Source organism: Hibiscus syriacus, unplaced genomic scaffold (assembly GCF_006381635.1).
Source record: "Hibiscus syriacus cultivar Baekdansim isolate YM2019G1 unplaced genomic scaffold, ASM638163v2 tig00110819_pilon, whole genome shotgun sequence".
Lineage (NCBI taxonomy): Eukaryota > Viridiplantae > Streptophyta > Magnoliopsida > Malvales > Malvaceae > Hibiscus > Hibiscus syriacus.
The window spans coordinates 2,004,471-2,060,849 of record NW_024062875.1 but is presented as its reverse complement, the minus strand read 5'-3'; the positions used below and the strand labels follow the sequence as shown (position 1 = coordinate 2,060,849).

The following is a 56,379-nucleotide window of genomic DNA, read 5'->3' as shown; positions in this document are numbered from 1 at the left end:
ATATTATCTAAATATTTAAACACATGAGAAAATTAATATCTAATTAATGTTGAATTTATATTATCAAATCTAACATTAATTAAATATTAATTTCTTAAAATGTTTAAATGTAACATTTAAATATGTATTCATTGAGTGATTAAAGATAAAATATATACATATACATTATCAAATGCCACTATCACTATATTTGTATTAATACATATTTCTTATACGTGTCGTGGGTGTTCTTCTTTGGATAAAATTTGTTTAATTTGTATTTTATCTCATTCAATAACGTGTCCTGTCATATGTGTTTTTAAGAATACGTAACTGACGTAGTGTGCATTCGCCTATGATATTGAAAGTGTTATTTCGATAATTTTTAGAGGGTGATATTAAAACCCCTGACATTGTATTTGACATATTTTTATTTGAACAATAAGGTGATAGTATGTATCATTATCTTATCATAAAATGTTAGTTTATTTAAAAAATGATACATGTTATTATTAATATAGAAATAAAATTACATGAAAAGTTTATAATTAAAAAAAATATCATATTAATATTACTATTATCTTAAAAAATAAAGAAAACAAAAGCATAACATCAATGATATGTATTCATTGAGTGATTAAAGATAAAATATGTACATATACATTATCAAATGCCACTATCACTATATTTGTATTAATACATATTTCTTATACGTGTCGTGGGTGTTCTTCTTTGGATAAAATTTGTTTAATTTGTATTTTATCTCATTCAATAACGTGTCCTGTCATATGTGTTTTTAAGAATACGTAACTGACGTGGTGTGCATTCGCCTATGATATTGAAAGTGTTATTTCGATAATTTTTAGAGGGTGATATTAAAACCCCTGACATTGTATTTGACATATTTTTATTTGAACAATAAGGTGATAGTATGTATCATTATCTTATCATAAAATGTTAGTTTATTTAAAAAATGATACATGTTATTATTAATATAGAAATAAAATTACATGAAAAGTTTATAATTAAAAAAAATATCATATTAATATTACTATTATCTTAAAAAATAAAGAAAACAAAAGCATAACATCAATGATGATTTTATCAAATTGCATCTTGAATATTAAATGGTGATTTCATTTAAAAAATCAATAATCAAATTAGAAAATTGATAATGATTTGGTGAGTACTATAATAGTTTTTCCTTTTTTATATATTATTTTCATATATTAAATGAATATATGGTTATGTATAATCAATTTACTAGATCATTTCAGTTCAGAATTGTTTATTGAAAAACGGTTACGAGATGAACTCTCTCTGGGCGCACGTTAGCTGGACTAATGAGACCTCAGGACTGGTTCTTCGTTGCTGATTTCTCTTCTTTCGGTGATTCTAGTGCTGTGCGGGGGGTTCTGGTGGCGTTGGTGTATCTAATGGCGTCGAACTTGGATTGGAGGAAGTTATTTGGGGGAATTGAAGAGCAAACCCTGGATTTCTTTTCGCCTGAGAAATTGGAGGGGACCTTCACCGTTAAACCTCCAGTTGCTGTGTTTGACGAGGGAATTGTTGAATGGGGCCACTCGATTGTGGGGTAATTCATAGGAGCTGCTCCGAATTTTGGCTCCATGGAAAGGGTTGTTGAGATCTTGTGGGGGAAAAACTCGACTGTGAAGGTTAGTTTAGGTAGCTCGAATCTCTATATCTTTTCTTTTTCTAACAAAGACAAGAGAGATTGGATCCTTGAAAATGGGTCATGGCATGTGTAAAACAAGCCGCTCATCCTAAGAAAGTGGTATCCTAATTTACAGAGGCTTGATTTTGACCTTAAGAGCATACCAATCTGGATCCAATTATATAATGTGCCCCTAGAGCTTTATACTAGATTGGGTCTCAGCTACATCGCGAGTGTTGTAGGGCATCCATTATACATGGATTCCATCACAGCATCTAAAGAGAGGCTTGAGTATGCTAAGGTTTGTGTTGAAATTGGGGTTGGTGTTGTGATACCTGAGACAGTTCAGGTTATATTGAGTAATGGATATGTTATGAGAATTAGGGTTCATGTACCTTGGCAACCTAAGTTATGCTCGCATTGCAATACTTTGGTCATCAGTCCAATGTCTGTGCAGAGGCATCAATTAATAACAAAGAAATTCAAGTATGGAGGAAGAAGCCTAATCTTTCTTAGATTAATGTTAAGGAAAAAGCAGTCTCTGTCAGTTCTTTTCCTTGTCCTATGGGCTCCAATTCTGATGCTAGTTTTGATTCCTCAAGAGCTAATGTCCTAAAGGGTGGCGTTGCTGTAGAGTTGACTGTGGAGGCCCTTCAAGAGAGTAATATTGCTACTCCCTTGACTGGTGTTAATCAGGAGTTGGTAAAGGTTGATGGAGTGGTCAAATTGACTGCTATTAGAGACATGGAAGAGCAAATGGTTGGGGAGGTTGTACTAGTGGTTAATATCATGATTCTCATGGTGGTAATATTCCTGTGACTGTTGTTCTGGATCAAGTTATTCTGAATGCTACTGATAGAGCAACTGACCTGTTGGGAGAGAATAAGGAAATATCTAGAGGAGGTCATGTTGATCCTCATATTGGTGGTGATTTCCCTTCTTTACAGGAATCCATTTTACAGAAGAAGAAAGTCAGAGGGATGAAAAATGAGAATGTGGGTTCTTCTAGTAAATTGGATTCATTGGCAGGTGGTGGAGGCTGTGACACTAGGAAGCCTCGGGCAGCTGCTATGGGTGTTTCAGTGTTGCTTAATGAGATCAAGTCTAAGAAAAAAGATATGGTTGAGAATACCAAAGGTAATGTGATAGGTGTTGGTAATGGTGATCCCCTCATTCCTGCTTAGATGATCATCTGTTTTTGGAATGTGAGAGGAATGAAAAATGTGCCCAAGCAAGGTAAGATTCTTAAAAGACTGGAGAACTTAGGGGTGGATATTGTGTGTTTCATGGAGACTAGAGTTAGGAGTAGTAATGTTTTCCAAGGCGGCTGAAGCTTTTACTAATGAGTGGAACTTTGAGCCAAACTATCAGTTTATTGAAGGGGGCAGACTCTGGATTTTGTGGAATAAGAGGTTGTTTTTCTCTGTGATTGGTGGATGTGATCAAGCCCTATCAATTAAGGGTGATATCTCTGGCCATAGTATTGTTATTACTGCAGTCTATGGAAGTAATTACAATCAGTCCATAAGGGGTCTTTGAGATCATTTAAGGAATCTGGAAAGTTAGATTGGTCATTGTTCATGGGTGTTGGGTGGTGACTTCAATATTATAGCTAATGCCCAATAAAGCTCAGACTATGCTTTAATGGGTTCACACTTTTAAGCTGATATGGAAGAATTCAAAGACTGCTTAGAGGACTTGGAGGTGCAGGATCACCCTTTTGTTGGGCCTCTCTTTACCTGGTCTAACAAGCAGGATGAATCCTATCTAGCCAGAAAGTTGGATAGGATTCTCATTAATTCCCAGTGGCTTCTGGATTTTCCAGATTTCTATATTGAGTTCAAGGCCCCTGGAGCTTCAGACCACTGCCTTGGGTTAATCTGGACTCAAAATGAGGCACAAGTCCACATGCCAAAACCTTTTAAATTTTTCAACTGCTGGACTGCAAATGATAATTTCTTAAATATTGTCAGGGAGTCTTGGCTTGTCCACAGTGATGGCAATGCAATACAGATCCTATTTAACAAAATGAAAAGGCTGAAGCCAGTTTTGAAGAAGTTAAATATGAACCTTTTTTTCTGATATTTCTGCCTGGTAGCTGCTAAGAGGGTTGAATTGGAGTCTATTCAACTCTCAATTCTTTCTGGTACTCATTAATTTAGGGTGGGAAATGAGAAGAAGATCCATGCTGACCTTGTGGATCTTGAAGTAGCTAAACTTGAGTTCTATAGGCAGAGAGCAAAGATCCATTGGCTACAAGAGGGCGATTTGAGTACAAAATTTTTTCATCAAATGGTTGAATCCCAAAAAAATATAACACATTCAGGATTATTAAGAGTGAAAATGGGGAATGTTTTGAAACTTTTGATGGCATGACTAATGAATTGGTGGTTTTCTACAGCAAATTAATTGGTGATGCTGATCCTATGGTCCAATAGTGCCCTCCTGAGTGCTTAAAGGAACTCCTGAGCTATGCTCTGCCTGCTGGTGCTGAGAGGGTTCTGGAGGGAGAGGTTTCTGATAATGAAGTTAAGGAGACCTTAGACAAGGTAAAGATAAGAGCCCAGGACCTGATGGGTTCACCTCCTAGTTTTTCAAGGTGGTTTGGGGGATTGTTCACTAAGACTTCCTTAATGCTATGAGGTATTTCTTCCAGACCTTTTTACCTTTTGCCAGCCTTTAATGCCACTACAATAGTTCTAGTGCCAAAATCCTTGAATGCTTATATGGCTAAAGAATCCATGCCTATTTCTTGTTGTTATGTGGTGTATAAAACTATTACTAGGATTTTGGTTACTAGACTAGCTCAATTTTTCCCTGAAATGATTTTTGCCAGCCAGTCTATTTTTGTTAAAGGTAGAAGCATCATTAGGGATGGCAACTCAACCCGAATCCGACGGGTTCCGACCCGACCCGACCCGATCGGGTCGGATTTTTTTTTTAAAATTTCGGGTTCGGGTCGGGTCGGGTCGGGTTTTTTTTAAATGTACTGTTCGGGTCGGGTCGGGTCAGGTTTAGGGTGAAAAAAATCCGACCCGACCCGACCCGAAAAATATATATAATTTTATCCTATATATTTAGGGATAATTACAATAATGTCCCTCCATATATAATTTTTTTCAATTAAGTCACTGTTTTCATTGAATAAATTTTTTTTTATTATTATATCGGGTCGGGTCGGGTCGGGTTTCTAAGTCATATATTCGGGTCGGGTCGGGTCGGGTGAAACCTTAATTTCGTCGGGTCGGGTCGGGTCACAGGTGAAAACCCCTTTCTTCTCGGGTCAGGTCGGGTGGCCCAAAAACCCGACCCGACCCGACCCATTGCCATCCCTAAGCATCATTGATAATACACTCTTAGCCCAGGAGATTGTTAAGAGCTATTCTAGGAGAAATCTCTCTCCTATATGTGCTATAAAAATTGATTTGCATAAAGCATTTGATTCAATTAGCTAGAATTTTTTGTTGAATGTTCTTAGAGCTATGGGGGCTTCCTGCTAGATTCTGTGGGTGGATTGAGACTTGTGTGACCACTCCTAGATACTCAATTATTTTGAATGGCAGTCTAGTGGGGTATTTTTAGAGGTGCTATGGGTGTTAGGCAAGGGGACCCACTGTCCCCTTACCTATTTGTAATTATTATGAATGTTCTCTCTAGATTGCTTGATGTTGCTGCTAGGAATGGAATTTTCAGATTCCATCCAAGATGTAAGAGGATCTCCCTTACACACCTATATTTTGTTGATGATTTACAAATGTTATGTCATGTTCTATGGATTCAGTATTAGGAGTGACTAGTATTTTAGAAAAGTTCTATCATCTACTGGGCTCAAGTTAAATGCCTTGAAAACTGAGCTTTATGTCTGTGGGATGAATGGAGGTGAATTAGAGCAGATTCAAATAGCTATAGGGTTTAGAATTGGTCAACTTTCTATCAGATATTTGGGTGTTCCTTTGGGGACTCGAAGGCTCTCAAGGAAGGATTGTACTGCTCTGCTGGAGAGAATTAAGGACAAATTGAGGCAGTGGTCAAGCAAGAAACTGAGTTTTGGGGGGAGATTACAACTTATAAAAGCAGTATTATTCAGTATCTTTAATTACTGGAGTAGGCAACTTGTTTTGCCTAAGGATGTGATTCAAGATATATAGTGATTGTGCATGAGATATTTTTGGAAGGGTAATGATTCCCTGCTCGTGGTGCAAGGGTTAGTTGGAACCAGATATGCTCCATTAAATCTGAAGGAGGCTTGGGGCTAAAGAGTTTGATTGAGTGGAATAAAACCTGTTGTTTTATGCTTGTTGGAAATATCTTGGCTGGTGAGGGTTCCCTTTGGGTTGCCTGGATAAAGGCGTATTGCTTTAAGCTTGATGATTATTGGAATGTTGTTAATAAACCTCACTTTAGCTGGATACTCAAAAAGTTGATCAAATTGCGTGAGGAAGCCAGAGGTTTATTTACTGCTTCAGGTAGTTGGTCACAAGTCAAAGGGGGCTGGATCTAGAATAGCATTCGGGACAGGAAAAGCAAAGTAGCTTGGCATAGAGTCATTTGGTTTCCTGCTCACATCCCTAAGTTTTCACTGATCACGTGGATGGTCATCCTTGATAAATTACCTACCAGGGAGAGACTTTGTAGGTTTACTATGTTGACTGATGCAAGTTGTGGTCTATGTGGTACTAACCTGTAATCAAGGAATTATATGTTCATAGACTGTTCTTTCTCGTGGGAGGTTTGGAATGCTATACTGCAACTATGTGGGTTGCAAATGCAGTGGCTAAGCTGGGATCATTTACTCTGCTGGCTGGTCGGAAATCTGAAGGGTAAATCCTTGCTGGTACACATACTTAAACTTGCATGGTCTGGTTTTGTATACTTTATTTGGGAGGAACGTAATCACATATGTTTTAGAGGTGTGATGCGTTCGATAGATACTATTGTAAATACCGTTAAAGAGACTGTTAGAATCAAGTTGTATAGACATTATATGAATAGGCTAGATAGCGTAAATAGACATTTGTGCATTGACTGGGGCCTATTCTAGTTGTTCTTTTGTACATTGTAGTAGCTTGTTGCTTTCATCGGATGAAATACAAATTTGATTATCCAAAAAAATCAATTTACTAAATGGCTAAAATTATATATATATATATTAGCAAGTAGTAGGATTTTTTTTCTCAATTTGTAAATTTTCGTTGTGCATCAATTCAGAAAACGAGTCCCTACAATTAAAATAAGCTATTTTATACGAAACATATCGTTAAATAAAATAAGAGAGAAGAAATTTCGCTCTTTGTTTTTATTTAGTATATAATTGGCCGTTTTGTTTATTTTTCTAAGGTGGAGTTGGTATCATTAGATATGCTATACTAATTACTATTTTCATATATAATATATATTGACGCAATATAAAATTTAGGAGTTTATACATTATTTTTAAAATAATTAGTCGGCTATAATTGAGTTATTAAAATTAATGGCAAGAAAATGGAAGATTTTTGCGAAAAATACATTATTCTTAATTTAAAAGATAATACATTATTTTTTAGAAGTTTATACATTTTTTATTGTTTGATCTTTGTTTTCATATATATTTTTTCTCAGAGTTGGATTTGACATCTTCACAATTGATTAAGATGATGCTTATTTGTTTAACATGTTGATATTCCATGCTTTGAACCATCATATTGAATTTGGGTATGCGATTTGCATTCGTCGATAGTTTTCTCAAGTCGCTTGATTCTGATTAACGGTTTGTCGGTGATCTTTTAGTAGACTGATCCTCTTTTATGGTTCATTTACTGATGCGATTATATTTGTTCATATCTATCTTTTGTTCGATCTTATTGGTTAAATTTTTTAATATTTTTCTTATATGCTCATTGTGTAATCTTAAATGTCTAGCTCCGTGTGTTAATAGTTATATGAAAATGTACTAATCATGTGTTTAGTTTACAGTTATAATTATAAACTTCAATTATAATTTTGGATATTCCTTTTTTTTAATAAAAACTAGTTGCTTATAAAAAAATAAAGTCTAACTTAAATTTATTTAATGCTACTTATATTAATTATTTTTTTTAAAATATTTAGCAATTATATACACATTTCTTTTTATATATATATATATATATATATATTACTAAAATTTCAAATTTACTTAATTTAATATTTTTAATGTTTACATAATTTATATCATAGTACAATATATTTCATTTATATGAAATATTTTTAGTTTATGTCCTTTGGTATATAGACACGTGTAAGAAAATACTTGGCACGTGAAAACTAAAAAAATCTTTTATATTCCGTATGACGAGACAAAATTAAATGGTTTTTAGGTACACAATATAATTGAACGACAGAGACCAACACCTCCGCAACAAAGTTGGATGGAGACTAAGTGATTAGCCCATTATATAAATATATGTATATTTAAAAACTAATTATATTATAATTATATATATAAATTTTACAAAGCCATTAATTAATTTAAATAATTGAAATTATTAATTATTCTGATTAAAATGTTGATAGAAATTTCTTAAAAATCATTTCAATGCACCGCACTAACATAATTTATTCATTTAGATTGATAAATGATATTAAGCAACCCTTAATAATATTTCACTTTATTTAAGAAAATAGATTTTTCAGTTTATTACAATAAATATATTTATAAATGAATTTATTAAGTGGTCTCAACGGTTAAAGGAAATATTATATTTTTAGAAGTACTGGATTCACGTAATTGTGCTTGTAAGTGTATGTGCACGTTGTTAATACTTAAAATAATTTTAAATAGGTATAATAATCTTAAACTATTTAAAGAAAATCTTTATGGATACGTTAATAGAATTTGTTTTAATAAAAGAATAAATTGATAGTGTAAAAAGACATATTGTATTGTTAATTGATTAAATAAATGAAACAACGTGAGACCTTGATCTCCCACTTCCATAATAATCAAGAATTCAAAGCCATAATCATTTCAGTACTTGAAAGTGGAGTCTAAATTGCTAAGCCACCATCTCCTTAATTTAATTCCTGGACCCACCCCACCTCATTTTATTTGTTTTAAAACTTTATTTAAACGTCAATCTTGCTTAAACAAATTAAAGTAAGAATATTTTTTCAACCCTACTTCTTTTAATCAATATTTAAATATTAAATTATTCAAAACTTTGAGTAGTTGACATCTTAAGCCTTTTCTCAAAGATAAATGTCATAATGGAAAAAAAATCTTCAAGGTTGATATTTTTTCATTTGTTTTTATTTTTTATAATTATTATTCTAAAATTTCACTTTTTAGATAAGTATTTTTTAGATGATCATCTCAATTCAACTCACTATCAACATTTTTGTTAATATGATATGACAACGTTAAAACTTAAAAAGTGTAATTTTTAAAAATTAACGTTGAAGGTTTATTATTATTATTATATATATTTTTAGACTTTTGATGTATAATTTTATCTCATCTTTAAATAATTTTTTTTTAAAAACCACTACTTAATAATTGTTGAATAAATTTTTATAAATATATTTTATATAAAATATGTTTATCTACATTAAGAGTGCAAAAAAGTTTATTATCTATTAAATTTAAATTCAAGCGTAGTAAATTATACGTTATTCAATTATAAGTTTAATAATATAGTAATATTTTCAAAAAAGATTTGGAATATGATTAATACTGTTTTATTTATAATCTCCTACTTTTTAAATTTAATTTAATTTAAAATATATTTTTTATATTTCATAATCATTCAAATAACATTGTTTTATATAAACGAATAGTACTGTAAAATAAACTTATACATTCAAAATGAAATTATAATTAAGAGTAAAAAATATATAATAAAAAAGAAAACAAATAATAATAATAATAATAATAATAGATTTAGAAAGACTCTCCCAAGAAAAAACATTAAGTTTTTATTAAGCTAAAAGTGATTACAAAGTAGTATATGTTCGATGTACTCTCAACCATTTGACTATGAACGTTCAATCACCCTTGTAGTCGCTGGTGATCAAACTCGTGACCTCTAGAAACATCAACAATTTCTTTAACCACTGAGGTAAGTTGATTCGTGCAAAAACATTACATTTTTAATTCTTTTAATTAGAATCAAGAGATATATTTAATCTGCAAGGAATGTAAATACTATATTGTGTTTTATCCTTGTTTTTATTAGCGTTATTTATTGAATATTTCTAGGACATAAAATCAAATAATTCAAAGCATTATCTAGTCAAATATGGACTTTGATTATCTTTTTATTTCTTATGAAAATGAATATAATTTATTATCTTATTATTATCAAATCCTCAACTCTTTAGTTTGACCAAGTTTATATCATTAATTGATACTTGTGTTCTAGCTGCTTCTTATATTTTACTATTAAAAACACAGATGGCTATATATTTTCAATTCATACAATTTGCACTTTCCTCAAACCCAAAAAATAAAATATTTTTTATCAAATCAATTGTTATTTTTAATATTCATAAAATACAATATATTATTTAAATAAACAAATCCAAATGAATCTTTTAGGTCCACATTTTTATAGTTAAAAAGTTAAGTTTATAAAAGTCTATAAGCATATTAAATGGATGGTACGTGATATTAAGGGTTTAAGGTTTAAATTCTTTTTGATAAGATAAAATTCGCTAGTTTATTAAAAATAAAAAAATATTTAAATTACAATGAAAGTTTATGATCACAACCATAAATTAAAAAACATAATAAGAATATTTTCTTATAACCATTAACACAATAAATTAGTCACTTAAAATCACACAATGACCATATAAGAAAAAGGTTAAAAATCTAACCAAATATACTTGAATAAAAGGTAAATATGAGCATATATAATCGTATCGACAAACGAATCACAAAATATTGAAAAACCACTAACAAATCGTAAATCAGAATCGAACAAATTGAGAAAACTATCTACTAACGTAAATTGTATATCCAAATCCAATCTTATGGTCCAAAGCATGGAACATCAACATGATAACAAATAAGTGCCATGTTGATCAAATGTGACGATGTCAAATTCAACCTTGAGAAAAATGATAAATGAAAATAACAATCAAGCAACCGAAAGTGTGCCAAAATATAGAGGAAACATGTTATAAAGACAGAGTTATTAAAAATTTTAAAACAAGGAAAAAACATAAATACAACATAAATAAAATAAATAATTAATATCGACATTTGACGACCGACATCAAAATTAATGTCACCGTCAATAATAAAAATAAAAATAAAAAACTAACGGCGGCAAAAAGAAAAAAGAGAGAAAATTAAGGTTAGAACCCTTAAATTCAATATATAAATGTTAATATTAATTGTTTAATTAAAATATTTATTAACACCACATTAAATATATACATGTTAATATCCACTTATACAGTATAATTTTCATAGTTGTACATAATTTTAAGATTGTTGGATGAGTGAAAATAGACGGCCGAGATTAACTCTTTATTTTTTTCAGTGAATATGTTCTCATTTTTTACTGTTAATATCGATCTTATGTTTTCACTCTTCCAACGGTCTTAAAGCAATATAAAACATTTTATATTGTGTAATTGAATCTTATCTATATATCGATTAATCAAGTTTTGGCATGGTTTTCATTCTTTAATTAATTAAGTATTGTTATATTTGCTCAGTTCAAACTCGGTGCCTTGCATAATCATGGCACTGAAGACTAATTAATTTGATTAACTAATACTTTACCTCTCCCAAGAAGATGAAGTTATACAATATAAATGTAGCTTGCTCTTTGTATATAAACTAATTTAGAATTTTTTTTTTCTTTTCCAATAAATGAAAAAGAGGACATAGGTAGTTGTCCAGGGCAGAGGCCAATTTAAAGGGAGCAAGTAGGGGGGAAATGGCGAATTGGCGTTATTTTCCTTTTCAAAATTCACAATCCAAATTAATTTTCTCATTCTCTAACGTGTAGAAGTAATATAAGTTAACATATTTATTAAGAATTACCTTTTTATATATAGTAAATATTAGATTTATCTTTTAAGTATTTATAATTTTATCCCTCATCAAATTATAAATATAACTTGTGGTATATACACTTTAATACATATGACACATGTAACATGATTATTTAATTAATTTTGTGTCATATTTTATGATAACATTATACATTATACTTGTATACCCACAATTATAAATTTTAACCGAACACGTATAACTACCCATATTTAATTAATTGATTGATTAATTCGGATTATGTATTAAAAATGTCCATTCTGAGAACGATCCTCTCAACCTAACTTTTTTGATTCACAATACCATGAGTTGAACTCTTAACCTTATTTAAATAATTTAATACCTCATTCCAACCCCCCCCCTCAACTTATAATCAAGTGGTATTAATTCTTTTGTTAGTGCATTTTATATCATATTTATTTGATAAATAAATTGATACGCGCCTTCTTTTATTATCATGTTAATTTAAAATGCTCTAAATGAACATATTGGTTTGAAGGAAAAGGAATCTAAATCTTGGACTAAAATCCTTCCTTCATGATCATTTACATTGAAAAGAGAACAAAAATAAATAAAAATATAACCCTAAACCCCCCAGGAAACTTCTAATGGTAGTTCTATCACGAATAATGACCAATTCATCAACCTTGATTTTTTAGAGCATGTTTATTTAACTCTAAAGAGTTCTAGAAGGAATACAGTGGCCTGATTCATTGATTCAGCAAGCTGGACAATTAAACAAATATATACATATATATATAGTTTTGGGTGCCTAAAATTTTGACTTTAAATATATAGATATTAGCCCATTTAGGCTATTAAGGAAGGGATATTTGATAACTAATTTTGATATGGACGTTAGTTATTTTTCATATTTAAAAAATTAATGAAAATTAAGTTTATTTGATAATATTTTATTACTTACATGATTTAATTTAGATAAAGAAAGTAAATATTTTTTTATTTTAAATTGATATTATTTTTACTCATATTTCTAATTTAAAGTCTAGATAATTAAGTTTTTTTTATGTTAAAACCTATGTAATCACATGTAGTGTGATTTTTTAGTATTAATTTACCCCATATATTTTGTCTGTTTGTCTTCGTTTCAAGCTCGTATTGGAGTTTAGTGATTAAAGTGGGGCTGGTGGATATTTGTTTTTTAATTCATAGTTAATATTTTGATATATTAAATAAAAAAGTAGTATACAAATTGATAAATGCTTTGCTGACTCATACTGTTGTCTACTTCATTGTCTCTTCTCTTCTTCTTTCTATTTGGCATAATTTCTTTCTTCCTCAAATCATTTTAGGGTTAGGGTTTAGGAGATTCGAATTGTTTATGTTTCTCTATCTATTTATTTATACATAAGAATAAGTTTGGAAAACTTCTAAGGTAATGTGTTGTTTGATAAATTGAAACTAAGTTACGTATAAATTAAATGTTTAAAGTTGTAATTAGGGGTGATTATCGACGAGTCGATCACGAGTTTGACAGTGTTCAATTTGTGCTCATTAAAAAAAAATTGTTGCTCGACTCAACTCATTCTCGTTAAGCTCATTAAAATTTTTCTCAACTTATACTAGTTAAAAAAGCTTATTGCTTGACTCGGTGCTTGTTACTCACCTCCTTGCTCTTGAAGGTGATCGAAATTTTTACCTTATTTTATTAATTATATGCAAAATCTATTAATATTATATAGAGCTTAATATAAACATAAATTAATAAATTTAACAAAAAATTATCAAAAGAGTATATAAATCAATTTCAAAGTCTAAACTTCAAAGTAATAATCCATAAATATATTAAAATAATAAATAGGGTTTGATTTTTTAGTGTAGTAAAATATTAATTAATAATTTAGTATTTTTTAATGTTTATTATAAAATTATTAGATTAGAAATTTATCATTTTTTATTATTTTATTAGTAAATTGTAATTTTTTAATGAAATAATTCTTTAAAATAACTACTAAACAATTAACGAGTTGCTCGTGAACTTATTAAGTTAAGTTAAACTTTGCTTGAATCAATTTGTTAAGATTTATAGTCGAATTCGAGTCGAGTCAATCCGAGTCGAATTTTTACCAAACTTTGACTGAATCGAGTTCGAGTTGCTCACAAACTGCTCAACTCAAAACTCATTAAACGCTTATAGTTGTAACGATCTAAAATTCTAGTTGATATTTAAATATTGATTGGGAATAAGTTAAACAAAGTGGTTGGCTTAATGGAGTCCTTTGAGTCATGGTTTCGGCTACAATGTGAGAGTGTTGGGCTCATCCATGGGCTAAGATGATGATATTTTTTTATCTAAATGAAGAGTGGAGGGACTTTGGAGAAAATTTCCCCTTTTATACAAATCATACGTGCCCAAATCTTTTTCATCAGCTATCAAGATCACCACCACCATCAATCTCCCACTGGTCTGAGAATATATCATATTATTTTGAAATATTTTGTCTGTAATCTTGGATGCCATCTATATTGTTGTTACGTTTGGCATCTTTCACAACAACATATTTGCTTACTGTTTGTCATTTGAGATTGTAATGAAATGATAAAATGATCTTGATTTAAATGAAATTTTAATTGGCAATATATATATATATATATGAGTATTAATTTTTAGGGTAAATTATATTAGTGATCATAAAAAATATTATCGTTATTTTATTTTGGGTATTGGACTATTTTTTAAGGATTGATAATTTATTATTAATGAAACTTTTTATTAAAAATATGATTTGATGATTAAATAAAAAAGCAACAATAATTTAGAGATTACTGTTATATATTGTCCTAAAAAAACTGAAGTACAAAGATAGGAAGGGGAGCACGCGGCCACTGAAGTGGCATCTTGTCTGTCTCATGCTAAATCTAATCTTAGGGTTAGGCCTCTCCAACCACATGCGCCCATGGCATGTCTTATGTGTGCCACCATCAAATAAATAAATAAATAAATATGGTATTGACTTACTATTTCCAAATCATAAATAAAATGGGAACAAAGTTTTTTTTTAAATATATTCCCACATGTTTTGATTCTGTCAATCTTGCTGAATTTCAACTAAAACTCAATTGCTTTGACATTCTGGTTAAATGTTTTCTTCAACTTCGTTTCATCGTAAATGTTGCTAGAAAAATAGCAACATCTTGGGATTATTTTCTTTGCTTATGACCAATTGAAACGACCATGAGACCAAGCTATCTTGGTTTGATGTGGGTGGCAATATATTATTTGTTGATCGTATTGACCTGAAAAGAATGTTATATAAAGTCGGACACAATCCCTTTGGGAACCCAAAATGGGTAAATCATAATTGGACTACCTAAAGACAATCCCTTTGGGCCAAGAGATGGACTCTTTGTGAAAACAAGGCCGAACTCCTTTGTTAATATTACTTATGTAGTTTACTCGTTTCTGGAGGTTACTTTAGGTGTTGCAATGTTGTTGTGGTGACAAACATCCCTATTAGTAGTGCCTATAGCTTCTTTGTGAACATGCATGGTGAATTCAAAGACCTCTCTTTTGTTTGCGATCGTGGAGATGTATGATGGAGGAGCTTGCCAAACTCTCCGCTCATATGTTCGGACTGCTACTTTAGCTCCGACTGCCTCTTATACGAACCGGGCAAGTGAAGAGGGCATGTTTCATGAAAGCAAGGCCCTGAATGATGTCACTTAGCCTCCAGCGCTCATAAGAAAAGTGATTCGAGTGAATAAAGTGTGTAACGCTTTTAGTCTCGTTCTCCGAGAGATGTTCCGCTGCACATGCTAATTATGCAGTTGGATTCTACATGCGACGAACATAAATATCAAGTACATCGGGGGATTTTCTGAACAGAGTGAGGTGATATTGGTTATTTTCTGAACATAATTTTATGTTATGAGGTGTTACATGTTCATCACACCAATTATTGATAGGAATAAATGAATTATGTCCAGTGCTGACGGTTCATCTCTTTAGGTTTGGATGGAGAGTCGTAATCAATAGTTAGTAGTCAAACATCCATTGATCGATGTCACAATCCTCTATTTTCCCTCATGAAAATAGCGGAGGTGAAGATATTAGGTGTTAGTCCCTCTCTAAGTATTGGTCTAATGATTTTATAGTATCCTTTAATATTGCTGTAGATGTAGTGTTATTATGACTCCTCGTAAGTTGATATATTCAATAAATATGGTCAGTTGAAAATAGATTTAATTTTAGTATATAACATAAGACTATTAGAGATCATGTTAAGAGATTGTTATTTTCTAAAGAGTGTTAGACGTTTGAGATAAATGTTCTCTCTCGAGACCTCCCTTATAAATTTTATTAGTGAAGCAAAGAGTTTTTCGAAGGCCCTCATATGCATAGATCAATTTTGCAGAAAAAATTTAAGAACAACAGACGGATAGATTTCCTTCTTGTTGCAAAATATTATTTACACTTTATGGGCCTTAATTCGCTCATAATTACCGTACTTTTTAAGTAATTTTGCATCGTTCTACATTTTTAGAAATATGTCTCATGTTTCGTTTTTAGTTATTTTATCAATTTTTGTTCAAAAAAATTATTTTATCATTTTAACATATTTTTCGATTTTTTTATGAATTATGACTTAATAAGATCTCTTCAAGTCGTTTCTAATATTTTCATGTTACATTATAAATATTATGTATGTAAAGAGGAAGTAGTTAAGATAGACCCCAACTTTTCTAGGGTTTACAAATATACCTTAAAACTTTTAATATTTTAAACTTCCACCTATTTTTTTTAAATATCAGTTTTACCCCCAAATTTCATAGTTTATTCAAATTGGATCCCTAACTTCGTTAGAATTCATAGGTTAACCCTTGAAATTCTATATTTTCAAAAAAAAAACCCTCAACTTTCCAATGTTTACAACTTAACCCTCGATTCTTATTATTTTTCCCAATTTAATCCAAAATTCCCATTTTCAATTAAAACTCTAAATTTTAAATTAAATAAATTAAAAAAATGACCAAATCATTCAAAAATTATAACCAGATGATTGAGGCCTTACAATTAGTTACACATTCGAAAACTTTGTACTAGAAACCGGATAAAAGAGTACCTATATATATGGCTTCCCCCTCATCAAACTAACGTTATATTTCTAGAATGTGGATGATTAAAGAGAAAACAAGAGAAAATGGCTTTATTAAACTTTACAAAAAAGAATTATATTGTTGTGGGGTCCCTTTGTTAGAAATTTTCCCAGAACTGAACCTATCAGCATGAGACAAGTTGGGGTACCAAATTCCTAATTTTTACATTATGGAACCAATTACTGATCAAGACACAATTGGACGAGGATTCCCTAAACTGATTTAGTATCAACATCCAACGGCTAACACACCTTCTCTTAAACTCCCATATATAATCTTAACCGTAGAAGAATCACGGGACCAAGCCTGCCTGCCTTCTGTCATCCACATCTCCTTGGCTTTTCGCTTTCATCACTATTGCCCTTACAGCTATGCAATGTCTTGCAATTAGCACACACCTATACCTCTGTAAGTCTGTATAAGGCCCACACCTATACCTCTGTAAGTCTGTATAAGGCCCGGGTGGACCGACAATCTTAGCCGAATAGTTGTAACTTTAATCCCAATATATTTAAATTTAAATTTATTTATTTTAGTAATAAAGTGATTAACAATCATAGGAGACAGTAAATGAAGTGTTCCGGTGATGATTCCGATAGTTTTCGTGGTATTAGCCTGGTTTGGCAATGAAGAAGTATGTTTGTCCTTTTACTTTCTACTGCATAGTTATTTATAAAAGATAAAACGCTTCGTTTTAAATAAAGTGTGTGGTAACTTAGCAGCCAATCAATTATAACTAATCAATTTGAAATTCAAAATTTCAAAATTTGAACACCACTCGTTTTAACACTCTAACTTCCTGCTCATTTTTCCAAGATTGTGAATGTCATTTTATAACCTCCACTCACATGGGGATAATTCTTACTATTTGCGAACCTCTAATTTCGCGAATATAACAATAGAACATGATACTTACGCGAATCTGTAGATATGCAAATCATGTCTGTGAATAAATCAATAATAATTATGTGTCGATCACCTACTATCTACGTGAACATACTTTGTGCATAATCATCAACGATCATATGTTGATACACGTGATCTCTTAATCTAGACAGTCACTTTCTAAGACATATAATCAGTACATATGCCAAAATAATTTTTTATTAACACATATTCAAGACATTATAAATAACCATACAACAAAGAGCAAAGGGCGGACAAACTTCTTCAATCTTCACAACCAAACTAGATCAATATCATCAAAACTACCAGAATCATCACTATTGACTACTGTTGATCACTTTATTAGTCAACAAATTTATTTAAATTTAATTAAATATTATTGTTAATGAAATATTTTTAATTTTAGATAAATAATGATTTAAAAAAAAAAGATAAATAATGATTTTTTTTAAAAAAAAAGATAAATAATGATTTTTTTAAAAAAATAGATAAATAATGAATTCAAGTCAGCATATTGGGTCAGATCAAACTAGAAACATCTATGAAGGAATAATATTAAAATTTCAAGCAAGAACTCCTTGACCCATTAACGGATCGGGTCGTTCCATTTCGCTCCATTCTTAAAATGTTATGGATAAATTACTAACACGGTCAATTTTGTTTTATAAGTATTCATTTTTTTCACCATTTTTTTAAAAAAATTCACTTATGTTATTTGTTTATAAGTTTTTTGTCGTTTACATTATCGATTTATAATACTTTATTCACTGAAACATGGAATGTTGTTAGTTAAAGACATGGCACATTAATAAATAACGTTAATTTTTAATACAAATTATTATTACGACATACACAGAACAATTTAGCAACATTGTCTCTAAAATTCCAGGAAATAAACAAGAAAATCGCTTCTCCTGCAGCCAATAATTCAACTCACTGTGTAAGAGATAAAAAAAAGAAAAAGAAAATCCAAAAAATTCAGTAATTTCACTAATTTGAAGCTTCAAACTCATACCATTAGATACAATACTATACAATATACAGCAACACTACTGCTTTGCGATCGGAGTATCTGACCGTCAGATTTGATCTCCTCGTGAAACCCCACCGGCGATGATGCTGGATTACTTAACCAAGCTGATATCTCCGGTGACGGGGATAATTCCGGCGGATGAACAGCTGTCCCTACCACTGAATGCCCTGGCTTCGGAATTATCCCCGGCGGATCTTTCCCAAAAATCTCTCTGGGCAACAATACCTTGGAAACACCGAAAATGGCAACGGGATTTTGGTCAAAAACCGTTTGGGTAACCGATGCTTGAACGATTCCCGTATCGATCAAAACGGATCCGTTGAATCTCGAAATATTGAGAGTGAAGCTACCCGCGCCGCTATCCTCAGTCGCTAGTGTGGGTTGAACCGGGTTCACGATCGACTCCAGAGAACCCAAAGGATAATAAGAATGAAGCACGTGGAATTTTAGAACCACCGATTTCTTATCAGCCGGAAGCGACTGCAATCTCACGTTTCCCGGCAGATCGCCGAAAGCACCATCTGTGGGAACGAAGAAACTTATCCCAGCACCACCTTCATCGGCTTCGAATTCATCGACCACTCCCGAAGCGGATAACATTGCGGAGGCGACGTTGAAATTGTGGCCGTCGATCAAGGCTTTGGTAATGTTGAGGCCGAGGGGAGGGCGGGTTTCGGAAGCCATTAAGTTGATGTCATACGGGACGAGGAGGGAATTAACGGCGAGGATCGTGATATTGTAAGGCAGAGTTTTGATTAGGGACAAAACGGTGGCGTTTGAAGCGGTGTAAGGGGCGGGTGATTGGATTGTAATGGCGTTGGTTAATGGGGTGCGCGTGATGTTGACGGCGCCGAAGTTAGCAGGGGCCCGGCCTGTTGTTTGGAGGAGGGTCGTTATGAGGACGCCGGAGGGCGGGATCTGGAGGAGGTTGGTCCAGGAGAAGTATTGTAGGAGGATGTGGTAGCGGAGTATGTCACCCAGTGAGGACAGCGGGAGGCGGCGAGTGAGATCGGAGGAAGGAGGAGTGGAGAGATAGGGGTTTGGGACGGCGAGTAGAGTGATGGGGCCTTGCCGACGCTTGAGGTCGGAGTCGACAGAAGTAGAACTGAGGAGGGAGGCGAATGAGGTAAAGTTTTGGAAAGATGAGAGAATGGATGTTATATTAAGATCAGTGACGGCGGTGGAGGAGGAGGATAGGAGGAGGAAATAAACGAATGTGAAAGGGGTAATATGGGAAATAAATAATAGAACTGACATGCCTTTGAGCTCTCTCTCTCGCAGAATTTGAGAGTGAAAGGGAAAAAAGAATGGGTGGACTGTGGACTGTGGACTGTGGACAGAGAGGCGTTGATTGTTTCAGAGATCCAGCGAGCGAGAATATGATTTCATTTTTTTACAAGAATTCCAGTCTCTAAATATGTTATATTATTTTATAGTATTATGAATTTAGTATCAAATATATTTTCATTTACTAATATTTATTATATTAATATTTCGGATTCTATAAAAATCAGCTACTTTTTATTTTTGTTTGTTGTGTCCTCACTCGCAGCTCTGGTGTGAAGACACGTGCTGTTATTAACAGAATACGTTTATAAATTGAAATTACAAATAAGGTAATGGGAGAGTTGTGAACAAGTTTCAACGTCCTAAGCAAAGCTTTATCTTTGTAATGACTTCAGACAGACAGACTCCTCTGGATTATGTTAATGTCACGTGTCATTCCACCATTACTTTCATTACCTAATTTATTTTATATTTCTAAATTTAATATTATAATACGATCATTTCAATTTGATCCACCAAAAATATTACATTAATTCCTATAATGTTCAATAAAATATATATTATAAAATCTTATAAAAGCTAATTAGTAAATATAATAATCATATATACGACTTTAATCCATTCATACAATATATTCTTTTTATTTTATATAAATTTAAAATGATTTGATGAAAAAATAGATAACTATTCACTAAATATTCGCATTTTCTGTTATTTATTGTAATTATTTTTTTTATTTGTCTGACAATTCTAAATATATATAAATAAATTACAATTTAAATGTCTTAAAATAAATTACAATTTAAATGTCTTAAATTTAATTTTTTTAAATATTTATTTAATCTGAAATATGGATTTCTATTTGTTTTAAGTTTTCATGATTTACTATTATATTATTTTTATAATATTTATATGGCATAATGTTAGAATTAGTCTCCAACATTTATTAGAATGATCATTTTAATTCTTATTATTTTTTTTAGTGTTTTGGCTCAAATGCCTCATTTTAAGGTAAAAATGTCTCTAATATTTGATTAAATAATCATTTTAGCTTTTATTCTTTTTATTTTATAGCATTATATTTTAAGATAATGAAGCCCCTATTTAGAGCGTTAATTGTTTATTAACTAATAGTTTCCATCTATGGAGGAACATTTTTGTCTTAAAATGAAACATTATAAAATGCTTCCTAGAAAAAAATCAAAATAACTATTTTGATAAATATTAGGACTAGTTTGATGTTATGACTATTTATCTTTAATATATATATAAAAATAATATATTAAGCTATATTCCTAACCGATGATTGTAAATTACAACTCATCTGGGGATAGTAATCGTCATGTATCCAATGACGCCGCTTGTCGCCCGCCTTCTGTAAAAGCTACGAGTATCTTTTAGTCAACAAGCCCCTAATCGGGAATCAACCACGGACTCTTCTCCTGTGCGTCACACTCTAACCCACCACCTCATGAAAGATCCAATGGTGATGGTGTAAGATCTCCCGGCCACCGTCGCAGTCAAAGCTGTGATAGAGAATATTCTGACAAGGATGGGGATTGGAATTACAATCAGGGTAGCAATTTAACGAAGCTGAACGATCTTTACGGTGATACGAGTGGAGATGGTGGCCATGAAATGGTACCAAACCGGGACAACACTAGCTGGAAACATGGAAATAATATATTTTAAAAAACATTTTAAATTTCTAAAAATTTATTTTATATATCGAATCAATCAAATGATTAAAAGAGAGATTATTCTCCTTAAAATAATTTAATTTGAACAGTTATATTTGAATGATATATAAAAGTTATTGGTAATTAAAAAAATTAAAATTATATTATATATTAATCATTCCGTACTATTCAAAATTATTATGCATACAAATTGGAAACATGTAAATTTGCAATGATAAAGATGAAAGGGCTCTTGGTTTATGCAATAGCTGGCTGGAACCATTCACGAAGTTGGCATTTGAAGCACTCTCCCCACGCAAACATCATATAAAATATTTATTTATAATGCCAAACAAGCGTCCCCGTCCAAAATGAATTTGGGTTTTTAGTGAATTATCTAGCAGTGTTTTTGCCCTATTCCTATTTTGGTATAACCAAACAAAAATACATATATAATTTGATTGTTGAATTTCTCATTTCTTGAAAATTAAACAATTACATTATTTTTACCCAAAACAATATAAGCAGAGACGGTCGCATGAATTTATGTTAGGGGATGCGAATATAAAAAAATATATTAAAAATTTAAGGGTACGAGATTATAAAATCTCAGAGGGTGTGAAATCAAATAATTCATATAAAATATAAAGAAAATATCTGATATATAAGAGATTTTAAAATTTCTAAAGGGTGTGACCGCACCCAACATCCCTCTATCCATCCATGAATATAAGGAAATGAAATGTATTTAGGCTTTTTATTCTCCATATACCTTTTAATCTTGACCCATTTTGAGTTTGAGCAAGTGATTGTTGATAGTTTGTTTCATTTACTTCTTTTTACAATTTATTGTCTCAATTAAACCAGTCATTTTTGTCAAATACGAAACACTGACTCGCTTAATGTAAAACTCTAAATTCATTATAGTTTTATTTAATTATATAAAAATTAATTTAAGTTTAAAATATTTTTTATTAAGAACAAAAGTATTACATTTCTAAGACAAAGGTTAGAGTTTGAACCCACACAAAATGAGATAACATGAACATCATTAACAACTCAACCAATTAGTAAATCCCAAATTTAAAAATATCTTAAACCAAAAATCAAACTTAAAACTATTCAAATTAAAAAATAAAATCTAAATTAATCTGATTTAATTAGATTACTCAAAATCAACTCAAACTATTCAATTAAGTCTATTCTCTACACAAACTAAAAGATTTCGGTGGATAAAAAATTATTTTTATTCATTGGGATATTGGATTCGATCATCACATATGCATGGATGCATGAGCATTCAATGTCAATTGGTTGAGAGTATTTGAACATATGTAAACTTGTATTCACCCCATATTAATAAAAATAGTCTGATTGGTTGTAACACATCTAATTTAACCTAGTCAAAAACTGGATTAATAATATAGTATTTAACTGATCGTATATCAAGTTGATTATAAAAAGATAAGACAAATATTAAACTCGTCTTTAATTTCAAAAGAATATTAGTAATAAAATTATTATTACAATTTAATTTTAAAAGAAAGGCAATGAGTTCTATGTTTGATTTATGGAGTTTGATACATTTTTCGATTAACGAACATCAAATTTGTGTTTAAGATGCAAAAACGAGTAAATTTGAAATTTTGGAGTACAATGGTCGTAAGTGATGACATGCAACTGTAGTGAGTGACGATTGACGACTTAGGACTTTGATCAAATTTAGGGGTTAAATTGATTATTTATCTAAAGATCAAAGGTTAAATTGATATTTTATCTAAAGTTTAAGGGTTGAATTAGTATTTTATTAGAAGCCCAAAGGTCAAATTAAAATTAATATTTTTTATTGACGTGTCATATCATCAAATTAACAACATTTAATATTCTAAAGACTAAAATATTACAAGCAATAACATAAATAATCAAAATGTATTTTTTTAAAATCAATAACAAAAAATGAATAAAAATAAAATAAAAGTGATCATTTTTGTAGTTTATCCATGAATTTTTGTTGTTGAAAACCATCCCTGTGATTAAATATCATTACCTAATTCATAACCTATAAATAAATCATAGTTATCTAAACTTAATTATAATCAAAGTAGAATTCTTCACAATACATTGAAAATTTAACTTTATCCAAATAATAAAATCATGTTTTAATATCGCGAAAAGATGGAGGACGATTATTGAATAATTAAGGAAATATAAATATTTTATAGTGTAGGTAGAATTATCAGTAGCTGAAAAAGACTTTAATAAAATTGCTAACAATTATTATCAATTTTATTATATTTCTTATATTTTTAGGATCAATTAAAAAATTAAAAGTATAATAAAATAAAAATATATTTAATATTTTTTCATTTTTAAATTAAAAGTATAATAAAATAAAAATATATTTAATATTTTTTCATTTTTATAATTTAATATTAAAAAGTAAAAATAATATTAGAGCAAAGTATTAAAATTATATTCATTTCTCGACAAATTTATTAATTATTGTAAAAATATATTTATTTTTCTAATTAATTTAATACCATTCTATATTTCTAATTATTTTTTACATCTATTTTCCTTCAATTTTACCGAATTATTGTATATAAAAATTCAATTTTTAGAACTACAATAAATTTCATTCTCCAAACTGTAGACATTCATTTTCGTCCGGAGTTTTTTTATATATAATAATATAGTATAGTTTTTAAAAATATTTTCAAAAAACGTATAATGTATTGTTTTTAAAACGGTTATTGAAAACATATAATATATAGTTTTCCCCTTGAACTGTCTTTTCGGTACCGTTTGAATTTATCGATTGTCTTAATTGAGAAAATTAAAATTTAAAAACTCGATTCAAATTACTTACATTTGATTGATTAAAGTTGTCCCTAACTAGTCGAAAGAAATATTAAATTGCGAAATATATAAATATAAAAAAGAGAAAAAATAAAAAAATAAAAAATAAAAAACTATTTTTTTAAAATTGAGAAAATAAATAAATAAAGATAAATAAATAAATAAAGATAAATAAATTTGAGAAAGTATGAAAATTAAAAAAATAAATAAAAAGTTAAATTTTGAAAGTAAAAAATAGAACAAAATTTAAGAAAAATACAAAAACCAAAAAATAAACAAATACGTAAATAGATAAAAATTAAATGATCAAATTGAATTAAATTGGAATTTATGGACTGAAATTAATGCTAAAAAATGAATTGTAAGAGAAAAAATAAAATTAGAGGGTTAATTCACAAAATATAAATAATAATTAAATTGAATAAATTCAAAATTTAAGGGTAACTCTACAATAGGTGACTGGATTAAATTACTCTTAAAAATTGGGAGGTCTGCGAAAATAATTTAAGAAACTTGTAATTACACACAAGTCATCGACTATATAATTTAAAATGATCAAGGGCAGCTCTAATGTTTTTTTAAGTCGAAGTCTAATTTCAGGCCCACCCAAAAAACGGTTAGAACACAAACAAAATTATTAATGTGATTTCAAAATTATTTTAAGAATTAGTCTTCCTTTTATTTATATTCAGGGGGAACCTATTATTCAAATTCCCATTAAAGATGAAAAAGAAAAAAAGAAGAGTCAAAGTCCCATTGAGGACTTCAGCGACGCCGTTTAAGATCAGGATTCCTAGGGTTTTTCTCTTAAAAGAAGAGAAGCTAAAGCCCTCTCTTTAAAGCCAAACTTATATACTCTAAGCAAACTCCTGACAAGAAAATACATCCGAAGAGGCGGGATCCAGTATGGACAAGAACATGTTAGCAGGGCTCGAGGGTCTCCCTGAAGAAGATAAGAACCGAATGTCCGCCATGATCGACCATCTTCAGCTTCGTGACAGGTGTTTAACACTCTTTTTTCCGCCCTTACATTTTCCCATTTTGCTCTCACCAAATTTGCTTGTTCACTTCCCGATTCGATTCCTGGATTTTGATGAGTAATGAAGTTTTAGAAAACGGGTTAAGCTTGCTCGGGGTATACAATTCTTGGGGTTCTTTTAATTATTATGTTTGGTATCGTCAGCTTCTCGAATTGTAGAAAATGCAGGGTTTTGTGGCTCTGTGTATGATGAGAAGCTGAAGATATATTCTCCTTAAAACCAGTGCAGCCTTTTTATGTTGCCTCCGGACGTTTTGGGAATTACATTTCTACAATATGGATTATGATTCTCTTTTTAGTGATGTTTTAGCTAGTGTTTTGTCTGCATTTGCTTTCATTGAATGAAAGTATTTTCTGTTTATAAATTGTCTTTCATTTTAGGTTTGGATATTATATACACAAATAATTATTTTATTAATCATGAAAATGGAGTGTTTATTTTTTTTAAAATGTCTACAATCGAATCAAAACCAAAATTTTATGTGTACAACTGAACCAAAATCAAAGTTTCATGCATAGAACTGCATAAAATCAAAACTCATGTATCACATCGCATATTTGACCAAAGTTCATGTGTAGTTTTAATATTTATCCCGAATTTTATTTCTGTTGCTTTTCCTGGTGGTGCTTATAATGCCACAATGGATTTTTCTGTTTATAATGCCTACCTGGGATTTTGGGGATAATTGATGGTTAGGGCATTGTTATTTGTGTAGACTTATTGGAATTACTACCCAAAGGCAAATGCCTCTTTTACATAGCCTTGGAGAAGACAAAAAGAGGGTGAGGCTGTTTGCTGGAGTTGGGAGGTTTTGTGCAACGACCATATTTCCATGTACAGTTTTCTATATGTACTGCTTAAAGAGCCTTTTTCTATATTTGATGTACAGTTTGAGGATGTACAATTCACTTGTGGAGAGATGCTTCAATGACTGCGTGGACAACTTCACCCGCAAGACTCTGCAGAAGCAAGAGGAGACCTGTGTCGCACGATGTGCTGAGAAGTTCTTGAAGCACTCCATGCGTGTAGGACTGAGGTTTGCTGAGCTCAACTCCCAGTCTGCAACACAAGATTAGAAGCTAATAAACAAGCTTGAGTGGGGCTTAAAATGCTTCTGCTTTATCACATGGGATTTTCTTTTCGGGACAAATTGGGGTCTTCCTCAGATGAAACACGATATGTTGCCGGGGTTGACAATTGTTGTTAATCATAGGACTTGTTAATGTTGATTTTCTGATAAGAAATTTAACAGATTTTATTTATGCAAGATGGTTCATCACCATGATAGTTGATATGGTGAAATACCTTGATACTTTTTTTCTTCTGGATTTATGAAAACATGTTGGTTCTCTTTGGTGCAAATAAAACATGCAGCGATAAAAGCCCAATTCTTAGTTGTAGGCTGTGTATTTAACGATCTTATTGAAATGGACAAACAATGGAATGCTTTGAAAGCTTACCCACTTGTATAATAGTTTGATAATCAGAATGGAGTAGGCTGTGTATTTAACGACGTAATCAATGAATAATTTCGTTTACCTGCTGTGAGTAGTTACATAAAACCATGCCACTATTTCTCAAGCTTTGAAATCCGAAGGAGTTTTTTCAACAAAAAGTCTAAAATGTCCACCGGCGGCCAACATATTCTTATCTATCCGTTCCCATCCTCCGGCCATGTCATCCATTTCCTCGACCTTACTCACCGGTTACTCAAACGCGGTCTAGCTATGACTATATTTGTTACAACCAACAATCTGCATCTCCTCGAACCCTCCGGACCCGCCATGCTTCCTCTTCTCTGCGCCACCTCGTTCTCCCCGACCCAGACCCGTTGAAAACACCCCTTTTCATTGATAGACTACGCCGCTTGCGTGAGCTTCACTATCCTGCTCTCCGCCAATGGTTTCAGTCCTTAACTTCTGCTCCCGTTTCTATTTTTTCCGATTTCTCCCTTGGTTGGACTCAGAGTCTCGCTTCCGAGTTAGGCGTGCCACGGATCATCCTCTCACCCTCCAGTTCCTTCAGTTTCGCGTTCGACATTTAGTTTTGTTCAGACACACAGAGGATTGATCCTCAGGACTTAAACCAGACGTTGTCGTTTCCGAGGCTCCCTAATTCTCCTGAATTCCCTGTCTATCAAATATCCCCTACTTTCAGAAACTACAAAGATGGCGATCCAGTGATGGAATTTTTTATAAGAAACATGTTGGAGAATCTTGAGAGTTGGGGAATTGTTTTCAACACATGTTGGAGAATTCTGAGAGCATCTACATCGACCACTTGAAGAAAGAAATCATGGGTCACAAACGGGTTTGGGCGGTAGAACCCGTGATGATGATGCCATTGGAAGACGATGGCTTGGACGCAACGAATCGCGGTGGTTCCAGTACGGTTCCGTTTAATGAGCTGATGGCGTGGCTGGACTCACGCGAAGAGAATTCCGTCATCTACGTGTGCTTTGGGAGTCACCAGGTGCTGACACCTAAGCAAACAGATGAGTTGGTGACGGGGCTAGAGGAAAGCGGGGTCCACTTCGTTTGTTGCGTCAGGGAATATGGCTTGATTCCGGAGGGATTCGAGGATCGTGTTGCGGGGAAAGGGATTCTGATTAAAGGGTGGGCACCGCAAGTGGCGATTCTCCAACACCGAGCCGTTGGAGCGTTTTTGACGCACTGTGGGTAGCGCTCTAAAATCAGGTAATTGGACAGGATTCAATCGGATCTTGACAGATCAGGTAAAATCGGGTATATGTTAACTAGAGATGCACATTGCCGGATTTAAATCCGATCCGGATCGGATAAAAACCGATCCAGTTTTTTCACTAAGCCAAAAAATCGGTTTATAAAAAAACCGGTTCGGATCATAACCGGTTTAGAGGGCCGGATGATGTAACCGGTTTCGGTTTGAAAAAAAACGGTTTTTTAAAAAAATAGGGTTTTAATCCGGTAAAAAATTCGGTCATCCAATTTTTTTAAACCCCATACCGGATTTTTTTCGGATAAAAAACTAATTTTTTATCCGGTTTTTTTCAAACCGGTTTTTAATCCGGTAAAAAATTCGGTCATCTAATTTTTTCTCAAACCGGTTATACTATCCGGTTTTAAAATATCCGATCCGGTTTAAAAAAACCCGGTTTTTCCCAAATCCGGTTTCGGATATTTTTTATACAAAATCGGATATTCGGATTTTTTGTGCACCTCTAATGTTAACTCAGATCAATTTGATGGTTTGATTCGGATCAAGTCGGTACAAGTCAAATCAGTTCGAGTTATTTTCACGTTGATTTGACATCAGATCCAGATCGGGTTCAGGTCAGGTCATTTTCAGTTCGGATCGATTCCAGTTCGGATCGATGCCAGTTCGGATCGATGCCAGTTCAGGTACGAAGCAGATAAAGACCAGGTTAATTCAGGTTCAGATGGACTTCAGTCGGATCTCGTTCAAATCAGGTCACATCATTGACAGATAAAATTCAGGTCGGATGTTTATCGGATACAGATTGAGTTCAGGTCGGGTCGTTTTTATTTTTGTTTTAATTATGTTGTCATTTTTTGTAATTGTTGAATTGCAAGTTGTAATTGTATATGATTTCGAGTAAATTAAGAGAAAAATAAATATTCATGGATCAATTTTGTAAAAAATATAAATTTAATGACAAAATTGAAGAAATGTAAAATTACAAATAAAATCTTAAAATATAAATTAAACAACACACATAGGTAAGGGACTAAATCAAAATAAATTTAAAATATGAGGTTTAAATTAATATATAAAAGGACTAAATTAAACATATTTAAAAAATTATGGGTCAGTTACAAAAATATAAATAAATAACAACTACCAATGGGCCAAATGAAGATGTAAATATAAATTTAAGGACTAAATTGAATACATATAAAAGTGAAAGACTTAAAATTGAAATAAATTAAAAAACAAAAGGATTAAATCAAAATAAATACAAAATGTGAAGAAATAATGAAAATATAGTAAATTACATTCATTTAAAAAATTGAATATATATATATATATATAATATAAGTTTGTATATAAACTATATTTATATTATAAACTATATAATTATTATTATAAGCTATATATATGAATTATGTTTATGTGAACTATGTATATAAATTATATATGTATAAATTATAAAAAGTATATAATTTATAAAATATTATTTATATTAATATATATATATATATATATATATATATATGTATGTATATAAACTATATATGTATAAATTATATAAAATATATAGTTTATATATTATAATTTATATTAATATAGTATATATATATATGTGTGTGTGTGTATGTATAACTAATATAAGTAATATATATATATATATATATATATATATATATATATATATACTATGCATAAACTATATAAAGTAATAAATTATATAGTTTATAAAAACCCTAAATCTTAAAACATAAACCCTAAATCCTAAATTTTATAAACTATATATGTATAGACACATTTGATAATTCATATATAGTTTATATAAACAATAATTTATATAAATTATATATGTAACATTAACCTATAGTCTATAAACAATAGTTAATATATGTAACTTATAGTATATGTATACATGTAAACTATATATGTAACTTATAGTACATGTATGTATAAACTATGTATAGTATATATATATATAAACCATATAAAGTAAATTACTTATATAGTTTATAGAAACAATATGCATAAACTATATAAATTAATAAAGTATATAGTTTATAAAAAACCTAAACCCTAAACAAAATACATAAACAATAGTTAATATATGTAACCTATAGTATATGTATACATGTAAACTATATATGTAACTTATAGTACATGTATGTTTAAACTATATACAATATATATAAACTATGTATATATATAACTTATAGGATATGTATATATACAATCTATTTATATGTTATATAAACTATATATGTAACCTATAGTTTATAATCAATAGTTTATATTAGTGTACTATATAGTTTATACTTTATAACCTATAGTATATAATTTATAAACTATAGTTTATATTTTATAAACTATAGTTTATATTAATGTACTATATAGTTTACATTAATGTTAATTATCTTAACTATAATTTATATTAATATAGTATATGGTTTATAAACTATATTATATTAATATTAATTATATTAACTATAGTTTATAAACTATACTATATAATTTATAACCTATAGTTTATATTAATATTAATGTTATAGACTATATTTTATATTAATATTAATTACAAATTATAAACTATATTATATTAATATAAGTTAATATTAATATTAATTATAATATATAATTATTATAATATTAATTATAAATAGTTAATTAATAAAAACTATATAGGGATGAAATTGAAATAATTTAAAATATAATGATTAAATTGAATTATTAATGTTGGACTAAATTGAATAAAATCAAAAAGAGGGGATAATGCTAAAATACGAAAGGAAATTAAAAAACACGTGAATCCTTAACATGACCCGAACGGATTGCTATATAAGGTCAAAATTTTTGTTTTTTTTTCTCATTTTCAATTTCCTATTCATTCTCTCATTTTGTTCTCTCTCTCTCTAACTCTTCGTTTCTCTCAAATTCTTTGTTTTCTCTCTATAAGTTCATATGTGTTCTTCATTTTTCTTTGAAAAAACCTTTTTTTGATCTTCAAAAACACCAAATCCAAAAAAAAAATATTTTTTTGGATCAAACACTCGAAATTACATCATTGTTCATACCAAAACCCTCATTTGATCTTCATAAACACCAAAACCCATACGATTTCTTTTTTTTCGATCAAACACGCAAACTTTTCTCCCTTGTTCATCCCAATTCATATTTGTTCTTCACAAAAACCATCCATTGATCTTCACAAACACCAAAACACATACCACTTCATGTTTTTTAGATCAAACCTCTCGTTGATCCTTACAAACACCTAAACCCTTAAATCATTTTGTTTTCTTCGATCAAACCCAAACCTATTTATATTTTGTAACCAACCCTAACTTAAACTCAAAACCTAAACTAGAACCTGAACCTCAACCTGTACTCAAACCTAAACCCGAACCCAAACACGAACCAAACCGAACCCAAACCCAAAACCCAAATCCAAACCCAAACCTAAAAACCCTAATCAAGCATCTTCACTTGCTGTCGATGTTGATATTCGAATACTTTTTTTTCAAGGGTTTCATGGACAACTTTTCTTACGAGTTGAATGGTCTAGATATGTTTAGTATTTTATTATTTTGTTTTTGATTTTAATATTGTTTATAATATATTTTTCATTTATTTTGTAGGAGAAAACCCAACAAATCAGAATGAATGGCATTCTGAAAGAGGTAAATAAAATGTTTAATTTGTAACTACTGTTGATTTGTTTCCTCTATAGTCTTTGTTTGTGTTGTTGGTTGTTCATTCAGATTGCTTTTATAAGGTTGTTAGCTGCCTTTATTTACAGTTTAAATAAACTGTTTAATTTGTAGTTACTATTGATTTGTTAGTGTTGTTGGTTGTTCATTCAGATTGTTTTTATAAGGTTATTAGCTGCCTTTATTTACAATTTAAATAAATTGTTTAATTTGTAGCTACTGTTGGTTGTTCATTCGGATTACTTTTATAAGGTTGGTTGCTAACTCTAATTTTTTTTTTGCAAGGGGATATAAATGATGTACTATCCGAAGCAGTTGATTTAAATAAATCCTATAAGAGGAAGTCCACTGATTCATTCAATTTTGGGAGAAGAACCTCTGCTGTTTGGGACCACTACACATTCACCAAATCTGATGATGGTTCTGTTTATGCCGAGTGTAAGTATTGCAAATTGAAAAGGTATAAAACTGATTCTTATATTGGTACATCTAACCCTAGAAGGAATACTGAGAAATGCCAAGCATATAATGATTTTCTTGCTGAAAATCCAGATAGTGTAGCTTCTTTTGATCAAAACAAATATTGTGAATATTTGCTGAGGCTATTTTGTGTCATGGTTATGCATATAATATAGTTGATCGATCATGCCAAACTTAGGGATTTACATCATTACCTTAATTCTTCTGTTAAGGATATATCTAGGTATATTGTTACTAAGTATTGCATGTTGGAGCATGAAAAACATAAAAAATTACTGCTTGATACAATGCATTCTATCTTAGGTCGTGTTTGTTTTACATGTGATGCTTGGTCTGCCTGCACTCCATGTTCTTATTTTGCCCTTACTGCTCATTATGTTGATAATAACTGGAAACTTCAGTCTAAAATACTTAATTTTCATCTTTTTCCTCCTCCTCATGATGTTGTGTCTATCTTTAAGTCTGTGAAAAAGATGATATATGAATGGGGTCTTGATAAAAAAACATTTACCATCACACTTTATAATGCTTCTGTAAATGATATAATGGTTAAGAGACTGAAAGATGATTTGAATGTCATTTCTCCTTTTCCCTACAATGGTAAGTATTTGCATATAAGGTGTGCTGCCCACATTTTGAACTTGATAGTTCAAAAAGGTTTGAAGGTAATTGATTATTCTGTTAATAAATTACGTCATATTGTTAAGTTTATTGATTCTTCCGACTCTCGACTTTGTGCCTTTGAATTAGTTGTTAAATACTGTGATTCTTCTTTATCTGGTAAGTTAGTATTGGATGTTCCTATATCTGGTAAGTTAGTATTGGATGTTCCTACTCGTTGGAATTCGGCTTACTTGATGATTCATAGGGCACTTGAGGCTAGATTAGGAATTAACTTGTTTGTTAATAGGGAAAATGAGTTGGATATCATTACTGATTATGAATGGGAAACAATTCAAACAATTTGTGATTTTCTTGAGCCTTTTTATGAAATTACTACTCTGTTATCTGGTTCTAAGTATCCCACTTCTAACTTGTATTTGGCTAACGTTGTTGCAATTGAGAAATTATTGTGTGATGCTCATAATGATCCTTGTGAAGGTATTTCTGCAATGACAGGACCAATGCTTGAACTTTATGAGAAATATTGGTCTGATCACTCTATGATTCTGTCTTTTGCTGTTTTACTTGATCCTCGATATAAATTACAACTTCTTAAGGAGTTGTACAATGTTCTTTATGTTGAGGATAAGGTTCAACGGAGGGTAAGTCTTATTTATGATGAGTTTCTTGAGTTATATGTATTTTATTCAAAAAAATGCACCTTGTGTTTCTTTTTCTTCTGTCCAAAGTAGCATATCCTTGGACAGAAGTGGCTCAAGTTTCAATCGGCCTCGAGCATTTAGAAAATCAAATTTATTTCAGGTTAGTTAATATATTTTCTAGTTGAATTTTAACTTATTTTTTCATGTTTTTATTTACTAATTTCTTGTTTTTTGTTTTTCAGAATTTTGATGCCAATTTAGCTGCTTCAAGGAGTAGACGATCTGATGTTGACTCGTACATCAGTTTGCCCATTGTCCATGGTACTGGAGAATCGGACTTTGATATTTTGGAGTATTGGAAAAATCAACGTGTTTCATATCCTGTACTTTCTCGCATGGCGAGATATATTGGCTATTCCAATTACTTCAGTTGCATCTGAATCGTCCTTTAGTATGGGGGTCGAATTTTGAACAAATTAAGAGCTTCACTCTTAGCAATATATGTTGAGGTTTTTGTTACAACCCGTAATTGGTTGTATGGTTTTGAGTCGGAGGATAAGGATGAAGACTATCTTACTGTGGTTAATGACTCTGCTATGTAAAGGTATGATATAATTGCTTTATTTTTTATTTTAATCTTAATGTTTCAAATTGTTTATTGATTATTTTAATTTTAATTTTTAGGGTGTTAACGTTAAGTGAAACCATTGGAATTTACGATTCAGTCTTATTTCTTCCGTTTACAGGTAACTTTTACTTATTTATTACTTATTGTATTTATTATGTTTAACATTAACTTAAACAAATTTTTATTGATGCTTTTATTTTTTTGTAGGATTTTTCTGTCCAAAGTAACACATTCTGATTTTGTTTGATATTAATTTTATTTTAATAAACAATGTTGAATGTTTGATTATGTAAGGGTTTGGTAAAGTCAGAAATGTTTAGCACTGTTGGCCGTCGTATTCCCTTTGGCTTTACCGCTGATTAAATGTTTGTTTAATGCAGAAATTCTTCTTGCTGCTTCCTGCTGCCTGTTGTTGCCTTGTATTTTATTTTGTTAGTCTGACTTAAATAGATTGTTGAAACTGTCATTTTTTTCGAAATAGCTACTCATGTTAAATTATGTTGGTAGCTTTAAAAGTTGCCCGTAATTTAACAATGTTGGCAGCTATTTCGATATAAAAGCTCGATGAAGAAATTTCTGATAGCAAAGTTAGGCTTTTAGCCTTATAACATTTTTTGTTATAATATCTGATAGCTTAATTTTTTTCTTCATTTTGTTGTATTCAACTTGAATTGACTCAAATGTTATTCAAATTTTATATTAAATGTTATTTAAATTATCATTATCATTTAAATGTTATTTATGTTATAATTTATATTTATATTTATATTTAGAGAATTAATCAATACTAATATTCATTAATTATCAAATTAATTATCAATTTATTGCCTAAATTATTTATATTAATAATGTAAAACATTAATATATATTACATAATAAATACTTTCATTATTAATATTATTTTTTATATAAATTAAACTATATAATTTATATAAATTAAACTATATTAATTTTCCTTTGCATTATTAATCATGTTTTATCTAATTTACATTTAAATAATTTTATTAAATAATTTTATATAATAGGTCTATTTATTAATTTAATTATCATAATAAATATTTTATTATAACATTTAAAAAGTAATCATATTAATTTTTTAATTACATCATAAGCTAAAAAAACTCATAATTTTATTAAAATCTTATAATTTCGTCAATGGAAATATATAAAATCAAGTAAATATTAGATCAGATAATTAACAAGTCAGATCATTTATAGGTTAGGTTAAAAACAGATTAGGTTAAAAACAGGTCAGATTCATAACAGGTCAGGTTGAAAACAGATCGGGTAATATCAGTTATTTACCAGGTCAATCTCGGGTTCGGGTTCATATCATTCGAATGCAGTTCGGGTTCGGGTATCATATTTTCGGTTCAGGTCGTTCTTAGGTCGGGTTTGGATCCACAATTTCCAGGTCCAATTCGGGTTCAGGTCGTTCTTAGGTCGGGTTCGGATCCACAATTTTCAGGTCTAATTTAGGTTCAGGTCAACACCAATTCCAACTTGAGTCGGTTTCGGATCGCTACAGCGCACCTCAAAAACAATTTTGACTCAAGTCGGTTTCAGTCAATTTTGCAGGTCGGGTCAGCTTTGTACAGCCCTACTGTGGGTGGAATTCGACATTGGAAGGGATCACCGCCGAGGTTGTTATGTTGACATGGCCGATGGGAGCGGACCAGTTTACGAATACAAAGTTATTAGTTGATCAACTGGGGGTGGGAATACGAGTGGGTGAGTCGTGTCAAATCAAACCGGAGTCCAGCACGTTGGCTCGAGTGCTGGTTGAGTCGATAGGTGGTAGCAGAGTAGAAAGGGCTCGAGTGAAGATGTTGAGTGAAGCAGCCCTGAATGCAGTTAAAGGTGGAAGCTCAGACAAGGATTTGGATTCGTTGGTTAAAGCGATGATAAATGAACTCAAACCCAAAACCAGAAGCAATACTATTTAAAGGTTGGGTATTTAACGGGACTGAGCTGTTGAACGTACAGTATCCGTATATAATCTAATCTCTAGAACCAAAGACCATGTATTATGGCGGAATATGAAATGAATTAAGAAAATTATTTTCATTTGTTGTTTAAGTTGTTGGTTTGATTTGGGTGTTCAGGATTAGTGTTAAGAGTATAAAATGAATAAAAAAAAAAGCAATAAAATTTGAAATTTGTGTTTGAGATTGAATGACAAAGCTCTGGTGAGAAGGCATCCATCTTATGATCATCACTAATCTTGTGTTTGTTGGCATCCATCTTACGATCATCACTAACCTTGTGTTTGAGATCGAATGACAAAGCTCTATTATGATTTATGCTGTCATATTTTGTGCAATTCGTTTGAATTATCTTTATAATCGTTCTTTTGATTATTGTTAAATATTTATTTGACTCATCCATTATGTTAGTTTGAGGTTTATCAAGAGGCCTTCGGTTTACATGATAAGATGAGCTTTTATATGCAATGTGGTGAGCCAATTGGTTTGGAACTCTAACTGGTCTTTATAAGTTAGAATATAACTTTTGATTATCGATGTTTAATGAGGGTACTAAATGGTCTCTAGTTGTTGTTGCACAGTCATTTCGAGTTTTTTTTTAATATTTAATTTATTTTCTTCTTGCTTGTAATGTACATAATTAAAAATTTATTTCCTAACAACCAAGTAATATTTTTAGAAAAATAACGACGAAGTAAACAATGTAATCTCTAAAGTTTAATGGTTAAATTAAATTAGTTTAAAATATAATGACGAAAATAAGAGTAATAATAAAGTTAGGTGACGGAATTTATAATTAACCGTTAAAATAAGGTTAAATTTTTTAAAAATATACAATGGTATTTTAGTAATTAAAGTATAGTGTTCTCTGCAGTTCACCCACAGATTCGCTTCGTACTATAAGGAAACATGGGCCACAGCCCACAGATGATTTCGTCCACTCTTATATTATAGTGAGCTTTTTCAGCTTTGAGTTTCTTGTTTCTCTCTTAATTCTCGTTTTCATCGTTAAAAAAAAAAACACCAAAACACACAACTTCATGGCTCGGAAATTCTTCGTCGGCGGCAACTGGAAATGCGTATGTTTATTCTTCTCCTCTGTTTTATAATAGATTTTAATTTCTAATTCAAAGTTTTTTGATCTATTGTTTTAGATCTCATATTTACTTCAGCATCGCGTGAAACAATGTTTTGTTTTAATATTCGACATTGAAAAACGTCGTTACATCTCGTTTTATCTTTGTACTAAAGCGTACTTGATCGGTAATTTAAATTAACTCTCTTAGGTTTTGAGATCGGATTCGTAGGTCTGTTTTGATTATTCGGTGTTTTATATGTATAAATTATATTTACTTTGAAAGGGGCAATGATTTTGTTTTAGAATGGGACAACTGAGGAGGTTAAGAAGATTGTTACTACACTGAATGAAGCTGAGGTTCCTTCCCATGATGTTGTGGGTTAGTGTTCGTTTTCCTTTTTTAGGTCCAAAATTTATTCCATTTTGATAACTATTGGAATATTTAAAATTTAATTTGAATGTGGCAGAGGTTGTTGTGAGCCCTCCATTTGTGTTCCTTACCCTTGTCAAGAGTCTGTTGCGGTCTGATTTTCATATCGCTGCTCAGAACTGCTGGGTCCGCAAAGGCGGTGCTTTCACAGGAGAAATTAGGTATATGCTTTTATCTGTTATCATCTGCTTTATAGATCATCTTTTATGGAAGGTTATATGTAACATTGTTGTTTAGTAGGCTCTAGTTTCTTATATCGTTTGTGTTTTATTGTTTAACTTCATGTTCTCTTTGAGCAGTGCGGAGATGCTTGTTAATTTGGGGATTCCATGGGTTATTATTGGTCACTCTGAGAGAAGGGCTCTCTTGAATGAGTCCAACGAGGTAAGTAATATGATTAGGTTCAGGTTATTTCATAACTTACCTAGTGAATTTCGTGCTTTGTTTATTGTCTCTCGAATGAATGAAATAGTTATTAGTATTGATTCTTAGTATTATTTCATGCCCCTTGGGTCTATTTTGAATGTTTGTCTCTGCAGTTTGTTGGAGATAAGGTAGCGTATGGGCTTTCTCAAGGCTTGAAAGTGATTGCTTGCATTGGAGAGACTCTCGAACAGCGAGAATCAGGCTCTACCATGGCTGTAGTTGCTGCACAAACCAAAGCAATTGCCGGTACTTGTTTTTGGAATATAAAAATCAAAGCAATTATTTTTTTCTAAGACATGGTACCATAGGTCTAATAGCTCCTTGGTTACAGTTTATGATTGTGGTCTCTATGGGTATTAATTTAACAACACGGTGCATGACACTTTTTCATTTATATATATATATATATATATATATTTAACTGTTGTTCATTTGCAGATAAAGTTACAAATTGGGATAATGTTGTTTTGGCATATGAACCTGTTTGGGCCATTGGTACTGGGAAGGTTGCAACCCCTGCTCAGGCTCAGGAAGTGAGTTTGAGTTTTATGCACATGTTACCGTTTTAGCCTTTGAGGGCAATCTATCAAGCTTTTGTTTGCATCTAATCCATTGCTTTGTAGTTCCTTCCTGTGAGAAATCATACCCTATTTTATGTTACATATTGATGTGTGATTGTGTGCTCCAGGTTCATTGCGAATTGAGGAAATGGCTTAATGAAAATGTTGGCGCTGATGTTGCTGCATCAACTAGAATTATATATGGAGGTATTTTTCTTTATTGCCTGAAGTATTGATTTTTTGTTTATTGTAATAAAGTATTGATCTTATTCAAGCGGTTTTAAGGAAATTTAGCATAGCCTATGTGAGCATGTAAACGTGTTATAACTTTAAAAATCTGGAAACTCTATGCTCCATCCTAACCTGTAAATAGTTCTTAACCATTCATGTTTCATTTTACTATTTCAGTATACCATTAAAAAGAAGTTTAAAACTTCGCTTGGTTCTCCATTAACTTTCAATTATTGGGTTCAACCCCGCAATCTGATTTTGCATCCATTGGGAATTAATGTAGGTTCCGTAAATGGAGCAAACTGCCAGGAGCTGGCCGGACAGGCAGATGTGGATGGCTTTTTGGTTGGTGGGGCTTCTCTGAAAGTTAGTAACTTTCTTTCTTGCTTTGCTTGTGCCATTGTTGATTCATTTATTTGATGTATTTTCTTCAAGTTGTGCAGTGCTATGCTTAACTTCTACTTTTTGTGTTTTTCTTTTCCTCCATCAGCCCGAGTTTGTGGATATCATCAAGTCCGCAACTGTGAAAAAGAATTGAAGTTCACAGCCTGGAATCATAGCTTAAAAGCATAAACAAAATTCTGGGGAAAACTTTTTAATTTTGTAGTTGTGGCCCCTTCCACAGAACCTCATATCAGACCAAATTTGACATTGTTTTCGTTGGTTTGAGACATGAATGCTCGTGTTGGACTTTCAGTGGATTTGTCTTTTTATGGTTCATTTGTTTTCTGCTCTTTCTTAGTGTCTGATCATATTTCGGCCTCGAATTTGGCTGTCCTAACTTAGTCGAACTACTAGGCAATTGGAACCCCATCACCCATTCCTAGTAAATTTTTTAACCCACGCAATCACCAGATTCAGATCCAACATTTTTCCAATTTGGTAATCTATGTTTCCCAAAAACATATATATATATATATAGCCTTATAAGTTCAAAATTTACTATTATATAATTGATATTTTATAACAATCTTGTCTATCAATTATATTTATATAAAATTAAAGTAGTTTTGGTCGTATCAGCCTTAACTAGATCCATCAATAATCATATATGCAAATACAATAAAATATATTTATATAAAATTAAAGTAGTTTTCGTCATATCAACCTTAATTAGATCCATCAATAATCACATAAACGAATACAATCAAATAACATATATTAATGAATGGAGTACAGTAAAAATTACATACAATGTAATATTTTCTATTTTTCATGAGATCAAAAAAAAATTTATTATGTCAATCATGAGTATATTCAGGTAAATTTAAATGGTCCTTTATAAACATTAATGTGATCTTTTTTTTGAATTCCCATTACTACATTAGCTCACTTATCTAAGAGCATATCTGGTCCGATTGGCCTAGTTAGGTTTCAGGTTTAAACATTTTCTTTATTTTGAATTGGGCCACTTGGGTTTATTATTTGTTAATGAACAGGTAGTTTATTTAAATTTAATTATAAAATGCATATATATTCATATTAATTATTATTTATTGATTAAAAAGTGCTTTATTAAAATTTAAATGGGCCATCAGTCGGCAATTCATTTTCTGGTGAAGTGAAATCAAGTAAGGTAACATTAATCAAAATTCGACATTTTTGGATAAAATGAAATAAACTAATTATAACTGAGATTAATTTAATGCAATTTTCATTTGTAAAGTCTGTTTAAGAATGAAACAAAGCTTTTAGGTTATGGTGGATAAAACTCTCAAGACCAAACGTTTAAGATGGGGAACAATCAATATTAATATGAGAATCATATTATATGATATTAAAGTGAATGAACTAGATTCTGAAATGAATATAAAACAAGGATTACAAGCACAATTTGACAAACATTATACATAGCTTTTAGAAATTAAGTAGTTGTAAAACCTTTCCCCTATAGCTAATAGTTGGTGATCTAACATTTCTAAATACATGCTTTTTCAAAGTTAGTTTTAAAGTAGTAATACAATAATCATTATAAGATATTCTTTAACAAATTCAAACATTAGAAAACACATGAACAAAAATTAATCCTGAATTTTGTTTTTTAAAATTGTTTCATTAAATTTATCTATAAATTTGAAAATTTAATAATTATTTTTTCAGTCACATGAACTTGTAAAGTTGATAAATATGCCTCCAAATCAAATGAAAATGGTTTGTTTATTATTATTGACATTAACTCTGTGTTCGCCAACTCCTGTGGCACGTCAAAGCGTCAATCTCGTTTGTTTGTTCTCGAGTCGACAGATTATGTCACCTCACCGCCCATATTTACTAATCCACATCCATTAAACTTAATTCCCTCCATTATTCAACCCTAAACCATGCTCCACATGTTTTTTAAAATTAATTTAATACATAGAAATTTGCCACTATGATACATTGGGCGCCGAATATATCTATCGATGTTTTGCTTCAACGCACAAAACCAAACCTTTGAATATTATTTAATCTGAAATTAAAATTAATTTAAATTTCAAATAATGTAATTTTAAACTGACAGATTCTAAACGATAAGAATTTAAAAATGCTATTGTTTAATTAAAAAATTAAATTAAAAAGAAGTGGATCCACGGAAGTGATAAGGATGTTGTAGACAGTTGTTTGAAAGGGGTCCCACGTAAGATCAAGAGGTCAAAGTAATCTGATTGATTCACAGGTAAGGCTCCTGTGTTTCACCAGAACCCAATTTTGAAAACATGCTATTACTCGAGTCCCTAGATGTTGTGGTCCTGATTAAAAAAGTCATCAAGTTGGACGGTCTTGATTAATTTTAACTTTTCTAGAATATTTTGACTTTAACATTCTATTTTAAGGTAAAAATATTTTTTCCATATAAATAGTTAATTAATGAATGATTAACATTTTAAAATAGGGGTTTTAATCCTAAAATGAAATATTAATAGTTAAAACACTCTAAAAAAACAAAGACCAAATAATAAAGGTTTTTCCTCTAAAATAAAATATTATGGACTAAAATAGAAATTAAAATAATTATTTTAATAAATATTATTTTTGGATAAGTTTGTATATTACCCAGCCATGACTGCTACAGAGTCGATTACAAGCAATATAAACATCAACCAGCCAACAAATTGCAACAAGAAAAAAACCCAATCAAATAATCAACTATCTACAAAATACCCCAACCAGCACATAATCTCACATTAACAAGATCAGTGCTATCAAAGGCCTTTCCCCCTAGTCGGATACGAAGTACCTCCTTCACTACATCCAAAACAGCCGCAGCCTAATATTTTAATAAATATTAGAATCTAATTGTAACATTATATTTTAATTAAAATAGCATAAACGAAAACCACTAGTCATCAATTGTTCTTAAATATACAAAATAACAAATTGTACAATGATGAAAACCACATGATTGACGTTAGATAAGATCAAATCCAAACATCGTCATAACCAGCCAAAAAAAATTATTCAAGGAAAGAAGATCAATAATGCAACAAAATTAAGGTTTATTTAAGGAAAGAACAGCAAAAAAGGCAACCAAATCTAGTTTTTAATAGGAGGTATGGAATCCAACCAGAAGCATCCTTTCAAAGTTTCATCAGCACTGAGTCATTGGCTCTAGAATCTTCATACTAATAAGTATCATTTGCAGCAAATTAAGGTATTTTGTCCGCACCTAGTGCTGTTTTCAAACTCAGGACCATCATAACAATGGGGAGCACCAAAAGGCAAAATCTTTCAACTTCTGTCACATTAAAAAAGCGTCCAACTTTCCGAGCAAGTGAAGTCAATTCCTTGAAATGATAAAGCAAACAAATAGTGAATGGGGATGGATCAGAACAGAAAGTTTCCTTGGGAGTTAATCCATACCATGAAAATACAAAAGTCTACCCTTACTTGATACTTTACCTTGAAAATGGTTTACCATTTGTCCTTTCAATTATCCAAGTACTACGATTACGGATTTTCCATTGAAAACCCCATTTTTTCAGGATTAAAAAAGTTTGTTTTTATTAGTTTATAAAGGAGACAGCTCTGAAGCTTAGCTAAGCCACCATCATTTTTGTATAGAGAATCCAACGACTCAGAAAAGATGGCCATGCTGTGCAAGCAAGGGGCTAACCATCTCTGACTTGACTCTCTAAAACTACGGGGAGGGGTAGTTATGCGGTGCGGCGCCTAAAAAACGGCTAATATACGGCGTGACCGGTTAAATAAGTGACCGGTTAAAATTTAGACCGGTTATGTTATATTATTTAACCGAAAATATTATAAAGTACAATAACATACTAGGTAGCGCTTATATAATGTAATAGGTAGCGCTTATATTTACCTATTTTATAAGTAAACCGGTATATTTATACCGATAGCATTGTAAATTTACCTATTACATTATATTATATTAAAAGTGTCCATACTTTTTATAAAAAGGATCGATACTTTAACAGTGTTTCATGTTTTCCACCTACAATATTAATTTAATAATTTCATTTGCACAAAAAATTATTTGATTGTTTTGATATTTTATAAAATAATATTTAGAATTTTTAATTTAATAATAATATATATCGTAACGTAAAAAATAAATCATTAGACGCCTATAATTACTAAATTAATATTTTAAAACTCACTCAAAAGATAACCTTAAATTAATGTTTTCCACAGTGAAAAAAGTATGGACACTTTTATAAAAAGGATAGACACTTTACAATATAACCACTACCTATTACATTATATAAACGATACCTATTACATTATATAAGGGCTACCTATTACATCATATGTTTACCTATTATATTGAAAGTGTCCATACTTTTTATAAAAAGGATCGATACTTTTTTTAAAAGTTATGTAATTTATGTTTCAATTTTTTTAACAGTGTTTCATGTTTTCCACCTACAATATTAATTTAATAATTTCATTTGCACAAAAAATTATTTGATTGTTTTTATATTTTATAAATAATATTTAGAATTTTTAATTTAATAATATATATCGTAACGTAAGAAATAAATCATTAGACGCCTATAATTACTAAATTAATATCTTAAAACTCACTCAAAGGATAACCTTAAGAACACTTGAAGAAGCAAGAGAACAACTATCCAAGCAATCAAAAACGAGAAAATCCCAACATGATAACAACTGAACATATCATATCAATGTTCAAACTCAAGTTGTAGATTTTGATTTCCTTTTGCTTGGCATCATATGAGATTTGGATTTTGATTTCCTTTTGCTTGGCACCATATGAGCTTTGGATTTTGATGAGCATCGGAAGTATTTCAGACTTATGATTTGGGTGGTACTCAACTTATGATTTTAGTTGCTATTTGTTACATTTCTTGTATACCACCCAGATCATACGCCCGAAACGTTTCTGACGCTTTAAAGTTGACCAAAAAATAAAATGGTCGGGATTTCCCTCGCGTTTATACGTTGGAAAAAAAACAATGGGAATTAGGAATAATCAATGATAACATGCATATTGGCTTGAGCTAGTATTTATAGTGGAGCCGAAATATATATTGAAATTCAAACTCAAATTGAAATTTAAATTCAAACTCCAATTACATATGAAATGAATTTGAAATGCAGTGTTAAATTGAACATGAAAATTGCATAATTGATTCATACTGTTCAAGTAACATGCTTTATGAACCATCAAGCTAAAAGACAATATTGATTGAGTTCAAAGCTGAGTTGTGAGTTGATGGAGTTGTCACACTTGTCACATGGTTGGAATAAAGTACTCACATGCGAGATAGATTGTTTTGTTATACATAACCCATCTCAACGAAATTAATCCAATGAAAAAGAGTTATTTCTAACAAAGTCCGGAACATTATTTTTCCAAATAATGTACCCATAACAATGTTCAATTAATGTACCCACAACAATGTTTAATTGATTTGTTGTTTAATTTTCAATTTGAATTATTTGATTTAATAATTTCATTTGCACAAAAAATTATTTGATTGTTTTGATATTTTATAAATAATATTTAGAATTTTTAATTTAATAATAATATATCGTAACGTAAAAAATAAATCATTATACGCCTATAATTACTAAATTAATATCTTAAAACTCACTCAAAAGATAACCTTAAATTAATGTTTTCCACAGTGAAAAAAGTATGGACACTTTTATAAAAAGGATAGACACTTTACAATATAACCACTTCCTATTACATTATAAACGATACCTATTACATTATATAAGGGCTACCTATTACATCATATGTTTACCTATTATATTGAAAGTGTCCATACTTTTTATAAAAAAATCGATACTTTTTTTAAAAGTTATGTAATTTATGTTTCAATTTTTTAACAGTGTTTCATGTTTTCCACCTACAATATTGATTTAATAATTTCATTTGCACAAAAAATTAGTTGATTGTTTTGATATTTTATAAAATATTATTTAGAATTTTTAATTTAATAATAATATATACCGTAACGTAAAAATAAATCATTAGACGCCTATAATTACTAAATTAATATCTTAAAACTCACTCAAAAGATGTATATACCTAAATATGTAGTTAACAAACATACCTAAATATGTAGTTATTGTACATACCTAAATTTAATGATAATATACTTGTAGTTATTGTACATACCTAAATATGTACTGCGAATTTAATGTTGTACCCACCCTTTAACTACCACTACCAATGCCACATCCTATTGAAAGCAGCACGACAGAAACATGTTCAAAATGAACATTTGTTTACATATCCATCAACTCCTGGAGCACTGAACTTGCACAACAAAATTTTTGCCATGGATAATACTGATGTAGACAATGTTAAGCCAACCGAGGAATGCCATGAAGTACATAATGTTGATGAATCTGACAGATTGGTTGGTCAGCTCTTCTGTTCACGTGATCAAGCTTGGCACTTTTACAAGGGATTCGCACGGGAACATGGGTTTAGTGCACGTAAGGGAACAACACGGCTTGACGTGGAAGGGAATGTGAAGACACAAGAATTTTGTTGTTCCAAAGAAGGGTTTCGAGTATCAAAAGTCAATACTGTTGATCGTCAACGTGCTCATACGCCAGTCACAAGAACAGGATGTAAGGCTAGAATCGTAGTTACAGCAACAAATACAAATGATCAGTGGGTTATAAGTAAGTCTGATCAGAAACATAATCATGCATTGTGCACATCTGCTATGACACCATTTATGCGTTCTAATAGAGCTGTAAGTAAGGCTGATATCGATGAGGCAACAACATTGAAAGAGGTCGGTGTTGGCACGTCACAAGTAATGAACTATTTAACGCAGCAGGCAGGGGGCTATCATAATGTTGGATTTACACATAAAGACCTCTACAATGCACTTCAAAGAGGTAAAGCAAAGGAAATCGTCGATGGGGATGTGAATGCGCTTATTGCCTACTTTGATTATAAGAAACATGATGATCCCGGGTTTTTTATGACATACTCGGTAGACGAATCGGGGGCATTGTATAATCTTATTTGGTCGGATTCTACATCGAGATCGGATTACACAAGCTTCGGTGATGTAATTGCGTTCGACACAACGTACAAAGATAATTTGTATGGTCGACCAATTATGCCTATTGTTGGTGTCAATCATCACCATAACACAATTGTGTTTGCCACTGCCATAATCGCTGACGAAACGTCTCAATCTTTCGAGTGGGTGCTACAGAATTTTTAGAAGCCATGATGAATAAATCACCTATTTCTGTTGTAACCGATGGGGATAGGGCAATGCAGAGGGCTATCAAATCTGTTATCCCTTATGCTAAGCACAGATTATGTTCTTGGCATCTTTCTCGCAATGCACAAGCTAACATTGGTGACCCAAAGTTTACAGCAGCATTCTCAAAATGCATGGCTTCCTGGTGGACAACCAAGGAATTTGATATTCAATGGCGTTCGATTGTTTCAGAATTCAACGTCCAAAAGCATCCATGGGTGATTGAGAAGGGAAATACACGACACTTATAGGCACAAGCATATCTAACCGGTCATTTCTTTGCCAATATTCGCTCAACACAAAGGTGCGAGTCTATGAATGCTTCACTAGCTATTGCACAGAAACACAAGAAGACATATTTAGATGTTGTTCGTGCAATTGAAGATGGAATTAGTAGAATGCGTATGAACGAGTTGAAAGCGGATTACTTAAGTTCCCATACGAAGCCCTTCCAGATCACAAAACTGGTCGACCTTGAAAGCCATGCCGCTGCGATTTTTACCCGCGAATCTTTTCGTGTGTTCCAAGATGAACTTATACGGGAGACATTGTACCGGATTGAGGCAGAGATTAAGTCCTTATCAGATGAATGTCAACATTATATTTTGTCAAAGTACGCAGAAAAAAATAGGAAATTTGAAATTAGTTTTGATTCTCGTACGAAAACTCTAATCTGCTCCTGCAAAAAATTCGAGACCGTTGGACTTCCGTGTCGCCATCAACTTCACATTTTGAAGCAATTGGACTACACATATTTGCCCGGGACTTTGATTCAAAGTAGGTGGACTAATGATGCGAAGGCTTCTGCACCCAGCTATGTTGATTTGAATGTGTCTCCAGAAGTGATGCAAATGGCAAGGTTCGCTGCTCTACGTTCAACGTCAAGTAGGTTATGCTACATTGCATCAAAGACAGACGAGTCTTTCAAAACCGCAAGAGATGAGATGAAAAAACTAATAGAAGAATTAGAAAACTCGTTTGGTTTGAATCATTCAGTCAACCAGAGCATTGTAGTAAACAATGTTCGTGACCCTCAACGAAAACAACGCAAGCGAAAAGAAGTGCCGAAGAACAAGGTCGAGAAGAAAATTAGGCGATGTGGGTACTGCAACGGTGAGGGGCATAACAAACTAACATGTCCTCAAGTCAAGCTTAGTTTGAGTACAAGCACACAGCCTACATCAATTGATTTTTTCGAAGACGGAATGGAATGACAACGATCTCCATATAATAATATATCGTAAGTATCAACATGACTCCTATTGTATGTACATATAAATATTTTGAATGAAGGAAGAAAAACCGCGTTACTTCAAATTACCGACACTTTTTTAAATGGTATCGACACATTTTTATTCCAATCTGGACATAAAGTACCGACACAATATTATAAAGTGTCGATATAGGTTGTAGACCTATTCGCTCATAAAACCGGTATATTTATACCGGTTATATTACAAAAATTATCTATTACATTATAATTATGGGTTCCGATGTGTAAAATGTCGACACTTTTTTAAATCGTATCAACACATTTTTCTTCCAATATGGACATAAAGTACTGACACAATATTAAAAAGTGTCGATATAGGTTGTGACTTTTGAGAATCGTAGCATATGGTCCAGGCGAGCAAATCGATAACCTAACAAAATTAATTACACAATCAGAACATATTCAATAAGTTTTATTTATTTTCTACTTTCTACTTACCACACCGCCAACCCATTCCGTAGGCTTCAACGTTGCAACGTCGTATACAGTAGCGAATTGATTTCCCATTGATATTACAGAATATCTGTATGAATCATTAGGATTAATATCTTGTCATGAAATATTTAAATATCACTCACAAAACAATATATTTCACTTACCCCGATTCTAACTCGCTATTCCATAAATAATCACAAATTGCAGCTTCGATGTCATCAATTCCGGTTGGAATATCCGCTTTTTCAACCTACAATTTTGCATACAAATTTTTGTCACAACAACATAATAAAAATCAAATTAAGTATTCTTTTATTAAACTTACCTTCTGCTTCTTCTTCTGGGGTGCAGGACATTCCGAATCCAAAACTGCTGCTATAACACTCTCCGGTGTATAAATGACATCGACTTCCTTCCTCCTCATTTCTTCCATCTCTTCTTCTTCCTCCTCCCTCTTTTCTTCTTCATATTTTTTCAGTTCATCGTACTTTTTTTCTACATAGCTCTTCATATCTTTTATTTCACCCTTCAATTGATCTCCTTCATCCGAGTATTTATCAACCACCCCCTTCACCCCGTAAGTTCACTCCTCAAATCAACAACCTCCTTCACCACTCCCTCAAATTTTTCTCCCGTCACCATCTTAATATCACCCCTTAACACCCCAACTTCTTTCACCACTTCACCCCTCAACACCTCTACTTCTTTCACCACTCCATCTATTTTCCTTCCACTACCCCCTTATGCCTCTCGAGTGTATCTTCGACTCTCTCGAGTTTCTCTACGACTTGATCAAGTTTCTCTTCGACTCTTGATTGTCTTTGCATGATTTCAAATTGGATTTTTTTGATATCAGCCAATTCAGACATCAAAATGTCGAAGTTACTCTGTTTTGTTTCACCGTCGTCCCACTCACCTTCATCCCCCAATACAACCATCCCTCCTTTCTTCTCCTCTGCCTCCACTGCCTCCTCTACATCCTTGCCAATAACCTTCAAAAAATTAAATTACAATATTAAGACATTGATTATATTCTTAATATTATTTAATTACATTATTACCATTTCTTGCTTCTTCCCTCTATCCAACTTCAACTTCACCATCACTCTAACCACCTCTTCCTTCCCCCATGCACGGATGCGTGCCACTCCGGTTCTTTCATAAGCCGGCACTGCCTCACAGCCCGACCAAAAATCGAACAGTGCAACCTGCATTTATAATAAAATTTATATTTTTATATAAAAACACAAAAAAGTGATTCAACTCATTTACCTCTAAGATTGCTATGCACCCTTTGAGGTATCTCTGGCTGCCCTTTTTAAAGGTGATTATTGATTCAATCAATCTCGAATGGATATATTCAGCCCAATTGAATTCACCCTTCAAGCCTTCATCGCAAATGAGCTTCATATATTCCTTGTTCGTTGACGTATCACCCGTTGGACAAAGAAATATCCCGACAAGGTACAATAGAACTCGGGCCTTCAGCTCATCCCCCAAGTAAGATCCACTTTTGATATCCTCTTCAACTTCAGTATATGTCACCTTATGATTCAAACCATATTTAGAGGCAAGTGCTTTCCAGTTCTTACTCCTACAGACTTCTATAACACTTTTGCCTTTGTTTTGTACCCCCAATACGGCTGCAGCAGTCGATACCCCCAGAGGGAATGAATAATCACCATACTTAGCCATACATTGACTGACGTCAAATTGTGCCATCAAGGATCGACACAATTCCCTCCGAATAGGTCGATCCCTTACTCCGATCAACGATCCAAAACCTATTTCTCCCAGCACATTCAACTGACCCTTCTCCTTAAGGTGTTTAATTAATAAATTCACCCTTTTAATGCTGCATCTTGTCGACACTTCCTACATTTTTTAACAATATATAATGTTATAGTTCTTATATATTTTGTATCAACGTATTTACAAGTTTAATGAATACCTTATTTTCATGTGCTTTCCTCCGTTCTTTGTATTCTTTACTATCATTCCTTGATTGTGTGATGTAAGGTTCCTTTTCAGCATCACTCATTGAATTCCATTTGGACCTCACATCTTTTTTCACCTAATATTAAACATAAACGTTTCTAATCAATACATTAACACTAAATACTAATACTACTCAATGTCAATTTCATTTTACATACCGAACCGCTCTGTGTGCCATCTCCCTTCATCCTTTTGCATTCGGCCATACTGTTAACATTTAAAATTTGTAATCAATTTAAAGTTTATCGATACTTTAATCCAATTACCATTTCAACAATAATAACAAAAAGACATTGATACTTACTAGAAGTACATATCCACCCTTTGGTTGCTTTCGAGTCTCGGCCTCAATTTCAAAGTCATCTGCTCCACCAACAATTTTCCAACCCATTGACTCCATTTTTCCTTCATATATCAGTTTACGCAAATCAAATTATTTTGTTACATACACTTTTCAATATACAAATATAGATAACTACTCTTGTGGTAAAACGGTTTTCTTCAAAAGAATTTGAATGGCCACACCAAAATGTGTCGGCACATTTATACAACCTATAATATCATTTTCTACCTATAATATTTAATAAAAGTATCGACATTTATATTTTCCTTGAATATCTATTTCTACCTGCAATCGGTCCCAAATGCTTCCTTACTCCAAAACCCCAAACAACACATAAAAAACCCTATCGCGATTACTGTAATAATAAAAAATTAGGGTTTCGACAACATACTTTTCGATTCGACTGCAGCAACAAACAAACAAACTTCGCTTTAGAAACGCCTTCTGAAATGCAGCAACAATTACTCTTCGATTTCAAAAACTCGTCCGTTCTATCTTTTTTCAGAGGATATTTAGCTATGGCCTTTTATCATCGGTTATTTATATTTAATCGATACAAATACAAAAGTGTCGATACTTTTATGTCAGGTGTCGATACTTTCGAAAGGATAATTACCTATTTCTTTGAAAGTGTCCATAATTTATTACACGTACTTACGAAAGTATCGACACTTTCAATATATCCGGTATCATTTTACCGGTTTTATCATTTTGTTACCGGTTTTATCATATTTTTACCTGTTATATCGTTGTGGATCAATATATTTTTTTAAAGTATCGACACATTATAGGCGCTATAACTGCTTCTCTTTTAAATTCACAAAGTGTCGATCCTTATATAACGTATCGACACTTTTAAATTTACCGGTTTTATCATTTTGTTACCGGTTTTATCATTTTGTTACCGGTTTTATCATATTTTTACCTGGTATATCGTTTTGGATCGATATATTTTTTAAAAGTATCGACACTTTTTAGGATTTAAAACTGCTTTTAAAGTTATGTAATTTATGTTTCAATTTATTTAATAATGTTTCATGTTTTCCACCTACAATATTAATTTAATAATTTAATTTACACAAAATTTTATTTGATTGTTTTGATATTTTATAAAATATTATTTAGAATTTAAATTTAACAATATTAACCAAATAATTTAATAAATATGTTTTCAACAGTGAAATAAGTATGGACACTTTTATAAAAATGATATATATTTTTTTGAAAGTTATGTAATTTATGTTTCAATTTTTTTAATAGTGTTTCATGTTTTCCACCTACAATATTAATTTAATAATTTAATTTACACAAAAAATTATTTGATTGTTTTGATATTTTATAAAATATTATTTAGATTTTAAATTTAACAATATTAACTAAAGATAATAATAAATATATTTTCACAGTGAAATAAGTATGGACACTTTTATAAAAAGGATAGATAATTTACAATATAACATGTAAAAATATGACAAAACCAGATTCATTATGATAAAACCGGTAAAATTTACTTGATATGTTAAACGTATGGACACTTTTATAAAAATGATAGATACTTACCGATAACCAAAGTTTACCGGTTACCAAATTTTTTAATAGTTTTTCATATTTTCTACCTAAAACATTATTAGTTGTCAACATAATAGGTACCGCTAAACCGAATTTATTAAATACATTTTAATGTATCCGGTAATGCTGTATATTAACCGTATATTAACCCGTCTTTCCTAAGACAATCCCACGGGGGAGAGAGATAGAGAGAGAAGCATAACACGCTACGCTTGGAAAGCGGGACCAGCCCGCCATTAATGCAATTAATCTCACCCTCCTTCAAAGATCTTTTATTTTCCTGTCTTTGATCTGCAATATCATCACTGTCAGCTTACTAGTTGCTGCCTGCCGCTTGCTTCTACCAAGTACTGTACAAGAAAAATTCAAGCCTTTTTCTATAAACTGGTAAACTTCTCTCTCTCTCGAAACCCATTTTTCCCTTGCTTTCTATTTGGTTTACAGAGAAAATATTTGTTTTTGGGTGATTTAGTTTCTTGGGTAGTCTTTTGTTTCAAGTGTTTCCTTTTTCGTTTGAACTTCTAAATCAGAAAAAAAGATATTTTGTTATAAAAAGTGATGGTTTTGGGAAGCTCTGTTTATAAAACGTAGATCTCCTTTTTCTTTGTTGAATTCTGGAGGAAAGGGTCATTTTTTGTATGTGTTTTACAATCTGCAGAAGAAGAGTTGAAGATGGTGGCTTGTTTTCGGGTATTTGATTCAATGGGGATTTGCTTTAGTGCCAGAATCAAAGCTGAGAGCCTCAATAACACAGGTAGTTGAATATTTCTAAAGCTTCCATTTTGTTCTCTTTATTGAGCGTCATACTAACAAATGCATGATTTATACATGATTGAAACATTTTAGTAATATAGGGTTTTCAGAACAATCAACAGATCTCAATTAACAAATGCATGATTTATATACATGATTGAAACAGGGCTGACTTCAAAGTATGATAGTGGTGAAGGGAAAGATTTGAGCAGTGAAAGCAGCGGCAGCAAAGTTTCATCATTCTCAGCATCTTTGACACCTCGGAGTGAAGGTGAGATTTTACAGTCCCCCAATTTGAGAAGTTTCAGCTTTGCTGATCTCAGAATGGCCACGAGGAATTTCCGTCCCGATAGCGTGCTAGGAGAAGGGGGTTTCGGCTCTGTGTTTAAGGGTTGGATAGATGAAAACGCCTTCACCGCTACCAAGCCTGGAACTGGCATCATTATTGCTGTCAAAAGGCTTAAGCAGGATGGGTTCCAAGGTCACAGGGAGTGGTTGGTGAGTCCATGTTCAGCCTCATCCTTCTTATACGCAGAGCATCCGAGTGGTTTGCATTTATTAATATGTTGTGTTTCAATTTGCTTGCTTAAGATGTTTATCTGCGAAGCTTATTGGTTTGTTTTTATCATTTTGACCTTATGGTTGGAAATTTTTAAATTATGTTTTGAGATCCAAGTGCATAGATTCACTTATCTTCATTCTCGATCTTTTAGGCTGAAGTGAATTACCTGGGACAATTTTATCATCCTAATCTTGTGAAATTGATTGGGTATTGCTTGGAGGATGAACACCGCCTTTTGGTGTATGAATTCATGCCACGTGGCAGCTTGGAGAATCATCTCTTCAGGAGTAAGTTCTTCCGGTCTATCGCTTGGTGTCATCGAACGAAACTTTGTTTGAAGTGTCATTTTATTTAATATTAACACTTGGATTACGTGTACCAGGAGGTTCTTATTTCCAGCCTCTTTCTTGGAGCCTCCGCTTGAAGGTTGCTCTCGGTGCTGCAAAAGGGCTTGCCTTCCTTCACAGTGCGGAAACGAAAGTCATATATCGCGACTTCAAGACTTCCAACATCTTGCTTGATTCGGTACGAGATTTGTTAAGCCAGCATTATTTCCAATTCCATCACTATTTCATCACATTCTCTATGAACCATTTCATTCTGATGCCATTACAGAACCATAATGCAAAGCTTTCAGATTTCGGATTGGCCAAAGATGGGCCAACAGGTGATAAGAGCCATGTTTCTACGAGGGTCATGGGGACGTACGGATATGCTGCTCCGGAGTATCTTGCCACAGGTACTTAATAACAGTTAACCCAGAATATGTAATCTTCCGCTCTTGTAAACAAAGAATCATTCTGTTTTTTTCTCCAACTGTGTAGGTCATCTGTCTGCCAGGAGTGATGTCTATAGTTTCGGAGTTGTGCTGTTGGAGATGTTATCCGGCAGAAGAGCAATTGACAAGAATCGGCCGCTGGGAGAACAAAAGCTGGTGGAATGGGCCAAACCCTACCTTGCCAACAAACGCAAAGTATTCCGTGTCCTAGATAATCGCCTCGAAGGCCAGTATTCAATGGAAGGAGCCTTTAAAGCTGCTACCCTTGCTTTACGATGCCTTTCCATCGATCCTAAGTTCAGACCGAACATGAATGAGGTTGTAACAGCATTGCAGCAGCTCATGGATTCTAACGATTCCAAAAGTAATTCGAACAAGATTAATGGCTTGCCTCGGAGACGTAGGCAAAGCGCAGATGATGCTACTGGTGGGAGTACGACTGCGTACCCTCGTCCATCGGCTTCGCCACTTTATGCCTGATAATGGAATCAAAAGCTTCCGACCACCCGAGTATACTCGGTTGGTCGTCTCCAGAACTCGGGCATTCACTTTTTCTATATTTTTGCCTAGTGACTGTACAGTTGGTACATCAGGTCATGTACTGGATAGTCAAAAAAACCAATCATGTCTACAAAATTGCAGAGGCTGTACCCATAGCAATGGGAATGTATATGCAATTGTTTATGAGAGCCAACATGGAAAACGATGTAATTGCTTTTCTACGGTGCAATTATTAGGTTTTTTTTTCTTTGTCCGATCGGGTTTTGGTCAAATTATAATCATATTTTTATGATTATTTCCTCCTAGTCTTCTGAGATGCAAGAAATATCAACTGTTCCGGACCATCCATCAAAACCAAATGCTTTCATGATCGGTTTGAGAATTAAATGCTGAGAATGATAAACAAATCCGTTTGCAACCGAAACGCCACTTGTGTTGTTAGCCGCTTTTCTTGAAAACCAAGTCAATAGATTGTACCTAGGACTTCCTAGGTCAAAATTCGATGCAGAAAGCACGGCGTTTTCCAGTTTCCAAGTTCCAAAACATCCTCTGCCATTGGGTAGCAACCAATTCAAGTGCACGGTGATACTCGGTATCTGGATTGGAGTTTAGTACTCCCTGTTTAGATTCTCACCCCCTCGTTTTCAGACATTTTCTATTAAAACAATTGATGTTTTATTTAAGGGTAAACTACACAAATGGTCATCTATATTTGAATAAGTTTCTCTTTTCCCTATTAATGTTTCAAAAAGTAATGAATTGTTGATTAACATTATTGATTTTTTACGTTACTGGGATACCGAAATGTAGTTGTGGTGCGTTAAGTCGACTAACCTAACGCCGTTTGATCATATGAAACAAATATGTTGACTGCTTGTTTTGACTCATCTTCATTTTAAACCAATACCCAATAAAACCTAATTTACTATAGCTTTTGCTGCTTCTACTTCTACCAGACCACCTCTTAAACAAGTAGAGAATCTAGAAAAAAATCGCCACTTGATCCGTCAAGAGTGAGGTTACCACTGCGAAGAATCACCAACTTCATACCACAGCAAAAAAAAAAAAAAAAAAGCACTGCAATGTCTACATGCTTAATATCAGCTTCTAAAATCCTTACGCATTTTGATGCTTCACTTGTAGAAAAAGTGAATGTTATGTTTCAGCACAATCTATAATTTATTCAGCCACATGACATTATTAGCACGGTCACTTACCATCTCTGTTGGGAAAAACAATGAGTATTTGCTACATCTTATATCTTAGTCGCTACAATCAAGTGAAAGAATGAGAATACACTAATCATATCAGTCATAGTTTTCATCATTTGCATTAATCACAAATTATTAAATTACTCAAACGTAACATAGGTTGGGG

The 56,379-nt window shown here is 31.8% G+C and overlaps 5 protein-coding genes and 1 long non-coding RNA gene across 7 annotated transcripts in view; 4 read left to right on the top strand and 2 right to left on the bottom strand.

Annotated features, from left to right (window-relative positions):
• Positions 1-18,526: 18,526 nt before the first annotated feature.
• On the bottom strand, positions 18,527-20,087 carry LOC120142145 (fasciclin-like arabinogalactan protein 4). Of its 2 annotated transcripts, XM_039156883.1 has the most exons (3): positions 18,924-20,087; positions 18,721-18,890; positions 18,527-18,641 (listed from the first exon to the last, which is right to left on the bottom strand). In XM_039156883.1, the coding sequence occupies exons 1-3, from the start codon at positions 19,993-19,995 to the stop codon at positions 18,639-18,641; spliced, it is 1,245 nt and encodes a 414-aa protein (XP_039012814.1). In that variant the 5' UTR covers positions 19,996-20,087; the 3' UTR covers positions 18,527-18,638. The 2 variants fall into 2 exon arrangements, with proteins under 2 accessions (XP_039012814.1, XP_039012813.1); XM_039156882.1 differs by having other exon boundaries at positions 18,721-20,083.
• A 5,314-nt stretch (positions 20,088-25,401) lies between these two features.
• On the top strand, positions 25,402-26,864 carry LOC120141995 (mitochondrial import inner membrane translocase subunit TIM9-like). The gene is made up of 2 exons (XM_039156759.1): positions 25,402-25,564; positions 26,493-26,864. Exons 1-2 carry the CDS (start codon positions 25,470-25,472, stop codon positions 26,677-26,679), a joined length of 282 nt encoding a protein of 93 aa, XP_039012690.1. The 5' UTR covers positions 25,402-25,469; the 3' UTR covers positions 26,680-26,864.
• An 896-nt stretch (positions 26,865-27,760) lies between these two features.
• LOC120142130 (flavonol 3-O-glucosyltransferase UGT89B1-like) lies at positions 27,761-36,314 on the top strand. The gene is made up of 2 exons (XM_039156874.1): positions 27,761-28,274; positions 35,971-36,314. Exons 1-2 carry the CDS (start codon positions 27,848-27,850, stop codon positions 36,312-36,314), a joined length of 771 nt encoding a protein of 256 aa, XP_039012805.1. The 5' UTR covers positions 27,761-27,847.
• A 961-nt stretch (positions 36,315-37,275) lies between these two features.
• LOC120142233 (triosephosphate isomerase, cytosolic-like) lies at positions 37,276-39,774 on the top strand. The gene is made up of 9 exons (XM_039156981.1): positions 37,276-37,432; positions 37,735-37,810; positions 37,899-38,022; positions 38,161-38,245; positions 38,401-38,533; positions 38,726-38,820; positions 38,976-39,054; positions 39,362-39,444; positions 39,569-39,774. The coding sequence occupies exons 1-9, from the start codon at positions 37,394-37,396 to the stop codon at positions 39,614-39,616; spliced, it is 762 nt and encodes a 253-aa protein (XP_039012912.1). The 5' UTR covers positions 37,276-37,393; the 3' UTR covers positions 39,617-39,774.
• A 12,914-nt stretch (positions 39,775-52,688) lies between these two features.
• Positions 52,689-55,258, top strand: LOC120142195 (probable serine/threonine-protein kinase PBL10). The gene is made up of 7 exons (XM_039156938.1): positions 52,689-52,795; positions 53,067-53,162; positions 53,328-53,659; positions 53,875-54,010; positions 54,106-54,248; positions 54,339-54,462; positions 54,548-55,258. The coding sequence occupies exons 2-7, from the start codon at positions 53,081-53,083 to the stop codon at positions 54,979-54,981; spliced, it is 1,251 nt and encodes a 416-aa protein (XP_039012869.1). The 5' UTR covers positions 52,689-52,795; positions 53,067-53,080; the 3' UTR covers positions 54,982-55,258.
• The window catches only part of LOC120142198, a 10,246-nt gene continuing 8,031 nt past the window's right edge, over positions 54,165-56,379 (bottom strand). The window contains exon 3 of the long non-coding RNA XR_005517825.1: positions 54,165-54,289. This is a non-coding gene — a long non-coding RNA (uncharacterized LOC120142198). The remainder of the gene's footprint in view (positions 54,290-56,379) is intronic.

What these genes read in the sequence shown, in the direction of transcription:
- LOC120142195 (XM_039156938.1), top strand. Translation starts at nt 53,081, where the DNA reads ATGGTGGCTTGTTTTCGGGTATTTGATTCAATGGGGATTTGCTTTAGT. An exon ending in TGAGAGCCTCAATAACACAG is followed by an intron (nt 53,163 to 53,327) that starts GTAGTTGAATAT and finishes TGATTGAAACAG; the next exon opens with GGCTGACTTCAAAGTATGAT. An exon ending in AAGGTCACAGGGAGTGGTTG is followed by an intron (nt 53,660 to 53,874) that starts GTGAGTCCATGT and finishes TCGATCTTTTAG; the next exon opens with GCTGAAGTGAATTACCTGGG.
- LOC120142130 (XM_039156874.1), top strand. Translation starts at nt 27,848, where the DNA reads ATGTTGGAGAATTCTGAGAGCATCTACATCGACCACTTGAAGAAAGAA. An exon ending in CGTTGGAGCGTTTTTGACGC is followed by an intron (nt 28,275 to 35,970) that starts ACTGTGGGTAGC and finishes TTGTACAGCCCT; the next exon opens with ACTGTGGGTGGAATTCGACA.
- LOC120142233 (XM_039156981.1), top strand. Translation starts at nt 37,394, where the DNA reads ATGGCTCGGAAATTCTTCGTCGGCGGCAACTGGAAATGC. An exon ending in GCTTTCACAGGAGAAATTAG is followed by an intron (nt 38,023 to 38,160) that starts GTATATGCTTTT and finishes CTCTTTGAGCAG; the next exon opens with TGCGGAGATGCTTGTTAATT. An exon ending in TCTTGAATGAGTCCAACGAG is followed by an intron (nt 38,246 to 38,400) that starts GTAAGTAATATG and finishes TTGTCTCTGCAG; the next exon opens with TTTGTTGGAGATAAGGTAGC.
- LOC120141995 (XM_039156759.1), top strand. Translation starts at nt 25,470, where the DNA reads ATGGACAAGAACATGTTAGCAGGGCTCGAGGGTCTCCCTGAAGAAGAT. An exon ending in CATCTTCAGCTTCGTGACAG is followed by an intron (nt 25,565 to 26,492) that starts GTGTTTAACACT and finishes TTTGATGTACAG; the next exon opens with TTTGAGGATGTACAATTCAC.
- LOC120142145 (XM_039156882.1), bottom strand. Translation starts at nt 19,995, where the DNA reads ATGTCAGTTCTATTATTTATTTCCCATATTACCCCTTTCACATTCGTT.